Source organism: Panthera onca, chromosome B3 (assembly GCF_046562875.1).
Source record: "Panthera onca isolate mPanOnc1 chromosome B3, mPanOnc1 haplotype 2, whole genome shotgun sequence".
Classification (NCBI taxonomy): domain Eukaryota; kingdom Metazoa; phylum Chordata; class Mammalia; order Carnivora; family Felidae; genus Panthera; species Panthera onca.
Genome location: NC_138344.1, coordinates 91364287 through 91436375, shown reverse-complemented (window position 1 = coordinate 91436375; position 72089 = coordinate 91364287). Strand labels below are relative to the sequence as shown.

Sequence of the window (72089 nt, the reverse complement as noted above, 5' to 3'; positions counted from 1 at the left end):
AAGTGGGTTTTAGCACCTTAACTTCTTCATATATAATGTTTTGTGACTGTATCTAAGAAAATGATAGAAAAAAAGGAGGAGCTACTCTTTTCTCTAACATTCACTGAACTGCAAGCTAGTTATTTGGCATGCATGATAGGAATCTCTTTCTAGATTAATTTTGGCTTCCTAGAAAAACAGTTGTGATCTATATTATCATTCTTAACATTAGTAATCCCCTTGGCAAGTATTATATCTGTGTAGACATATGTGTAGAGAGGTAACTCTCTATTTTTTCAGGTGTTTTTTTTTTTAGGTTTGTTTTTGTTTTTTGTTTTTGTTTTGTTTTGTTTTGTTTTTTGTACACAACATTCTATTTCACCAAATTTTCTACAAAGTTTCTCTTTCTCCAGACAAATGGAATATGCTCTTTTTGGGCTGGGGGCGACATGGTGAGAAATTAGAACTCAAAGCAAAAATAGATTTAAAAAAACATAAAGTTTGGATTCCATAATTTTTCAGCTACACAATAGTCTGCAAAGCCTGGTCAATTTTTTTTAGAAGAAAAACATAAATTTATCCTTTAACATATACTAACATATCAAGAGTGAGACCTACATTACCAGATTAAAAACTACTTCATAGTACAAGAAGATATTCAAAGATTCATAGCAAATTAAGAATTTTGCTGATCCAGGGATTGTGGAAGGAAGAATAACAATAACAAAGAGTCTGAGGTGGGACAGGAAAGCTTTAAATTAAGATAGAACCCTTGCTATGCTGATAAATCGAGGGAAGTGTTTGGTATATTGATAGGTGGAGGGAAATGCCTGGGAAAGCTCTGGAAACCTTGCTTTCCATTTGGGACTGTGGGTGGAAACCTCTCAATGGGGAGGCCTTACACTAACGCAGGGTGGTCTCAGTAAGGAGAGAGGGTGGAACAGAATGAATACGGAAAGAGACAGATTATTCCATAGTCCCAAACTTCACGAAATTTTCTTGTACTTCATCAGCACACATGATTTCTTACATGTCTTTGACAGAGGTCAGCCTAATCAAAAGCCTGTCAGCAAGAATGATAAAGTCCTTAAATTGCCACCACCCACCCTAGTAGGAGATGAGATGATTCTACAGCTGAGAATGTGGCATAGAAATCCTGGGCCAGGGGCTGTAAAGAAACTATCAAAAGAGGCTTACAGGGCTTGGGGAAAAGGAGACGTAAGATGTTGCAGAAGTCTTTATAGAGGGCTATCGGGCCCTAAGCAAACCAATGACCAGATCAAGGGTTAAAGCAGACAAGGCCTTTAGCTTGTCTCAGCCTTTTCTATCCCACAGCAGCTCAAACCACTCAGTCACACAGGATACGATATGGAACCAGTACACAAAAGCATCAATCTGTGTGGATGCTTCTTTCCTCTGCTGTCACAAAATTATGGAAAACTATGATTTTCTCCCTGTACAAGTAGCAGGGGAGGAGAAAAACCAAATGCAAAGCATTAGAGTCAGGAGAACTTATAAAGGAGAAGAAATAATCAGGGTATCAAAACATATCAAAATAACTTGCTTTCCTTTTTTACCCCATCTAAATCAAGAAAATTTTAATCTGGATATGTCAATATTTTCTTTATAAAAAACATTCATATGCAGAAATATTATGAGTAATTTTCTTTATTATGTTGCTGTTTGGTTTTGATTGCTTTAAATAGGAATATTGTGTTTTCTCTTCTCTTGTTGAAATTTATAGGAAGGAATGTTAATATCAACTTCAAACTCCAATTCTACATATTTTGAGAAAGTTTTAAACATAACATAGTACAAAAAATACACTTTTTCATACATTTGCTTCTGGTTTTACATTCTAAAATATCATCATCAAGAACCTATGTACAGAAGCATATTAGCAATGCCAAGGTATCATATATTTGTTACATTATGAAACTTTAAATCAAATTTCACTTGCAAAGCTATACAAAAATAACATATTTACCAATTGTGTTGATTGTTGGTGATCATTCACCCTTTGTTAGAGAGTAAGGTGCTTATTTACTAATAATTCTGACACAGCTTGTAAAAAAAAAAACAACCACAAAAAAAATGTACAAGTATAACAAGGAATACAGAAAACAAGTGCTTCTCCTATAACAATTTTAAAGATAACACACAATTTAGCTCCCAGTCTTAGGATAATGTGTTTGAATGTCACATGTGCCTGTTTGTATGTTACTAATTTCAGAAGACAACTGTTCCTGCTCGATGGGCAAGATATTCTTATCATAAAAGCACCTGGGTTTTTTTCCCCATGTTTCCAATGTATAAAAACTTAATGACAGCCCTAATTTATTCTGATATTTTTCTCCATTTTAACAAGCCAGAAATCCTACTTTTAATCCATAATAATGAGACTGTTAAAAATTTCTCTTCTTTTCATGAGGAAATAGATGGTTCACTTAAAAAGACATAGGAATGTGTACAGCACACAGGAACCTGTTAAACATTCCTCTGTGGGAAGATTTAACATAAAAAAAATTCCACAGCATTTGTTAGTTAAAACTGACATCTTTAAGTAAGTAGACATTGAAGGTTACACACAAGCTTCAATTAAATTGCATACTTTGAGATCTGCTTGTACTCCTACACATATCAAAGTTAGGTTTACATTGGTATAATCATTCTGAACATCATATCACTGTAAGACATACAGCCAAGTATATTTAATTTTATCTATATTGGCTATGCATAGATTGTTTTGAGTTTTATTTTATAGTAAGGTGCTATTATTCACCACAATAAACTCATTCTTGTCCCAAGTTCATCTGGTTGCCTGTTCGGTTGTTGATGTTGTTGTTTTAGTTTCTAGAGTTCCTCCTTTACTCCTTTGTTCTTTTCCTCAATTATTACTTTCATCTTTGTTTTATGCCTCTTCTACACTATGAATAATATGTCTGCTGTTTCCCTCTTGGAATAAAAAGGTTTATCATGCTATGCCTGCCCCATCATTGTATTTTGAAAGATAGTAACCTTTTTATCAGTTTTTTAATTTCATAGATGGAAAAGAAATTTTTCCCCAAGATGGATCATATGCAAAGTCTCACCCAGTCTGATTCATATGATTTAAGACAACTCAGCAGATGAGATTTAGGCTTTTTGAGGTGATGTTATTTATACAAGATATTAGAGTTGATATTGTAATATTTTGGGAATTTAGGGTATATTGGTATGGACTGGATGTATTTTGAAGATGGGATGGAGATCTAAGAAAGATTTTAAAATAATAACTTCTTAAATATATAGTGCAGGATGAGAAAGAATGTATTCTAGTCCAAATCCCTTATACCTGATAACATGACCTTGTTTGGAAATAGGTCCTTTGTAGGTGTATTACATTAATGATCTTAAGATGAGGTCATCCTGATTTAGTGCGGGCCCTATATCCAATTACAAATGTCTTATAAGAAACACAAAAGGAAAAGACACTGAGATATCTTTAGGAGAAAGCCTGTGAAGATAGAGGAAGAAATTGGAGTGATGTAACTACAACTCAAAGCATGTCAAGCTTTGAGACAAGCTCAAAGATTTGTCAGCAGGTACTATGAGATAGGAGAGTAGAATAGAACAGATTCTCAGAGTTTCCAAAAGGAACCAATTCTGCTGAAAGCTTGACTTTAGACTTCTGGTCTCCAGTACTAAGAGAGAATAAGTTTTGATCTTTTAAGATTTCAAGTTTATGCTAATTATTATGGCAGCCCTAGGAAACTATACAATATTCACCATATGATCTGCAAACTCCAAGGTATTTACGTAATTGATTCTAAAACTTATCAGCACATAAAATATATATGAAAATGTATGTAGAAGTTTTATTAATAACCACCAAACCTGGAATCAACCCTTCAACAGGTGACTATATACACAACTGTGATATATCTATTCAGCAGAATATCTTTCTATGATTAAGAAAAAAGCTAACAAGCCACAGAAGACATTGATGAATCTTAAAATGCATATATTGGTAAGTGCAGAAAGCCTACCTTAGAAGCATACTGTATACTTCCAATTACAAAGCATTCTGTAAAAGGCAAGCCTATATCAATGGTTAAAAAAAAATGTTTGGCAAGATTTGTGTGGGAGTGATATGGAGAACTGAGTAGAAGCAGAACAGAAAAACTGTTCTGTCCGACATTATAATGGTGAATACAAGATATTAAGTACGTGTCAAGAATCCACAGAACTTTACAGAACAAAGATACAACCCTAATATATGCAATTAAAAAATCACTTAGGAGTTTGGGGATTTTCAGATGGAATGCAAAATGTGATAAAAGAATCCACCTGAATTATTCATTCACTTGATGTTGTTCACGTTATTCATTCATAGTCTTTCTTTACTCGTTTCTTTTTCATTTTTGTTCCTCTAACTGGATAATTTCAAATAATCTGTCTTCAAGATTGCTGATTCTTTCTTCTGCATAATCAAGTCTGTTCTTGAAGTTCTCTATTGAAATTTTCAGTTCCATCTTTGTATTCTTCAGCTCCAGGATTTGTTTGTTTTTCTATGGTTTCCATTAAACTTCTCATTTTGCATTGCATTCCTGATTACATTTAGTTATCTATCTGTTCTCTTGCATTTTATTAGTTTCTTTGAGATGATTATTTTGAAATTTTGTTGGGCAAATTGGAGCTCTACATTTCTTTGGGGTCAGTTACTGGATCTTAATTACTTTTCTTTATGGTATCATATTTGCCTGATTCTTAAGATCTGTGTAGCCTGTGGTATCTGTACATTTGAATTAGCAAGTATCTCTTCCAGTTTTTACAGACTAGTTTTAGAAGGTAAAGGCCTTTTCCAGTTTCCTGGTTTGATAAGAATATTTCCAGAATTGCAGTCCTGCTAAGTTAGAGATAGATATGGCTATTGCTAGGTGGGAAATAGGATGTGGGGTTGGCAGGCTTATTTCTAGGGGTTCAGGTAGATGTGGATCTTGCCTGCTTCCTGGATAGATGGGACGGCCTCCATTACCTTGTGAAGTGAGTGGCCCCGGGATAAGGGTTCACTTCAGCGTCCTCATTTGGGTCCTCAGACAGTGGACCTATTACTACATATGAGGCAGGTGTGGCTCCCACCAGGTCCCTGGGGAGGACTGCTGCTTGGTCACTGGAGGGATTCCTGGGTGGGCAGGACTCGTTCTGGACCATGGCTGTGAGGGGTTGGAATCTAACCTCAGGGCTGTTCCAAGTTACACAACCAAGACTGAGGTCTGTATATCTGGCTTTAGAGGCACAGATGTGTGTGTCTCCTACCAGTACCCAGGAAGGCTGGATTGCATCCTGATTGTGGCTAGAGTGGTTGGAGCTGAATATAAGGCACTTCCAAGATCTTCTGAGGTGCAGATGTGTCTTCTACCTGGTACCTGTGCAGCAGGACTTCTTGTAGAATGTGGCTGGGAGGGGCCGGAAGTGAAAACAGGGTCTTTTCAAGATCTCTAGGACTGCAGACAGGAATGGCTCTCACTGGGACCCCAGAACCTCCGGACTTTCGGCAGACTGGCTGATTGTGGCTGTGTGAAAGTTGGAGCCCTCGGACTAGAGGTCTAGAAGTGGAGGCAGCAGTTTGCCCAGCCTGATCCCTGTGCCAACAGTCCTGCTGATGAACTGTGCCTGGAGGGAGCTGATACCTGGCATAGGGTCCTTTTAGAATCTCTGGGGGCACAGACAAAGGCGTCTCCTATGGTGTCTGTATGCTAGCAGGACTATTCATGACTACAAATGGGATGGTCTGGCTCAGTTACAAGACCCTTGCAGAATCTACAGTCTGCCAAGTTTGGCAGGCTTACTTTCAGAGGCTTCTGGACAGAGGCTGGGAGGGTCTAGAGCCAGCTCACAGGCCACGTCAGGAACCACAGCCAGGACCGAGTTCCACATGTTTATTACCCAAAGCATTGATGGGCGTGACTTCTCCCAGGTCCTTTGGCATATGGTGCTGGTGACAGACAAAGCCAAACAGAGCTGCAGCAGAGTTCTCAAGGGTAGAGAGTTTTTCTATGTCTGCAGCTGGGACCACAGTGGGCTTGTTAGCCACTTGGTTGCAAGCCTGACTTCTCAAAACAACTCTCCTCAGTCTGGGACTACACCAGGGTTTCACAATCCTGCCTGGACTCCAAAGCTCCCACAAAAGCACTTTTGTACATAAATGGATAACAAATGATTGTTGTGTGGGTACAGGGATACACGCAAGAGACATCTTATTTGGCCACTTTTCTGATGTCACTAGGCTTCAATTTATATTTCTTAAAATGTATCCCCACAAATGGATAACAATGAGAAATGCTTGAATACAAACAATTTCAAGTTTTACGATTCCATAATAATGTCAACTATTACACAAGCATTATAATAATACTTTAATTTTGTGGTGGTAACTTTGGAGGCCTGAATTATTGTGTTATGTAATAAACCCACACCTACCAAATTATTAATAACTGTCAAATAATTGAATAAAATTTAAGACAAGTTTGTGCTGCAATATGTAGAGGTACAGACTCCACTTTATACATATGATAGAAGGATCATTTGTATTACTGTAGACAAAATGTTCTTCATTCTTTTAACTGATAAATAGGCTATATTGTGAATCAGTGGTCATAATTTTTATTGTTTTTTGCTTTATCTCCTTTCCATAAAAATGAACTAGCAACTAAAAAATACTTCTATACAAAAATTGCTTATGAAAAAAATAGTGCCCTCTGAAATATATCACCAACTTGTATTTCACCTCTTTAGATGTGAAATGACCTTAAAATGTATATTTTTTAATGAGTAGATGACAAATACTCAAACTTTAATAGCATTGTCGGTGGGAAACTTTTTCCTTTAATATCTAAAAGTAATGGAAATGAAAAATGTCTAACAATTTATCATGTTATGCCAATTGCATGTAATGAATACCAATTTCTGCAACTCTCAGCCCAAAATTTTAGTTTTCAACTTTCTTTGTCTCTAGTAAAATTTGGCACTGAGACAAATGCAATAGTAATTGGGTTACCTTTTCATATTGCTTGCATATCATGTAATTGAATGATGGTTCTGAATATTTAAGACATCTTTGAATTTGGAACCTACTACAATATTGTCATTTATTTAGTGATAGCGTTCTTTCTCCTTTTCTCCTCTCTGTCCCCCTTTATGATTGCAGTTAGCTTTATGGGATGAAGCTGCCTTTCAATAATGACTGATTTCATTTCCATTGTAAAAAGTTTAGTACTCTTGATCTTGCCTTTTAACTATATAAAAAACATTTGAAGCACAAAAACTTATTTTCTAAATATTCTGTGAACCGATAGATTTAAATAAGTGACATGGCATTTATCTCATCATTTAGTATATGTGTAACCAATAAAGCAATTCATTAGCCCCTATGATTATTTGTTTTTTAGTTATATCACTTATATTGTTCCCTCAAGCATTTCTTCTTCTTGTTAAAGTAGAGCCAAATAGATGGTACTTGTGTTCATTTAGGGGAGCTCAGATAAGTCTATATTTAATTTTTATTGATGCCAGCTTCTGATTTCTTATTGAAGAATACAAATACGTATACTTGATATACAACACAGCCTTAAAAAACTTGCATGAGTTTTCTAATTGTTGTAAGTATATGATTACACTAGATTACAATTACAGGAGAGATTTACTAAAAGTAAAGGTATGCTGAGCAAGAATGCAGAGTAGGTAGTGACTTAAAATGTATGATGATGACTGGATTTTTATAATATTTTCATTTCTGATTAATTGTTATTTTCCAATGTCATTTACATTTTCATTTAAAAGGTCTTCTCTCCTTGTCATGTGTTAGCAGGACATTGACTTGATTAGCTGATTGATTCTAAAATTAGTATTTTGTTCATGAATATAAGATCTACATTTTTCTCTTAGCCCAATCCATTGATGCTTATATTATCCAAGATACTTAAGAGAAAATTTGAATATATTTGATAATTAATTTAATGTCGCTTATATTTCTTAATTTTCTGTAAAAGGTATTATGGACACACCTATTATAACTTCTATTTATTTGTGCACTTACCCATAAGAAACACATAAACTGAATGAAAAATTTGAAATGTGTACTAAGTTCTAAATGGGATGTGTATATACTAACTCATCTATTCACAAAGATACCTTATTGAAAGGTATCTAAATATGCATAAATTAATTCTTTCTCATGACTCAAAGTGGTTATAGGCATAAATATGTACATTTCTACTTAATCATTAATTGGTGAATTTAAATGCTGTTATGCAACCAGACACATAACTCAGAACCTTCTGAAGCAAAAGATTTCAGATTAGAAAAGGATGGAACAGGAGTAATGTCCTGTCACCAATTTTTGTTCTTACACTTGGGAGATGGAATATTGGGGATTCCAAAATATTATATGCCTCTTATCTTTCTTATATAAAAGATATTAAAGGAATATTATGGAGCCTACTGAAAACAACAACTGCAGAACACTAAACTTATGTTTTATTTTTGTATTTTGAGAGAGAGAGACATTGTGAGCAGTGGAGAGGGGCACAGGGAAAGAGAAAAAGCATCCAAAGCAGGATCCACACTCAGTATGGAGCTTGATGTGGGACTCCACACCCCACCTCAACCCCACGACCCTGGGATCATGACTCAAGCCAAAATCAAGACTCAGTCATTCAACCAACTGAGCCACCCAGGTGTCCCAACATTAAACTTATTTTAATATGGAATGTGAAAAGCTGTGAAGTAGAAAAAGGGATGTGATAGCACTCTTAATTTTTCCTGGAGATTTTTTTTTTCTCTGTAGGTAAGGAAGAATGGCTGTTCTGTCTACATTTGGGGAGAGATTATTTTACTTATCTTCTTATTATCCTTCTATGTGAAAGCACATAATCAAAACTGATGTATAATTGAAAGCAGGTCTCCTCCCTCACAACTAAGAATCAGGTTGATTAAATGAATAAGACTTTGAAGTAAAACATGAAAACTCCCTGTAAAACTTGCAATGTTTTAATTTTCTATTCAGAATCTCAAAACCTCTAATAGTGGATTCTATGTTATTTAAAACTTGTCAACACTGCAGTTATTCTGATGAAATTACAATAAATGTCAGTGAAGGAGAATTTTAATAAGTAAAATAGTTTCTGAGTTAAGCATATTTTCATCCCCTCCAGAGTTTTGCCACCTGCTCAAGCAGTGCATTATTCTGTCTCAGGATAAAGAATATTCATATTTATACAAAGGTGACAATTAAACTAGTTCGGAATTGGAGTCGTTTAAAGCATTAGGTTAGCGTTTACCTATGATCAACGAACTTTAACTTAGCCAAGATAGCCAAGACAGCATAAAAGAGTGGTACAGGCGCTCTGGGAATGTGTTCACCGTATTGATAAAAGATCATTGATATCTCTGATTTTTGTATTAGATAACTTTTTAAAAATAATTCCTTGTTGGAGTGCCTGGGTGGCTCAGTCGGTTGAGCATCCGACTTCGGCTCAAGTCGTGATTTCACGGTTCCTGGGTTTGAGCCCAGCGCCTATAGGGCTCTGTGCTGACAGCTCAGAGCCTGGAGCCTACTTCGGATTCTGCGTCTCTCTCTCTCTCTGCTCCTCCTCAGCTTGTGCTCTATTCTGTCTCTCAAAAAAAATAAATGTTAAATTTTTTTTAAAAGTATAAAAATAATTCCTTGTTTAAATTTCTTCTCTTCAATCTACACAAGGGAACATTTGTGCTAATAGGAGAAGATGCATAATGTAACATAAGTACTCTTATGTATGTTTGTACTTGCCTAAATTCATTAGCCCTTAGAATATTTTAATGAGGAAAAAGGTAATTGATTACCAGAAAGTAAAATATTTAGTAGATTAAACATAGAGAGTTGGCCTTTCCTTATCATTTTCACATTCATTTGCCACTAATGTTTAAGATTAAGGCTTTTTCATTTGCTACATATTGCTGCATAACAAATCACTCCATAATTTAGCAGTTTAAACAATATTTATATCTCATTGTTTCTGAGGAACAGGTATTTTGGAATGGCTTAGGTGGGTGGTTCTATCTCAGGATCTCTTAGAAGGTTGCAATCTCCATGTCACCAGAGGTTACAGTCAATAGAGGGCTTGACTGGGCTGGGGATTCCAATTCCAAGAGTGGTTTCATATATGGCTGTTTATGAGTAAGCTTCAGGTCCTCAGTGGCTCCTACCACATGGTCACAGTTCCACTGTGACATATGCCTATCTGTAGGGATGCTTGAATGTCTTCATGATATCCCCCCAGAGTAAGAGATTTCTTAGACCACAAGGTGGCCATAATGCCTTTGATTACCTAGTCTCAGAATCACACATCATTTTTCAATACCCTGGTTGATTACACAGATCAGCTGGATTTGATGTGGGAGAGGATTAAAGAGGAAAATGAATACCAAGAGATGGAGTTCATTAAGGTCCATATTGGAGACTGTGTTCAATATTTAGTTTTAAACTAATATCAAGGAAGTTTGGAAATAAAATTATTAGTATTTTATACACATGAGTTTTTTCAGAAGTCTTCCATTGCATTGGGACGTTGCTGAGAATGACTTTTAAAGAATTTTAAAATAACTTTTCAAAAGTTATTTTTCACTTTTCTGAATTTTAGAAGTGTTCATCAGGTCAAGAGACTTATCTCACAAGTTCTACTCATTTTCTCTTTATGGTGAATGTTTTTATCCAGTGATTTGCATAATCCCACTGTTTCAATATGCACATAGTTTCCACCTTTCCAGGCTTCATTCATGTCTTACCTTATTGACTATGAGACAACCAAAAATTCTAACCTACTCTAACAAATCTAACCACCAATTCAGACATGACATACATATATATATACGTATATATATATGTATATATTAACAAATGGCTTATATTTGTAAGGTGTTTTTCTCAATATACTCTCTTGAATGAATATCTTATACTCTTTTAAAAAAAAATCATGACCTCACTCAGGGTAATCCTAAGTACAAAATAATATTTATGCAGTTGAATTATCTATACAAAGGCACCTGTCGGCAGCATCCCAGACAATACTCAGACAAATGCCAGAAGTACTTCAGCTTATCCGTCCCTTGAGGAAGAGAGAGATTCTTCAGATGAGTGACTACCACTGCCATGGCTTTACCTTATTCCGTTATTTGCCACTAACTCATAATGATTTTCCTGAAGAAAAAAACAAAAAAACAAAAACAAAAGCAAAAACATTTCCTGTTGATAACAATGGCTTAAACTAAGTTCTAGAATATATTTTATTAGACTACTCTCCAGTTTAACTTTCTTCTTAAAAGATTCCTTTTAAATTTGAACTGTTATTTTCGAAAAATCTTAATCCTGGGGATTTTGTCATAACTCAATTAGAACTGACAGCACATTTCAAATTCCACTTTTACTTTAACAAATTACTGTACCAAAGTTCCTTCAGGCTGTACTTTGATTATTAATTAGCACACATATCATGTAGCTAAAGGAAGATAGGCATTTTATGGCAAGGTTTTTCTCCTAATTAAGTGTAACAGCTTATTTTCCAATGACTTTGAGGTTAACTTTTAAAAATCATTTTAACTTCTTCTTTATCTTCCTTAGTTGTAGGACATAAACTTCTGTGATTTTAGCTGTGACTTGTGGTAAATATTATTATCACTTATACTCCAGTAACAGTTTTGATCTAAAAAAGCAGCTAGCTTTTATTTGATTATTGCCTGATACTCATTAAACTAAGTGCTTGGTTGAGTTTACAATGTTTACAGTGTTCTCTAATCATATTTTTTGAATTATGAAAAATCATATGATCTTTCTAGCCATCTGTTGGAGAAGACAGGTTACATCAAATGTATACTGTAGGAAATTAGGAAGCTTCTATTAACTTATCAGTGATAGATGCATTCTACAATACCAGTTTGAGTTCCAAAGCATGTTTACAAATGGTTTCCAGTCTCATTTATCCTATAATGTTCTCTTCTCATCCTGGCTTTCCCCTTCCTATGCCGACTCAAGAAAACACCTGAATTCTGATTCTTATTCAAAAAATTCGGCATACTTTCTCCCAGGTTTGAACCTGGAGTATTTTACAACTACCAGTTGTGCCATGTCACCTGCCTTAGAAGCAGCTGAACAGATGTCCCAAGAAATTCTTCACTGGTGGGTGGCCAGTGCTACCTCTGTTCCCCCTAGGACACATTGTTTCTCCTCCAGGCAAAGAGACTGCAGCAGTCTCCTGCTCACAAGCAACTACTGTAAATGATTGCTACCTTTACAGTCTTCCAAATTGTAAGAGAAGGGAAAAGATTCTTCTCATTAGCCATATAGTAGTATGATCAGGTGAGGATATTACATATAGAATCTGGCTGGTTGCTATTTAAGTTTAAATTTCCACAAGGAAGATTGTACCATACTAGATTCCTGTGTCAACCACATTGTAAATGTAGTTTCACATTCATGACTGCCAGTCTGTTTCTGCAGGATCAAGTCCACACATTTCATTTCTTTTACTTTCATATGGTAGTTTTTATATCAGGGACTCATTGCTCTATTGAGCAGAGTGGTTCACCGTTCCATGTTTAAAGAAATACAAATTTCAGGAGAAAGGTAATGAGGTCTTTGTTCTTGTCTTCTAGGAAGGCATCTTGGCTGTTTATAAATAATTGTCTCCTCTGCTCGTCAGCAATCACTAAGTATGTGAATATATTTTTCACCCAGAGAAAAAAATACATCCCCCTTCAGCAGACAAACTGATACATATCTGAAACCATACATACGGATATCTGTATTAGTGTGTTTGGGGGGGGGGGGGGCGGGGAGTGGGTGTATAGTTGTTATTCTTACTGCATCCTTCATTAAAAATTCCAGGTATAAACTGGAAACATATTAAAATACAACTGCCAACAGGGATAACTTTAGACAGCAGATAAAAGCAAGAGTTTTATTTTCCCTCTTCTGTATTGATAGCACTTTTTTGGATACGAGCACTCTATTTATAGAAAGAAATAAAAATAATAATGACAAAGGAACAACTTATATAACTGTATATTTTAAGAGACAAAAGTAGAGTCTTATTAACTCTCCTAGAATCTGAAATATGATCACTTTGAATCATGCTCTTTGTAAAATGGTATAATGTTAAATCAAGTACCCATAAGAACAATTTTTTTTTTGTAGTTTACCTCTGCTGCTATCAGTTTATCTTCCATACCTTTGTTATGCATTTACTGATAACAGAGACCTGTTATCTTTGCTATCATGGATTTCAGATTATTTTACATCAGGAGGTTGTTCACTGATGCTATTTTCAATTTGCAGTCTAGTGGTGGGCTTAATGAACCACTTAAAATACAGCAGATTTTCATCCCTAAGTTTATCTCCTATATAACAAAGTCTAAAATCTTATGGTTGCTTCCCAGGTATCATAAACAAAATACAACTGGTTTATTTCAATATTTCAAACTATATGACATATATAAAAGACATTAACTGCATCTCTTTCAGTAGTCAGACTGCCACATATCTATATGTTTATGAATGAATCAATTACATTTCAACTAATAAATTTAATAATTATTGAATACCCTTATATTCATAACACTTCATCAGTGCTTTGAGATATTTAGAACTTTAACATTTTATGCAATAATATAGTTATGAATATAATTGGATACCAATGAAACACAATGATAAGATAAAGTACAGGAGAAATATCATAAATTATTTACTGATTTAACAAGTAGGTAACATACTAAGTAGAGCAAATTGATGAGAATATTGTAACATCACAGACAGGCTTTATTTTATTTTTCAATTTTTTAAAATGTTTTGTTTATTATTTTTGAGAGAGAGACAGACAGCGCATGAGTAGGTGAGGGGCAGAGATAGAGCAAGAGAGAATCCAAAGCAGGAGCCAGGCTCTGAGCTGTCAGAATAGAACCTAATGTGGGGCTTGAACCCAAAAACCTGTAAGATAATGACCTGAGCAGAAGTCGGATGCTTACCCAACTGAGCCCCCCAGGCATTCCCCATCATAGATTGGCTTTAAACAGAAATATCACATCAAAGTTTTTCTAGTTAATTCTATCATTGTAATAGTGCAAATAATCATTTATAAATCTTTCCAAAATTTAATTGCGAGAACATTCTGAATATAGAAAGCATAATGCTAATGAAATAGCATCTATGTTGATTTATTTGTAGACATGCAAAGTGTCTACTCTCTTATCCTGCTTTCTTGAGAACTTCCATCTAAAAACTGATGTCACCTAACAGGAATGAGGAAGCATTCCTGTTTATAATCATGCTAGTCATTTTGACAATGGCCAATGAAGTCTCCAAGAATTAATATCAACCTAGAGGTAAATTTAATCTAGTACCAGTTCTAGTTGTTATTATCATAAATTTGATGCTGTTGTCTTTTTTCCACAATAATTAATTTAATAAGATATAAATACGATAAAATGTACAGTTAAGTCTATAGTTCAATGAGTTTTGAAAACTGCACACGGCCATGTAACACATACTCTTACCAAGATGTGGACTTCCTGTTGTTCCTGTACGTACACCTATTCAAGTAAAACCTCTGCACTTCTGACTCCCAGATATTATTTCTGTCATCATAGATTTGTATTGCCAACCCGATTGGGATTGGGTTCTGGCAAGCTGTACTTTCTTTTGTTCCATTCTATTTCTCACCACAATAGCTATAGTGTTGCATATATCAATAGTTTGTCCCTTTTTATTGCTGAGAAGTATCTTCTTTTATGAATATGTCACAGTTTGTTTTCTTCATTCTTCTGTTGATGAATACCTATTGGTTATTTCTAGATTTTGCCTATTTTAAATAAAACTACTACAAAAAGTCTTATTTAAGGCTTTTGTGGTCTTGTTTTTATTTTTGCTTTTTCATAAATAACTAAAGTGAAATTTATGGGTCATAGTTTTAAGAAAGTGTGAAACTGTTTTTTTTTAAGTAGTTGTATGTTTCTGTTGGCAATTTGTGAGTCTCAGCTGCTCTACAAACTTATCATCATCTATTGTTGTCAATCTTTTTGAATTACCATTCTAGTGTATGTGTAGTGTTACATCATTGTGGGTTTTTTTTTTTTTTCATTTTTGGTAACTAATGATGTTTATCATTTTTTATGTGCTGATTGGTCATGTGAGCACCTTCCTTTATGAAGTGTTTGATTAAGACTTTCTTGCACAGGTTTTTCTTGATATAATTAGTTATAGCAGGAAGAGGGAGAAGGCCAAAACCAGGAAAATTATAAATTATTTCTGTGCTGTATAGTCCATATTCAAATCTTTATTTTATCCTTTTTAACTGTGTTCTTGGATTATCTAACCATTGTAGTTACGATGTATGTATATATATATATACACACACAATACACACACACTATGTATATACATAAACACACACACACACACACACTCGTTGAAATTTCCTCCTCTTTTTCTTTATGTGTTTTCCCAATGTGTAATTGGATGGTAAATAGTCTACAGAATTCAATAATTTAACCATATTTGTCTTAAATTAATATTCCAAGCAGACATAATTATTTATATTTTTCTACAATACTTGTATAATGATATTTTGCATACTTAAATTTAACTTTATAAATTCTCTAATTCCAGTATAATACTTTCATGGTTTTATATTTGAATTAAACAATCTTTGATTACACTCAACACAAAACTTATAAGTAAAATTTATCTAAGTATATTAATTATATAATATTCAATGTTGTATGCAAAGCAAGATGATAATGTGTTGCACATTTAATGTTAGTTATTCTTGAAAGCTGGCATTTGATATTTTAATCATTCACAAATTCTAAAATGATTTGTGTAGTACCTCGAAAAAGAATATTCAGGAAATGCTTTCTTTGCATAGCTGAGATTTCTGTACCATACAAATCATGCTGGCAACCATATTTGTAGCTATATGAAACCAACTGTTTGGGACAATATGATGCCAAAAAGCAGAGACAGGAATGAAAGGGAGTCCTGGAGGCTTTAATTTTTTGTGTTCTAGTTATCTCTTAGGTCCAGATGCATTTTAAAAAAAAAAATTTAATGTTTATTTTTTGAGAGAGACAGAGCATGAGTGGGGGAGGGGCAGAGAGAGGGAGACACAGAATCTGAAGGAGGCTCCAGGCTCTGAGCTGTCAGCACATAGCCCGACACGGGGCTTGAACCCATAAACCCAGAGATCATGACCTGAGCGAAGTCGGACGCCAAACCGACTGAGGCAATCAGGCGCCCCTAGATGCACACAGTCTTTGATGTGAGATAATAGTTTTCTATTTTGCCTAAATTTCCCACATGCTGTCTGTTTCATTTATGTATAGAATATCTGCTATCAGTCACTGATCAAAGCATTGTGTAAAAATTGACCCACGACCGATTTATTTCTCAAATATTACAGATAAGAAAACTGAGTACCAGAGACTTAAAGTAATATGCCGTTTGCAGTTACCTATTGCTGCATAAGAGACCACTTAAAACTTTAAAAAGACAACTGTTTGTCTATAATGCTGTGGGTCAGCACTTTTGTCTGGGCTTAACTGGGTAGTTCTTTTGTTGGTTTCACCTGGGATCACTTTTGCAACTTCAGACACCTGGCCACTCTACTGTGGCTGGATGGTCTCAGATGGTTACACATATATAACTGTCAGTTGATTCTGGCTGTCAACTGCAGCTCCTTTATTCTCTACAGAGCATTCATCCCTAGCAAGCTAGCTCTAGCTTTTTTTACAAGGTGGTCTCATGGAAATGTTCATACAGAATGAGAATAAGAACTTAAGTCTTTTAAGGCTAAGGTTCTGCAACTTGAGCAACACCACACACTCTATATTCCATTGTTCAAAGCAAATGAAAGTGAAAAGACAGATATAAAAGATAGGAAAAATATATTACACCTCACTGTAGATGAAGTGGTAAAGGCACATTACAAGGGAGTGTGCACTTAGGGGAGAGAAGTATTATCGTGGCCATTTTTATAAACATTTCATCCAAAGACTGCAAATAGAAAATGTACAGTTTTTAATGCCTTTATCAAAAAATGAGATTTTTAGGTTTATTGATTTAAACCTAAGTTCTATCTTAAGAAACTAAAAAAAAGAAGAGCAAACTAAATTAAGCGAATCAAAAGAAGAAAATAATGAAGATTAAAGCAGAAATCAATGAAATAGATAACAAATACAATAGAGAAATCAATGGAAATAAAAGTTGTTTCTTTGAAAATACCAACAAAGTTGACAAACTTTACTGAGGATCATCAAGAAAATGAAAAAAAAAAAATACAGATTGACAAAGTCAAGAATAAAAGGAGGAGTAGAATCACTAAAAAATTATAAAAATATAAAAAACTATAAGGGAATATACAAAAACTTTATGCCAATAAAATAGTCATTTTATTTTTTTTTTAATTTTTTTTTAACATTTATTTATTTTTGAGAGAGACAGAGCATGAACGGGGGAGGGTCAGAGAGAGGGAGACACAGAATCTGAAACAGGCTCCAGGCTCTGAGCTCTCAGCACAGAGCCTGACGCGGGGCTCGAACTCACAGACCGTGAAATCATGACCTGAGCCGAAGTTGGCCGCTCAACCGACTGAGCCACCCAGGCGCCCCTAAAATAGTCATTTTAGATGACACACAAAGTTCTCAGAAAGAAGCAAAACACCAAAACTGAATTAAAGAGAATTATAAAATCACCTGTTTTTCACCAACTCTTTTAGAAAATAAAGAAGGAACACTCATAACTATTATGAGGCCAGTATTACCTTGATACCAATACCAGATAGTCTTTAAGAAAACTAAAAACTAATACCCATTATGGATATAAGATACAAAATGCTTAACAAGATATTACCAAGGCAAATATAACAACAAATAAAAATGATTACACATCATGACCAATCGGGATTTATCACAGGAAATCAAGGTTGGTTTCACACTGTAGTGTATACATATATACACACACATTATATCAACATTATATATTCAACTATACATATCTGTGATGTTCATTATCTTCTGGTTTAATGCTTACTCAATAATAAAACTGCTCTTTCTACTATCTTTTTGGAGAGGCTTCCTGGTTTGGAAGAAGATAATTGTTATTAGTTTTTTTCCAACACTTTCTGTAAGATTTACATCAGTATGTACAAATTTCCTGAATAGGTGACAAATTACTACTTAAGTATCTTATGTTTTATTTTATTATTTTATTTTATTTTATTTTATTCTATTTTACTTTTTTTTCGTTTTTTATTTTATTTTTATTTTGAGAGACAGTACATGCATGCATAGGTGTGGGAGGGGCAGAGAGAGAGGTAGAGAGAGAATCCTAAGCAGGCTCTGTGCTGTCAGCTGAAAGACCCACATGGGGCTTGATCCCACAAACTGTGAGATCATGACCTGAGCTGAAACCAAGAGTTGGACACTTAACCAATGGAGCCACCCTGGCACCCCAAGTATCCTATATTTCAAATACATGTATGACATATTTTATAAGGTGTCATAGCATAAAACAAGAACAATGGCTATCTTTTTTTTTAAGCTTATTTATTTTGAGGGGGGTATCAGATAGAGAGGGAGATAGAGAATACCAAGCATACTCTGAGCACTGTCAGCACAGAGCCCGCTGCAGGGCCTGAACTCACAAACCATGAGATCATGACCTGAACCGAAATCAAATACATAACCGACTGAGTCACCCAGGTAGGTGCCCTAGAAGAATGGCTACCTTATGAAATGAAGGAATGGTGCCAAATCAGATATCTCTTTCCCCAGGCATGAGTATTCATTAGATATCTTCATTATGTGTCCCACAAACACCTCAAAAGTTTAACATGTGCAAATGCAAACATGGCATCTAACATGTCCAAACTGTTTTGGTCTCCTTTATTGAGATCACTACTGACCCCAGTATCCAAATGAGAAGTATCATGCTTGATTAATTTTCTCTTATCCTAATCTCCAGTCAATCCTTGAGGATTATGAACTGTACCTCTTAAACATCCATCAGATCTATCAACTCTTCTCCACTGCTGCCATCATTATTCATTCCAAGCTATCACTTCCTAATATATATGTGTGTGTGTGTGTGTGTGTGTGTGTGTGTGTGTGTGTATACACACATATATATGACCTAACTTTTAAAGTTTTTCTTCCTCAGTTTATCCTTGCAACATTGCTCTATCCCAAACCATACATCTTGCAATCTGGTCACATTGAACTCATTTCCATTTCTCACTCATAATGTTCTCTCTCTTTTTCAAGGGTTGCTGCAATCATTATTTACTTCTTAGATATGGTGGCAATTTTTCTCTGCATAGTTGGTATTTATTCTATGTGCTCTCAGTCCATTATACTTCAACTTTAATGGTACTTATCCCATTGAATTTTAGATGTCTTCCACCTCTAAGTATGGCTCACAAGTACCTAAATTCCATAATAATGCTTTTTTGTTCATGTTATTCATTTAGCAAATATTTATTGGGTACTAATACTGTACTAGGGACTTTTCTCAGCTTCAACAATAAATGATGAAATACACTCATAATGTTCTTGATCTCACATAATTTACATTTTATCAAAAAGATAAAGACAAACAATGAAGAAAAGGAAGGTATTTTCAGATAGTGATACTGCTTAGAAGGCAACAGAATAGTTACCTGGTTTGAAAGAAAAAGAGGTCTACCTTAGATATCATGATCAGAGAAAATTTGTCTGATGATGTTTTTGCATTATCTCACACAATTCTTGGTACACAGTTCCAGGCATATCCAAGGAATACACCTTTGCTAAATATTACAATTCATGAATAACTACAAATACCCAATTAATATAAATGAGACTGCACAAAATTTGAAAAGCACTATTTCAATTAACAATAGCTGATATAAAACATTTACAGATTAAGCATTTACTCCAAGACAATGTCTGAATGAATACAAACATTCTCCCTCTCATTTATGTCTCACAATGGTTCTATTCTTTTTAGCAATTGTGGAAGGTGGCTTAGAGAGAAGAAATCACTTGACTAAAGTCATAATGTTCAGAAGGGTGGATCTGGGTTTCAAACTCAATTCCACTTAACAGGAACCCATGGGGGAGGGGAAGAAAAAAAAAAGAGGTTAGAGTGGGAGAGAGCCAAAGAATAAGAGATTCTTAAAAACTGAGAACAAACTGAGGGTTGATGGGGGGTGGAAGGGAGGGGAGGGTGGGTGATGGGTATTGAGGAGGGCACCTGTTGGGATGAGCACTGGGTGTTGTACGGAAACCAATTTGACAATAAATTTCATATATTAAAAAAATAAAAATTCCATCTCACTTTAAAGTCCATACTCTTTTCAACAAACAGTCTGTATTATGAGTAACAAAGCAAAAAAGAATAAAATATCTCAGGTGAAGGAAAATATATACTGAAGATGCAACTTAGAGCACACCAAAATAACTCAGTAAATTTAAAATTTAAGGCTGTAATTAAGTAATTATTCTCAGTCTAGTGGGAAAACACCTAATCTGACAACACCAGAATAGGATTTGATTTCTTACACTGTTTATAGGCTATTTATAAGTTTATGCTCAGAACTCAAGAACAGAAATGAAGAATGTAAACAGATGATGCAGAGAACAGGAAGTGGAAATGTATAGCCTAATTTATAACATATAATTCTAAATTCAAAGCCAGACAACTTTATTAATTGTACTACAGTTTCCTCTGGCACAAGTAAAACCGACACAAAACTAAATCTCTAAAACACTATTGTAGAAAATTTATGCAGTTATCTTGAAAATGCCAATTATTAAAATATTTTAATTTTTAATGGTTCCTTGGAAAATGTAGCTGTCTGAATTTTTGTTTGTTTGTATTCAATATAGAAGTTTTTATTCTTAAACTGTGAAGTAGATACTGTGGATTGCTCTCAAATTTTTAAAATGTTTTTATTTATTTATTGTGAGAGTGACAGAGGGGGCAGGGAAGGGCAGAGAGTGAGGGAGACAGAGGATCCCAAGCAGGCTCTGCATTGTCTGTACAGAGCCCCACTTGGGGCTCGATCTCATTAACCATGAGATCATGACCGGAGCTGAAATCAAGAGTTGGATGTTTAATCAAAAAGGTGCTTCTGTCCTTCTCAATTTCCATTCCTTTCTCTTTTTTTAGAGAGGTGGGAAAGCTACAACTTTACTTTCCATACTTCCTTGTAGCCTTGGTTCTGGTTGTATAAGTAAATACATATACTTAAATAAACAAACCATAAGTTAAGAGCACGTGTATGCGTTTTTAAAGATAAAAATGAAGTAAAACCCAATTTCCTAGATATTTTTGTTTCTTTTGGTGGCAAATAGGGTTGCAACTATGTGAAGATTTTCTGTAGCCATCATTCAGGCAGGGCTCTTCATACAGCTTCCAATGTGTTGAAAAACATCTGTGGCATTATTAGTGGCAATTTCTTGATTCTGGATTTTCATTCCTTGAGTTTCATTTTCACAGGTGTATGCTTGAAATCATGGATCTTATTCTCATTGGTAGTAAGAGACTACTGTGGTATCTGGGCATTATTCCTTACTGGTAACCAAGAACCTGCTCCTTCAGTGCTTATCATTTGTGAGAGTACCTGTTTAAAATCACCTGGGTAGAGTGGTTTCTATTTCTTATACTTGACCTGACTGTAAGTGGTTGAGAAATCAGACGCCCAGGGATAGGAATCTGGGATTTTTTTTTTTATATGACCTTCTTGGATATGAAATAGTCTGGCAGTTACAAGTGGAGGATGACAGTTCTGTAGTCCATGAAAAACAATGGTGAGAAAAGTCATAAGAAAGACAAGGCTTCAGTGAATAGAGTGATGGCTACAATAGAGTGTTATGGTAAAAATGAATATAAGAAGTGGGAAATGGACTGGGCTGCTTCTGACAACACTGGAAAGTTTAAAGAAAGACACCTGCAAGCTCAGAATAGATTTTCCATATTTAGTAGTATCAGGGCTAATAAAGGCCAAAATCAGATGCAGAGTTTTATTCTGCTTTGAATTAATACATTTGTTTTTCTCTTATGTGAAGGCTGGGCCACTGATTGGGAAAAAGTGGAGCCTGAGAATTGGAATGAGGCCATGTAGGTGAATTTATCTGGATATAAGTTCTGTGTATCCCTATCCCCTGAGCCCTTCCTGACTGTTACTCCTACTTTGATGGAAACCTTTTAATCATTCTCCTGAGATAACTGCTTTAGAATGGAGTACCAATCCCCTTACTGCACCATTCCTACTATTTATAGTCTCTAGGCAGATAAAGTGAATTCTTTTTTTTTTTAAGTTTTATTTATTAAGTAATCTCTACACCTCATGTGGGGCTTGAACTTACGATCCTGGTGACAAATACTGCATTATTTTTACCTTTTATATTGGCAAAATAACTTGAGGAATTTATGTGGAGATGTAGTCTCAACATTTCAGAAAGGGAAGGAAATCATAGATTATATTGGAGCAACTTAATTGGTATGGTGTGTGACTGCTACCTCGAGCAGCCAGTAGTTCAAACATTTTAGTTGTTTGATCAAAACTAATTCTTACAGGTAGCCCACACTAAATGAATATGAAACACTGACATTTATTGGTATAATTTACAAATGTAACTGGTCTCTTGTTCTGAAACCATGCTTATCTTTGCAGATCTTTAATACCACCTGGTTTCAACCAAAGGTAGGGTTTATAATCAGGTGATAAAGACAGTTTGGTCTGAGTCATTTTCAGAGTGGGTTGGGTAGTTAGGAGGAGCCAATGATTAGCCCTGAAATCTTCCCCTCCCTACCAAAAGAGAAAAATAAAAGCAATGCTGCACTCCTGGGGAAAGTACAGAGATTCCGGGATTCTTATCACAACTCTATTTAACATGTCTGTTTGGCCTGTGAAGATGAAACATGGCAGTAATGGGAGATGACCAATAAAATCTGATGAAGACTCCAATTGTTGTTCCAGATGTAGTCTCTTTATAGAGGCAATTAGCATTACCCATGGCACCCATTATGCAGTTATCAAACTGCCAAAAGATTTTGCTCTCTACCAATAAGTAGAAAACACCAGCAGCAGTTGGCTTTCAACTTGTAATGACAGCAGTAAATCTCTATTGTATTTCTCTTTATATAGTTCTAGCTCACAATTTGGTTTGAGAAATCTAGATAAACTCAACATCTCAAAAGACGTTATGTTGGTCCACCACATTGATGACAACATGTTGACAGGACAGGCATAGTGGATACCATCCAACATTTGGCAAGAAGCATGCTTGCTAGAGGGAGATAAATCCTATTAAATTTTATTTTCCCCTTCACAATTTTTTGGTGTTTCCTGGCCAGGATCATAACAGGATTTCCCCTTCAAAGTGAAAAGGAAAACTGATTCCCATTGCACTTCCTAGGACTAAAAAGAGGCACAAGACTCACGTGGCCTCTTTTTACTTGAGAAAAAACATATTACACTAGAGTGTATATGCTAAGTAAAATAGAGAAAGACAAATACAATATGATTTCACTCATATGTGGAATTTAAGAAACAAAACAGATGAACATAGGGGAAGGAAAAAAAAAAGAGAGAGAGGGAGGCAAACCATAGGAGACTTTTAACTATAGAGAACAAACTGAGGGTTGATGGAGCGCGGTGGGTGGAGGATGGGCTAAATGAATGATGGGTATTAAGGAGAGCACTTGTGATGGGCATTATGTAATCCACCAAGTCATAAATGTGTGAACAGCATCTTTGTACCAACAACTGAAAATGTAATATAGGACAATGGCCTCAAATCTGTCCTGAAAGCCCAAGTAAGTTGCCCAAGCTTGTAGAGCAAGCTCCCAGAACACCTACTCCTGCTACTCTGCCTGTCACCCTCAATCTACCACCATGGTTTATGAGGAGTTTGCTGTGATCAGTTAGCTGAGGAGGACAACATTTTAGTCTGCTTTATAGATGATTCTTCATGATAATCTGGCACGAGCTGGTGCTGGAACACTATAAAATTAAAATCTTGTTTATGAGCATAAATCACTAAATTTTTAGTGAAAGAGGAGAAGCAATGGGCTAATGAGCATGGATTTGATTGCTTCTATTCTGTTTTCCAGATACCAGTAGCATCTGGGCTCTTGGAATTTTGAATGACCTTCTAAAAATGCAGAGTGCAGGTATCAAGGGAATAGAGATAGGCATGGCATTTTTTTCATACCTACTAATTTTCATACCACTTTATTCCTTACTGTAAGACACTGGACATAAACAGTTTAGAAGTTTTTTGTTTTTTTTTTAACAGCTTTGTTGAGGTATAATTGATATAAAAAGAGTTGCACATATTTAATTTGTACAAGTTGATGAGTTTAGAAGTATGCAAACACCTGTGATACTATCACCACAATCAAGGTAATAGACATATCCAACACTACCCAAGTTTCCTTGGGTATCCCTGTGTGTGTGTGTGTGTGTGTGTGTGTGTGTGCGTGTGGTAATAACACAACATGAGATCTGCCCTTTTTACAATTTTGAAAAAATGCACAATACTGTATTGCTAACTATGAGCTCTATGTTGTACAACAGATTTCTAGAACGTATTTACTCAGTATAACTGAAGCCTTATACCCATTGAACAACTACCCCTTCTCCCTCCAGTTTCCTTCCACCTCTAGTTCAGCTTATGGCAACCATTATCGCATTTTCTTCTTTTGGTTTGGCTACCTCATATAAGTGGAGTTGTAACTTATTTGTTCTTCTATGATTGGTTTCTCAGTTAGCTTAATGTCCTCCAAGTTATTCCATGCTATCTTCAAATGGCAGTATTTCTTCCTTTTTAAGGCTGAATAATATTCCATGGTATGTATATAACACTTTTCTTTTATTCGTCTTTTGATGATGATGTGAATGTTTTCATATCTTGGCTATTGTGAATAATAACACCAATGAACATGAAAGTGCAGATATCTCTTCAAGAACCTGATTTCAATTATTATGTATATACACACAGAAGTAGGATTGATGAATCCTAACAGATATATAAAAAAATACTCATCATTAATTATCATGAAAAGACAAATCAAAACTACTATGAGAGATATCACCTCACACTTTAATGGATATTATATATATATATATATATATATACATAATTTATATATATAAATAGTATACGTAAATAATAAATAATTTATATAATTAATATATACATATACATATACATATATGTATATATATGTACATATATATATACATATATGTATGTATATATATAAATAGCATAGCAGTGTGGAAAACAGTTCGGAGGTCCCTCAATAAATTAAAAATAGAGAGTTCAGGAGTTCTAGTTTCTAGATGCAATACACTGAATTGTGTCTCTGCAAAATTCGTGTTGAAACCCTAATCTTCCTGATGGCATTTCGAGATTGAGTTTTTGGGGGATAATTAGATTTAGAAGATGTCATGAGGATGGCACACTCCTGATGAGGTTAATGCCTTAAAAGAAAGAGACTGACACCAGAGCTTGCTTGCTCTCTTCCTCTGTCATGTGGGTCCACAGCAAGATGGCAGCATTTATACACCAGGAAGGGAGCTTTCACCAGAACCTGACCATACAGGCATCCCTGATTTCACCCTTTCAGCCTCAGAACTGTGAGGGAAAAAAAAAATCTGTTTTTTAAGCCACTTGAATTATGATATTTTGTTATGGCAACCCAAGGAACAAGACACTACTCATATTATGTTTCCTGTTTCTTGTATGTATGATACAAACCCACATCCCCACAAACACACCTCCTATTTTGTAGGTGTTGGTGGTGGTAGTGATTGTGAATATTTAGTTCCTGGGTTACTGGAAATCAGATTGTACTAGATTGTGACAGGTATAGAACATAAGTCAGCACCACTAACCTATTGCTGAAATTCTATGGCCTCTTTCAGTGAAAGCAGAATTTCTTCATTCTCATTTTCTGATGCTTTTTCTCCTAGCTGTGATGTTAGGGTACAGAATGACAACAGTTGCCTAAAAAGTAGTACGTATCTTGATTGGTCAATTTTTCTGTTGTTTAAAGGAACATTTCTGAAATTCCAATCAAAAACAAGTTCTCTACCCTTGAGAAGATTTTATTTAGGGAGTAAAAAAATAATATAAAAAGTTTCTTGCTTCAAAAGTTTGATATTCTGCTTAAATCCATGGCTGAAAGTTAAATGTGCTCCTTTTGAAGAATCTGACAGAAAAAAAAATGAATAATAGCAAAGAAATTAAAATCACTTAAAATTCTACTATAAAGGCATATCAAGAGATAAGCAATCACTATTAAGAATATTTTGTATAAATATCCAGATGATTTTAGGTGTACTTCTGGTATTTTTGACAAAAATTAGAGTCTACTTTAAATGCTGAGAGTCTAAGTACCACATTATTTCAAAAACACTGGTCGCCCAAGTATTCTGTCTTTGTTTTTAGGACAGAAAGTCTATAAAACATATGTCACTTAAATTTTTTTAACATTAAAATATAATTATAAAAGTTTAAACCATGAAAAATTATTTTCACTTTTTTTCTACTTTCCTCTTTATTTTCTCCTACTGGTCAACAAATTTGCCATTTTTTTCCCCTTCGTTCCCTTCTTTTGTTTCATTCAACCATTATCTTCCTTTCCTGTTATCTCGTTATTACACTAAACTTTAAATGTTCATTTTCATAGTTTTAAATTTTCCCCTGAGATGATACAGCATATTTCTTTTATCACATTTACAGTCTCAACAGAACCATAAGAAACAGCCAGCTACAAATATTCAATAGACAAAAAAAAAAAGATAAAAATATTTTTTGTCTTCTAAATAAGTCAATGTCAGGAACAGAATTTCTTCCAAGCATTCCTAAAATAATAATAGCAAAGCTTCAGACATTTCAACATTTTCATAAATTAATACTAAAGAAATTCTAGATAGTGAGCAACAAAAACAAGAAATTTTAATTTTCTTCTTTATCCTCAGACCTTTTACTTAGCATAAACAGTCAAAATATTCAACTGATTATTACATGAATTAGATAATCAAATAACCTTAAATTAATTAATTTTCAAAATTTTAAGACTATAAAATGTCTACCACCTCACTCATGCCTCAAACATTGGTACAACATTGATTTAGAGTGTGACACTGATAATGTAGCTGTGTATCGAACACATTTTATTTAAAAAAAAGAACAGAAACAAAACTTCTACTAAAAAAAAAAAGATTTATTTGGACCTGACACTATGTATACCAAAGAAATAATTATAATCAAAATGCATTAAACATTCCTACTTTAAATGCAGGGCTTAAGAAATTTCTTTGTGCTCTAACGTAAGTAGTAAGTAGCAACATTTTCAAAATAAATCAGTTATTCTGCTCACTTTGTTTTGTAACTCTGTAACAATTTATCTTCGAAATCTTAGTAATTCTTTTTTTGTATATATATTTTTAATCTTTATTTATTTTTGAGAGACAGAAAGAGACAGAGCATGAGGGGGGAGGGGCAGAGAGAGGGAGATACAGAATCCAAAGCAGGCTCCAGGCTCCCAGCTGTCAGCCCAAAGCCCAACGCGGGGCTCAAACCCACAAATGTTGACATCGTGAGCTGAGCCGAAGTTGGACACTTAACCAACCGAGCCACCCAGGCATCCAAAATCTTAGTAATTCTTAAAATTTATTTATTATTTTTACAAAATTTGACCATTTTCATTAAATTTAGGAAACTTAGACATGTTTAGATGTTAAATATATCAGTGGTTTACCAACTTATTTATTTAACAGTGGTTATAACTTTGAATCAGAAATTACTATTTTATTATTTTGCTTTTGTTTTGAATCATTTAGGTACCTTGCAATGAATATCATTCAATAGTTTTTCTTTTACATTAATTATAGTCATTACTTTGTTCAGAGACATATTTGGAGTAAGTCTATCCAAAATGCCATGGGTATGGAATCTCTTTTTTTACAAAACACAAGCTATCACTTTTCCTTACCAATTAGCTTTGTGTGGAGTTTCACCAAATATGTATTTGTGTAGTTAATGTATGTTGGTATTTGTGCTAATTTATGAGATGTCAAAATGAGAAAACTGTAGTCTCTGAGTTAAGATATACAGGCTCAAATTTCATGACAATCTTCCTCAGTACAGTGTGGCAAACATAATCTAATATATTTCTTGTTGGAATTTATTTTGAAATGGAAAGGCAATGAAAATGACATATTCTTTAAAAGAAAAAAAAAATGATAGGGGCACCTGGGTGGTTCAGTCGGTTGAGCATCCAACTCAGGTCATTATCTCATGGTTCAGGTTTGTGACTTCCAGCCCCACTTCAGGCTCCCTGCTGTCAGCGCAGAGCCTGCTTCAGATCCTCTTGTCCCTTTCTCTCTCTGTCCCTCCATAGCTCTCTCTCTCTCAAAAAAAAAAAAAAAAAAGAAAAAAAAATTAAAAAAAGAAAGAAAGGGTGCTGGGTGGCTCAGTCAGTTAATATCTGATTTCAGCTCAGGTCATGATCTCACGGTCTGTGAGTTTGAGCCCCAGATAGGGCTCAGCACTGACAGTGCAGAGACTGTTTGGGACTCTCTCTCTCTCTCCCTCTCTCTGCCCCTCCTCCCTCTCTTGCACACAAGCTTGCTCTCTTTCTCTCTCTTTCAAAAATAAATAAGTTAATTAAAAAAAGAAAAAAATAATGTTCTCTATGTGTGAGTCAGCATTAACCCATAAATACCATTAACACAATATATATGTGGGGGTGGGGTGAAGGGGATACTATTTTTCACAAATCTTAACTTCCTAAGTGTATTAATTGGCTAGGAATACTATAGCAAAATACCACAGACTTCAGCTTAAACAACAGAATTTTATTGCTTCAATTCTAGAACTGGAAGTCCAAGATCAAAGGGTTGGCCAATTTGGTCTCTCCTTAAACTTCACTTCCTTAGGTTGCAGATGGCCACTTTCTTGCTGTGTCAATTTCATTGTACATTCCTATCCCCCGTGTCTCTTCTTATCAAGATATCAGTCCTATTGGAGTAAGGCCCACCTCTACAATCTCATTTAACCTTAATTACCTCCCTAAAGGTTCTATCTCCAAATACAATCACATTGGAGGTCAGGGCTTTGTTGTAAAAGGGAGATCATGAACTCAGCCACTTATGAAGTTGCCTTGGGTCTATATAACTTCCCTTACTAAGAAATAAAACACCCACAAAGCCTGTCTAGGTTTTTCACCTTGTGTGAGAATATTTTTCCCTATTTCAGATTCAGTATATACTCCTTTGTTCAGTTTGCACTTAGTATTTCTGACTCCATGGAAGAAGGGGATCAGCCTTTCTACTATAACACAAAACAGATGCTCGTAGGCCAATTGCCCTGGGACAGTTGCCACAGGAGTTGATTTTGCTCTGTCTCTTCTCTGCATTGTTCCATCTAGTACTTGATGGTTTTGTATTTCCCTTAGCAACTCTGTTATCAGGAAGCAGTGGGCAGAAGTGTGTGGACTTCTATTCCTGGTGGCTGGCATTGTGATGATCTTTGGTAGCCCTCCTGTATTGGTATGCTCTTCTGACATAGATAACTGGTGTATGGTGTTTCAGCTCAACAGTCCTCAACATAGGAATTTTAAGAGAGACACAATTCAGTCCATAATATTAAGTAACAAAATAAGTTGGAGGAAATTAACTTATTAAGTAAGCACCTATATACTGCTTATTAGGTGTCAGGCACTATTATGTGTTTCACAAATATTAACATATGAAAATCTCAGAACAACTTTAGAGCATAGGTACTACTATCATTTCTATTTTACATAGGGTGAAGCAAATCACACAAAGTTTTAATAATTTTTCCAAGGTCATGCAATATAGCTAGAGTGCAGAACTAGATTGTCTAGCTCCAGAGTCCTTGCTCTCAACTGTTACACAATGCTGCTTATCTAATTTGAGGATATGAGGGCTAGTTTTCTGAACTATCATGGGGGAGATTAAAGTCATGTGATTTTTTTTGCCCATATGGTGACAATATTAGTAAAGGATTCTAATCAATACATTTCTTCCATACATATTATTGAATGCCAAGGAGTATACTAGGTATTTGGACTATAAGAATGAATACAGAAAAGATCAAGTCTTACTCTTGGAGTTTAATCTCTAAATGAGAAAAAAAACACAAATAATGTCAACATTATAATTGTTTTAAGACATGAAAAAAATAAATTATCATAAAATTACCACTAACTGTAAAACATAATAAATCACTGGAAAGGAAGTTAAAATCTATTTATTTTTATTTTTATTTTTTTTTGAGAGTGAGAGATTGAGTGAGTACAAGCGAGCCAGCCGGGTATGGGCAGAAAGAGAGGGGGACAGAGGATCCAAAATGGGTTCTGTGCTGAGAGCGGAGAGCCCGATGTGAAGCTCAAATTCATGGGACCACAAGACCATGACCTGAGCTGAAGTAGGGTGTTTCACTGACTGAGCCACTCAGGCTCCCCACAATTAAAATCTATTTAAATAGGGAATTTCTTGGGGTGCCTGTGTGGCTCAGTCAGTTAAGCGTCCAACTTCGGCTCAGGTCATGATCTTGCAGTTTGTGAGTTTGAGCCCAGTGTCAGTCTCTGTGCTGACAGCTCGGAGCCTGGAGCCTGGAGCCTGCTTCGGATTCTGTGTCTCCTCCTCTCTCTGCCCCTCCCATGCTCATGCTCTGTCTCTCTCTGTCTCTCAATAATAAATAAACGCTATTTTTTAATAGGGAATTTCTTCAAAACACTTTACTGAAATTAAAAAAAAATACCTTTGGCATAGACTAAAGAGGAGAAGCATATACCAAAGATAAAAGAAAGAAACACTCTCTCATGTTTATCAAAGTTAGGTTATCAGTAATAGGAAAAGATATCAAAATATAGAATGACAAGTGAGTAAATACAAGAGTGGACAAACAGACAATTAAGAGGACTTAAGTTTTAAAGAAAAATCATTTAAGAGGCTTCAAAGCTAAACTAGTATAGTTAACCAATTTGGTATTTACTAAACTGCAATAGTTTCAATTGTGAAAATATTTTTTAAACCTTCTCAGCTACTCAAAGTTAGTAAATGATATAGAACAGAACATAGATGTAAGACCTCAAATGTTAAAACAAAAGTCATACAAAAGTTTAGATTACTAAAACTGACAGCTGTACAGTGCTCAAAAATTTAGAAAGGGCTTGTAACAATGCTTTATTTCCTCAAAACATGGCTTAATGAACACTTAAACTTTTTATATTTCAGATTTTTCATGTGCTGACTTTCAATATATTTCACTCTTCTTATAAATTTAAGAGAGAGATTATAAATATAGAACTGTTCTTTTGCTTTTGTGAAAAAGTATTAATTCAAGTTCAGTGAGGCTAAGCACCTTTTTACTTATACTTATACCCTCCCAGCTATCACTGATCTGTTAGTACATATATTTTAGATGACCCTGAGGTTCCAGATTGCAGTGTTATAAAATACATGATTTATTTCATTTAGTAACAAACAATTCATAAACTCAAGTAAGATTTACCATGTGATTTTATGCGATTAGGTGTTTATATCGTATATTTCTAAAACACAATGATAAACATGTAACAAAATGAAAATTGTGATAATACAGTGCATAGCTATTTTCTGTAGTAGGTCTACTTCTTATCAGGACATTAACAATTTATAGAATTCTCCCCATAATAAATTAGTTAATCTGGGAGATCCATCACTTCCAGGCTTTAAAAATTTTATGCTGTTTGTACTGTTTTGAAGCCGCAAGTTCAACAAATGGCCAGAATACCAATACTATAGATTCCTGAAGCCCCAGATTCCCTGTTGCAGTGTCATTCTGAGAAAGGCAACTGTCTCCCTGTATTAGAGCTCAGTATGATCCTGTGCCTAGTTTGGCTTTGCACTAGAATCTTTCTCAGAGTTCCTTTATTTAAATTGACAGATTAATCTCCTTGAGGATTACAAGAGTCTCATTATCTGTAAATATATGTGATTTTCCCATCTTGTGCTCATTCTCATCAATAAAGAATAATTCCAAAAGTTGTTTTATTCCTGACAAAAGAGAAAACAATGAAAGGGCTATTTACTCACAAAGAGAATCAGTTTCATCTTAACATATACAGTGACAGTGTGAATCTAGTAGGGGAGAGATTTTCAGACTAAAATTTCTTACTAGTAATTGCATTTTAATAACTAATTTAAACATAATCAGGTTTGAACCTCTTAGATATTAGAGATACTATAATATAATAGATATTTAAAATGTTCTTTCTGTGCAGTTATACACTTTTTATGTCCTGGGGATAGGTTATATATAAAACATACAGAGAATTCTGAAGACAAGCCAGAGGCCAAGGCCGAGCTGATTAGAATGGAAGAAGATGGGAAATAAATAAAATAGAATAAAACTAGGTCTCTCAGTATAACTTATAGCCAAAAAATAAAAAAGAAAGAGAGAGAGAGAGAGAGAGAGAGAGAAAGAGAAGAAAGAAAGAAAGAAAGAAAGAAAGAAAGAAAGACAGAAAGACAGAAAGAAAGGAGAGAAAGAAGAGGAAAGAAAAGAAAATATGACTGCTCCAGGTGGAAGGAAACAATTCTTTTCTTTTTTTCTGAACACATTTAAAGATTGTACGCATATAAAGCTGGATGGAATTAAGAAGTAGCTAGAAGGTTTGCCTAAAGCCAATATATTGCACATAAAGTGTTTTTGATCCAGACATCTAAAATAAGAATTGAAATGATACTATCATTTTTCTAAATCTAGAACAGAGGTTTGGCTCTTGTAATTCTTTCCTTCCTCTCTTGTTTCTGATGTTCATCCTCCTTTTTGTTCCCATTTCCAATTATCTACCTCATTTTACACTAAGATTTGTTCCTACTTTATCCTGTAGAATTATAGCCCCTGACATTCCCTTATCTCCCACTATTGTTGAGTGTATGTTTTGACTTTTTCCTATATATATTTTGAGTTTCCAACATATCTGATATGCTTTATATATAAAAAAGGTAGACATTAATGGTTATGGTTCATGATTCATTTAGATGTAAATTGTTTATGAGCCAAATTTTCAACTAAGATTAAAGTTAAATCTGAAAAACTAGTTTTGACTTGAATAAGTGGCTTCCAGAAACTAGAATTGTGCCACTGAAATTTGATCCATTATTAAACAGAAATATTAGCCACATTTTTAATATACGAATTTCTATTTATGTTAAAAAATAAAATGCCCATTACAAACAAATCTAAGTGTTTTTGAGGAAACTGGTTTAAATTGCTTGTTCCTAATACACTCTCTTACAAGAGAATTAAGACATGGAATCATGTAAATCCATGCAGAGACATAAAAGTCATGTTAATTGTACTGACACGGACAAAAATAAGAAGGAAATAATAACTTTTAAAAACTTTGAAGTGCTATCAGCACCCAGTTGATGGACATTTTCGTCTGTAAAAAACTGCTATCATGTGCATAAGAAATGTATGTTCTTCTCTTTGATATCCCTTGACTTAAAAAATATATGTATCATATAAATATTTAATATATAGTATGCATCTAGCTATAGCTATCTCTATTGAAAGCCATTTTTGTTGGTTTTTTCTTTGCATTAAGAAAAATAGTATTAAATTTATTATACCCCTGTGTTAAATGACCTTTGCTATTATTTAAAATTTGCCCATAATTATCCGAAAATACTTTTTTTTTGGAAAAAACCAGACTTCAAACAAGCTAAGTTACTACCAGTTATCGGCCAAACTATTTGTTCAATTTGCTTTGACATTTAACTAGGTTGTCAAAATTGAAAACTGTGTTATCAGTATATCAAACTGCTATATCACTAGAAGGCACTGTGCTTAAGAGCTATTAACTTTGTTTAAACTCTTAGGACATCGTAAAATAACACTATATTTTAGCTTTAGTTTCTTTTGGTATAAAAGAAAACAAAGGTACCTAAATTTCATGGGCTACTCTTGAGATTAAATTAAAAAAAATACATGTGGGGTGATTTTTACAATGTCTGGCACAGTGTTTGGCTATCTATGACATGAAGACTGCATCCTATAACTTAGGAATATAACCAATCTACTTAATAAAAGGAGAGTGATTGTATTATTTGCAACAAATGATACTGGGTACAATTTAAATGTCTTCAATATGTATTAAATTATGGTTCTATTAATTATGAATACAGATGATAGGCTTTCTAATTCAATACCTTTAATTTATGGTTAAAGTATAGTTAAATTACAGTACCATCATAAAAGACAATAGCATGCATCATTAATGAGGAAGAAAGCTCTGTACATACTGATTCAGAAGTATCTCTATCATGTAAGCTAAAATAGTGAAATACTATGACCATTATCACAATTAGTTTCCCAAGTTGTATACTACACAACTTCAGGGAACGCCATGCTCCCCACGGAGTTCTGATTTGTGTAAATAAAATATACTTTTTATTAACATACTTGATTGCTGTCCTATTGCTGGTGTAATAAATTAATAAAAATTACCAAAAAATTGGTGGCTTAACAACACATGTTTACCACATTATAGTTGTGCAGGTAAGAATTCTAAATCAGTCTTGGTGGGCTAAAATAAAAGTGTTAGTGGTGCTGCATTTTTCCTGGAGTCTATGAAAGAGTCATTTTCCATGCCTTTCCCAGCTTTTAGAAATCACCTGTATTAAGAGGAGAGGGAAGATGGCGGCGTAGGAGGATGCTGGGCTCACCGCGCGTCCTGCTGATCACTTAGATTCCAACTACACCTGCCTAAATAACCCAGAAAACCGCCAGAGGATTAGCAGAACAGAGTCTCTGGAGCTAAGCGCAGACGAGAGACCCATGGAAGAGGGGTCCCTCCTGAAGTGGATCACCTAGGAGAAGCGAGCTAAGCCTGCCCCTCCTGCCCCCGTGCACCTTGCCTACCCACTCCAGCTAATAAGCCAGATCCCCAGCACCACAAGCCTGGCAGTGTGCAAGTAGCCCAGATGGGCCACACCACCCCAAGTGAATCCCGCCCCTAGGAGAGGGGAAGAGAAGGCACACACCAGTCTGACTGTGGCCCCAGCGGTGGGCTGGGGGCAGACATCAGGTCTGACTGCGGCCCCACCCACCAACTCCAGTTATACACCACAGCACGGGGGAAGTGCCCTGCAGGTCCTCACCACTCCAGGGACTATCCAAAATGACCAAACGGAAGAATTCCCCTCAGAAGAATCTCCAGGAAATAACAACAGCTAATGAACTGATCAAAAAGGATTTAGATAATATAACAGAAAGTGAATTTAGAATAATAGTCATAAAATTAATCGCTGGGCTTGAAAACAGTATAGAGGACAGCAGAGAATCTCTTGCTACAGAGATCAAGGGACTAAGGAACAGTCACGAGGAGCTGAAAAGCGCTTTAAATGAAATGCAAAACAAAATGGAAACGACGACAGCTCGGATTGAAGAGGCAGAGGAGAGAATAGGTGAACTAGAAGATAAAGTTATGGAAAAAGAGGAGGCTGAGAGAAAGAGAGATAAAAAAATCCAGGAGTATGAGGGGAAAATTAGAGAACTAAGTGATACACTAAAAAGAAATAATATACGTATAATTGGTATCCCAGAGGCGAAAGAGAGAGGGAAAGGTGCTGAAGGGGTACTTGAAGAAATTATAGCTGAGAACTTCCCTGACCTGGGGAAGGAAAAAGGCATTGAAATCCAAGAGGCACAGAGAACTCCCTTCAGACGTAACTTGAATCGATCTTCTGCACGACATATCATAGTGAAACTGGCAAAATACAAGGATAAAGAGAAAATTCTGAAAGCAGCAAGGGATAAACGTGCCCTCACATATAAAGGGAGACCTATAAGAGTCGTGACTGATCTCTCTTTTGAAACTTGGCAGGCCAGAAAGGATTGGCACAAGATTTTCAGTTTGCTAGACAGAAAAAATATGCAGCCAAGAATCCTTTATCCAGCAAGTCTGTCATTTAGAATACAAGGAGAGAAAAACGTCTTCCTAAACAAACAAAAACTGAAGGAATTTGTCACCACTAAACCAGCCCTACAAGAGATCCTAAGGGGGATCCTGTGAGACAAAGTACCAGAGACATCACTACAAGCATAAAACATACAGACATCACAATGACTCTAAACCCGTATCTTTCTATAATAACACTGAATGTAAATGGATTAAATGCGCCAACTAAAAGACATAGGGTATCAGAATGGATAAAAAAACAAGACCCATCTATTTGCTGTCTACAAGAGACTCATTTTAGATCTGAGGACACCTTTAGATTGAGAGTGAGGGGATGGAGAACTATTTATCATGCTCCTGGAAGCCAAAAGAAAGCTGGAGTACCCATACTTATATCAGACAAACTGGACTTTAAATTAAAGGCTGTAACAAGAGATGAAGAAGGACATTATATAATAGTTACAGGGTCTATCCACCAGGAAGAGCTAACAATTATAAATGTCTATGCGCCGAATACGGGAGCCCCCAAATATATAAAACAATTACTCATAAACATAAGCAACCTTATTGATAAGAATGTGGTAATTGCAGGGGACTTTAACACTCCACTTACAGAAATGGATAGATCATCTAGACACACGGTCAATAAAGAAACAAGGGCCCTGAAAGATACATTGGATCAGATGGACTTGACAGATATATTTAGAACTCTGCATCCCAAAGCAACAGAATATACTTTCTTCTCGAGTGCACATGGAACATTCTCCAAGATAGATCATATACTGGGTCACAAAACAGCCCTTCATAAGTTTACAAGAATTGAAATTATACCATGCATACTTTCAGACCACAATGCTATGAAGCTTGAAACTAACCACAGGAGAAAGTCTGGAAAACCTCCAAAAGCATGGAGGTTAAAGAACACCCTACTAAAGAATGAGTGGGTCAACCAGGCAATTAGAGAAGAAATTAAAAAATACATGGAAACAAACGAAAATGAAAATACAACAATCCAGACGCTTTGGGATGCAGCGAAGGCAGTCCTGAGAGCAACATACATCGCAATCCAGGCCTATCTCAAGAAACAAGAAAAATCCCAAATACAAAATCTAACAGCACACCTAAAGGAAATAGAAGCAGAACAGCAAAGGCAGCCGAAACCCAGCAGAAGAAGAGAAATAATAAAGATCAGAGCAGAAATAAACAATATAGAATCTAAAAAAACTGTAGAGCAGATCAACGAAACCAAGAGTTGGTTTTTTGAAAAAATAAACAACATTGACAAACCTCTAGCCAGGCTTCTCAAAAAGAAAAGGGAGATGACCCAAATAGATAAAATCATGAATGAAAATGGAATTATTACAACCAATCCCTCAGAGATACAAACAATTATCAGGGAATACTATGAAAAATTATATGCCAGCAAATTGGACAACCTGGAAGAAATGGACAAATTTCTAAACACCCACACTCTTCCAAAACTCAATCAGGAGGAAATAGAAAGCTTGAACAGACCCATAACCAGCGAAGAAATTGAATCGGTTATCAAAAATCTCCCAACAAATAAGAGTCCAGGACCAGATGGCTTCCCAGGGGAGTTCTACCAGACGTTTAAAGCAGAGATAATCCCTATCCTTCTCAAGCTATTCCAAGAAATAGAAAGGGAAGGAAAACTTCCAGACTCATTCTATGAAGCCAGTATTACTTTGATTCCTAAACCAGACAGAGACCCAGTAAAAAAAAGAGAACTACAGGCCAATATCCCTGATGAATATGGATGCAAAAATTCTCAATAAGATACTAGCAAATTGAATTCAACAGCATATAAAAAGAATTATTCACCATGATCAAGTGGGATTCATTCCTGGGATGCAGGGCTGATTCAACATTCACAAATCAATCAACGTGATACATCACATTAACACACAAAAAAGAGAAGAACCATATGATCCTGTCAATCGATGCAGAAAAGGCCTTTGACAAAATCCAGCACCGTTTCTTAATAAAAGCCCTTGAGAAAGTCGGGATAGAAGGAACATACTTAAAGATCATCAAAGCCATTTATGAAAAGCCCACAGCTAACATCATCCTCAACGGGGAAAAACTGAGAGCTTTTTCCCTGAGATCAGGAACACGACAGGGATGCCCACTCTCACCGCCATTGTTCAACATAGTGCTGGAAGTTCTAGCATCAGCAATCAGACAACAAAAGGAAATCAAAGGCATCAAAATTGGCAAAGATGAAGTCAAGCTTTCGCTTTTTGCAGATGACATGATATTATACATGGAAAATCCGATAGACTCCACCAAAAGTCTGCTAGAACTGATACATGAATTCAGCAAAGTTGCAGGATACAAAATCAATGTACAGAAATCAGTTGTATTCTTATACACTAACAATGAAGCAACAGAAAGACAAATAAAGAAACTGATCCCATTCACAATTGCACCAAGAAGCATAAAATACCTAGGAATAAATCTAACCAAAGATGTAAAAGATCTGTATGCTGAAAACTATAGAAAGCTTATGAAGGTAATTGAAGAAGATATAAAGAAATGGAAAGACATTCCCTGCTCATGGATTGGAAGAATAAATATTGTCAAAATGTCAATACTACCCAAAGCTATCTACACATTCAATGCAATCCCAATCAAAATTGCACCAGCATTCCTCTCGAAACTAGAACAAACAATCCTAAAATTCATATGGAACCACAAAAGGCCCCGAATAGCCAAAGTAATTTTGAAGAAGACCAAAGCAGGAGGCATCACAATCCCAGACTTTAGCCTCTACTACAAAGCTGTCATCATCAAGACAGCATGGTATTGGCACAAAAACAGACACATAGACCAAAGGAATAGAATAGAAACCCCAGAACTAGACCCACAAACGTATGGCCAACTCATCTTTGACAAAGCAGGAAAGAACATCCAATGGAAAAAAGACAGTCTCTTTAACAAATGGTGCTGGGAGAACTGACAGCAACATGCAGAAGGTTGAAACTAGACCACTTTCTCACACCATTCACAAAAATAAACTCAAAATGGATAAAGGACCTGAATGTGAGACAGGAAACCATCAAACCTCAGAGAAGAAAGCAGGAAAAGACCTCTCTGACCTCAGCTGTAGCTGTATCTGTGTTCTTTTTTATATCTGTGTTCTTTTATGTATTTTTCTAAAATAAGATTACAAGATGGTTCTTAAATTTATTCCTAAATTCTTCAGAATGTTTGTTGGTATTGAATATTATATTTTCTAATGGTAAGAAGTAATGGTAAAAGAATGTCTGCCATCTAGTTTCTCCTATTACCAGTGGGTAAAACATAAGTTACACCAAGTAAACATTTAAAATAAATGTTAAAATGTAAGTTATATCAAGTGATATATGGTTTAGAAGGGAAAAATTAGGCCAAGGGGCCAAGGCAAATATCCTACCTTTTAGTTATCATTTTGTTGGCTAGAAAAATTATGGAGATGTGAGACTTTTCTGCAGCAACACTTTATTGCATATTCTCCAGGTTTCTTGGCTTCAAGAGGCAGTTGGGGTCAAATGAGTCATACACCATGTTCCAATGTCTGTTCTTCAGTTTTGTGGGTGTTTTGAGACCTTTTATAAAAATGTCAGGATGACTCAATCTACCCACCCATTCATGGGTATAAAGAGGTCAGTCACAGTGGCAATGGTGTCACAGGTATGCTTTTATTTTTATTAGTTCCAGTAGAGGCTTCAGGTGTGGGAACACAAATATCAATTTGAGGAGAAATTTCTGGAGATCTGGCCTAGAAACCACTCTTCCAACTCATTAAACATTTCTCTAAGCACTGATTTTCCACGTTGAATATACTTTATTTTGTTAAAATACCCAGAGCATTTTCCATCTTCTACATTAAATAAAAACTGATTCAGTATTTGGTATTGGAAGCAGTTTCAGAAAATACCAGTATTGGGAATCTGAGTTAAACTGTCTGAACTGTTGGGTTGGAAGGTAGAGATATTCAGATTGCCAAAGGAAAATGAGACCCTATTAATCTATGTCACATTGTGACCGTGTAGTCACTTAGTGAGTTTTTAAATTCACCTGAAAGGAGGTACCTATTGAAGGAAAGATTCTAGCAGTGTGTGATTGCTCTGATTTACTATTAAGGCAGGAATGAGAAAATCAAGGTATGTATTCTAGGTATTCCAACTATTCCTGGGAAATTAAAGACATTTAGAAAATCTACTATTTGGTGAGAAGGACAAAATAGGTTACAGGAGGCAGAATAAATGTTATTTTATTTAAGTTGTGAGATAATGAAGATCACTTTCATATTTTTGTTTTAACTTGAGCTGAGACATGAAGGATGAGAAGAAATTAACTGAAGTCTGAAGAGAAGAGCATTCTAGACATCAGAACATCCAATAAGTAAGAGATCAGCCTACTTCATAGGATTGTGAGGATCAAACTAAATAGGATTAAATTACATTACATAAAATTCTGATAGGTTTTCAATAAATAATTGTTAAAGTTCTCTTTTCTCCTTTGTAGACTAACTTACTTTGTATATATTTATCCATCATAAATTTATTTTTGAGAATTGCTGGAAATATTCTTCAATATTTTTCTATTCTTTCTTTTTCTGAAAGTGTGTGATATTTTAGATACATATAAAGATTAAAGGGAAGAACAAAAAAATATTCCAAGGTTTACAAAAATGATGAAAGAGGACAATATGATAAATTTCTCTTCAACTGTAGAAATATAAGTTCCTGCTCACTGAAAATTGTGTAAAATATATGGTTGCTTTTATCATAATTGTCTCAGAGCTTTTACAAGCAAAATGTAATTGAATAATTGCCTAAATGCAACTACCAAGTAAAATTAATATGAAAACAAGACTTATGAATATTGCATCATGTTAGACTTGGCAATAACTATATAAAAGATGGTATTTAAAAAGAAAGTCAGTTTTTCTATATTTCAGGAGAAATATAGGTATTATGCTAGGACTCTAAAGTTGATGACTTTAGAGAGATTGAGGTGTCTTGAAAGCAAAACTGGGTATCAGTTATGTTAAGGCAGTGATCACATTTTCCTATTGCCACAGTTCTCAATATATGTATTTCAAATAAAAATAATTTAATTAATTAATATCTTAATACAAGTGTGAAAAAAATATAAACAAGTCGCTGTAACTTCCCAGGTAGCTTCATTAAATATCAATCTTTAACAAACATTCACTGGATATGGAAGTAAAGACATCTCACTGATCACTGTTTCAAACATGACAGAGTTATATAAATGCATTTAAGTTTTAAATACATTTAAGTAGGCTCCATTCCCAATGCAGGGCTTGAAGTCAGGACCTTGAGATAAAGACCTGAGACCAAGAGTTGGATGCTCCACTGTCTGAGCCACCCAGGCACCCTAAGTTTTAATTATATTTAAGTATCTAGTAAGAATATGATGCCCACTAAAAAGACATAACAATAACAATTATTCTTACAATAATAGTCATTGAAAAGGAAAGGGATTGTGAGAGTAGAGACCAAAGTTAGACACAGCTCAGTGCCAATGATAATGTACTTAATATAAACTATAGGGAAACATGATGGAGTAAACCAAGGCAGTAATGAAACAAAATTAACTGAATTAACAAGACATTTCCAGATAAAATTCACATAATAGTGTGATAAGTATGGACTGGATTCCAAAAAGGCCAAGGTAGAACTACTCATATTGTAGTTAAGATGTAAGGAGTTAAAAAACAATGCTTTTTTCAGATTTTCAGAAAAACAGAGATACCCAAGAACGAAAAGCAAACATATGTTTTTAAAAAATGAATGACAGGACACAAATTTGTATTTTCCTATGTAAATTTTATACAAAGTTAAGCCACAGGAAAAGTAACCATGCAGATGATTATGCAAGAGCAGAAAAATAGAAGTTTTCCAATACAGTTAGTTACATAATATAAACTTCACCTGAGGTGTCAAATAATGAATTATGTCTCCAAAAACACAGAATAGTTCAGAATAGCAAAGCTTCAAAAAAGAGGTAACTTGAAAGATGTGATCAACTATAAAAAGGTCACAAAGAGAGAAACAACATGAATCTTACCAACAGAGAATACTCTAAGAACAGAAAATTTTGATCCCTCTTAAAGCAAATATTCTCAGAAGGATTTATACTTCAGCTGTCAAAACTAAAATAGTGAAGTCAGCAATTATTTACCTACCTATGAGCAGAGGTCATTGTGAAGAAATAGAAATGAAAATACCTTTAGATTTCTAAGGGGTATAATCAACATATTTGGTTTATATCTGTAAGAAAAGATGTTGGAAATCTAAGTGCATAGGTAAAAAAGAAATATATGGTAAAAATAAAGCATTCCAACAGAGAATAAAGAACTACTTAAATAATCTCCATCAAGAACAGGAATATTTTATTTTATATCAAAGATAGGTGTTGTGGTAAAAAACAAACAAACAAAAAAACTAAGAACAATGCTTAATCTATTTCTTTTTTTTTTTTAATCTTTTTTTAACATTTATTTATTTTTGAGACAGAGAGAGACAGAGCATGAACGGGGGAGGGGCAGAGAGAGAGGGAGACACAGAATCGGAAGCAGGCTCCAGGCTCTGAGCCATCAGCCCAGAGCCTGACGCGGGGCTCGAACTCACGGACCGCGAGATCATGACCTGAGCCGAAGTCGGACGCTCAACCGACTGAGCCACCTAGGCGCCCCTGCTTAATCTATTTCAACATAAGACTATGTGAACTCAGAGAATCCTATTTTCCTTCTTTTTATTATCAGTATTTAATGTCATAAAAATACATCCTAGGTGGCTGGAATGTTAAGGTGAGATGATAATGTCAGGAAATGCAGATGGAACAGCTATATATTTCAAAGTTCATTATTCAAGTTTACATTTTAATTTAAGTTATATAAACTGAAACTAAACTATATCCCCAAATCAACATAAGAAAGTGTTATTATTGAAATTAATTGAATTAAAAAATTTGTTCTATTGAAATTAACTGAATTTTTCGTTTCCCACATCGTTACCAATTCGCTAAATGCCTAAAAAATATTTCCTTTGGCATGCATGTGTTCAGAAACAAAATTAACTGAATTAACATGACATTTCCAGATAAAATTCACATAATAGTGTGATAAGCATGTACTGGATTCCAAAAAGGCCAAGATAGAACTACTCATATTGTAGTTAAGATGTAGTTAAGATGTAGCTAGCACTGACTTCATGAAACACATGGCAAGTAACCTAAATAACACTTTGAACTTAATAGTATATTAATTTACCATCAAGTAGATCAACACACATATCGTAACACACATATTATAACAAAATTGAGTTCAAATATATTTTTAATGTTCAGTGCTTCTGCCAATAGTACAATTGCATAATACAGATTTATAGTCAAAGATGGACATAATTTGTCCAATATACCAGAGATATTATTTTAAAACAGGAAATTTATAAGTAATTATATGCACATTTGGGGGTATTCTATCTTGGAAAGATAGTAAAGCTTATTTGTTGTATAATTTGGCATTTTTAGTATCTATTGAATATTTCCTCAAGTATTTCAAAGATATATTTGAAGATGTAAGTAGTATTATGAGTTATCCTGATTTTAGAAAATAATGTAGCAAAAAAGGAAAAGGGTAAAAAGGTAAGTCTTAACATGATTTATTTATTTAAAATCAGAAATGTCTTACTCTGACATCACTTAAGTAATATATTATATGGATATTGCTAAAAACTAGAAAGTGAGTAATATGTTGTTCTATAAGTAGACTGAATGTCACATTATTCATTCTAATGCCAGTGTTACATAAAATGCAAGACCAAGATATAAAAATGTGTTCCCTAAAAATGCATGAAAATTACTTTTTAGAGAAAATGTTATTTCTAATATTAAATCTTAGTACGAGCTCATTGATGTGAATATACTTCTTATAGGCATTATCCATCGCATGTTTATATAAAAATAAAATACAATTCCTTAAGAAGCATACATAGTGTCATTGTATATGTTTGAATAAATTGCTTTTAATAGTTGACTTACAGAAAAAGATCTAAAATATCTACCTTCCATTTGTATATTTCTGATAATTTATCATAGCTCTGTCTGAATCCAACCTAAATTTGACTAAAATACTAAAATAGAAAATAGAAAAATTTGCCTCAGCTCCAGAGTCTAGGAGTAATGCTGTATTTATTTATTTATATATATATTTATGTAAATATATATGTATATATATGTAAATACATATATATGTAAATGTAAATGCATACACATATATGTAAATATATATGTTTATGTGAATATAAATATATTTAGCTATAACAGGTGCATAGAATAAGAGAAGTAAAATTAAATCATAAAAAAGAAGATATTTCAAACTCACATAGAGTCCAGGGCAGATATGGCAGCTAGGCTGTGTCTTTGTTCCACCCTGCTTCTAGCTTTCTCCTCCACACTGAAAGTATGGCCTTTATTTTCATGCTGTAGGATGGAACTCAGCCCACCAAATCTAAATGTATAAAGAAATCACATTAATTTAAAATGTGTTAAAGAATCCAATTAGAGTACAGATGTTGTCAAAATAAATAAAAGTGCAAACTCCAATTGTATGATGTATATAAGAAACCTAATTTTAATATAAAATTAATATTTAATTTAATTGAAAAATAATTACAAATACATTATAATTCAAAAAACGAAACAGATATGTCAGTACTAACCAAAATAAATCAGGACTATCCAAGATATCAATATAGATTTCAGAGGGGTGCCTGGGTGGCTCAGTGGGTTGAGCGTCTGACTTCAACTCAGGTCATGATCTCATGGGTTTGAGCCCCATGTCAGGCTCTGTGCTCACATCTCAGAGCCTGGAGCCTGTTTCGGATTCTGTGTCTCCCTTTCTCTCTGTCCCTCCCTCACTCAAGCTTTGTCCCTCTCTGTCTCTCAAAAAATAAATAAATGTTAAAAAAAAAAAAAAAAGAAAGAAAAGAAAAACTCCATGGTAGGTTTCAGAATAAAGACTATTAACAGGGAGAGGGTGGTCATTTTTTTTCTCAATTAAAAAAAATTTAATGTTTATTCATTTTTAAGAGAGAGAGAGAGACATACCATGAACAGAGGAGGGGCAGAGAGAGAGAGACACACCGAATCTGAAGCAGAATCCAGGCTCTGAGCTGTCAGCACAGAGCCTGATGTGGGGCTCGAACCCATGAACCATGAGATCATGACCTGAGCCGAAGTCAGACGCTTAACTGAAGGAGTCACCCAGATGCTCCAGATGCCCCCAAAAGGGGTCACTTAATAGTGATAAGGGTATCATTTATCACGAAGACATAACAATTGTAAGCATTTATGCACATAATACCAGAGCTTCAAAATAAATAAAGGAAAGCTGATAGGAATATAAGGAAAATAGGCAAATGCACAATTAGGGTTACATAATTAAATTTTTTTTCTTTCTCAATAATTGATTGGACAGATAGAAAATCTTTAAGGATACAGGAGATTTGAACATTGTCAACCAAATTAATGTCATTCACATTTCTAGAACATACATTATAAAGGGAATATATTTTAGGTAGGATGGCAGTATGTATATTCTTTTCAAGTGCATGTGAACTTTTATCAAGACAGATTATATACTGAATATGTACCATAATAAAATATATAATACATATAAATATATACCATAATAAAAAGTCTCAATAGATTGAGAAAGACTACAGATACTAAAATTACAATATGTTAATATAACAAATAATGTAACATCATAAATTCAACAACGTGGATGAAATGGATACATTTTTTGAAAGACACAAGCTACCAAAACCCATTAAAGAAGAAAAAAATATGTTCTTATGTTTATTAGAGTAATTAAATTTGTAGGTAAAACTCTTCCCACAAAGAAATCTTCAGATCTAGGTCAATTTATGGGGCAGACTCTACCAATGCTGTATATATTTTTTTCTAAAAAAAATGAAGAGACATGAATATAATCCAATTTATCTTATGAGCCTACCATTGTTCTGAAATAAAAATGAAGAAAACTAGAATGTAACAGTGAACTGAAAGGTAGCAAGAAAGGGCTTAAAAAACTTGTGAAGCACTGTAACATCATTGGAAAATACATAGTATTAAGAACATATCTAAACATGACAATTAACAAATAACACAACAAACAGCTATAAATAAGAATCCAACAAAGATTTAAAGTAAAATAATACAGTGTGCTCAATCCAGAAGAGGAAAATAAAAATAAGGGAACAGAAAAAACAGGAAAACCATTATTGAGATGGCGTATCTAAAAAAATATATTAATATATGCACTGAGAGTAGAAGCAAATGGACTAAGCAACTCAACTAAAGGTGATTTTATGAAAAGAAACTAAAAACTGATAGACCTTGAGTAAAGATGCAAAATTCTTAACAAATTTTATTACCAATTTGAATCCAGTAATGTACACGTACATAAAATACAACCAAGTGAAGTATATCGCAAGAATGCAAGGTTGATTTCACATTTTGAAATCAATAAATGTAACTCACCATGTTAACAGACGAAAAAAGTAGAAATATATGATTATCCCCATTGTTGCAGAAAAAGAATTGTCCAAATTCCAACAGCCATTCCTAATAAGTTTCACTAAAATAAGAATAGCTGAAAAATTCCTCAATATGATGAGGGCATCTTCAAAAAAGCTCACTTGATCCTGACTGGTACAGCTTTGATTGAAAGTCATTGTGAAAATTTAGTCTCAAACATAATCATACTAACTATTGCAGCATGAATCCATATAATTAGCTGAATTATAATATGAGACCAAATGATATCTTACATTTCTTTAAATCACTTTTAATCCTTTGCCTTGAGAAAAATATCACTCATATTTTAGATATATTTCATTATTTTACTTCAAAATTCCCTTACATTTTCAATATTTTAACAGGAGTTATACGTTAGAGTATGAATGACTTTTTAAAATGTTACTTAAAGCTAGGAGATGTGTTTCCCTCTTTGCTTAAGTATAAAAAAGAAAAGATGCATCCAAATTTTTGCAACTATACCTATATATTATACCTATATTTGATCTTACATTGCAAAATATACTATTTTCAGCAAGTCACCAGGGAACCATAAGCTTGACATCATTTGACTGCCTCTGAGCCATTGGTCGGAAATCTATACAAGGAAAACCTCATAGTAAGAATCAAAGAGATTATGAGGAAAGAAGCCAGAGGCTTTGGTAACTATATTTTCATGGTAATGTTAAACTCAAAGTAACATATCATGTTCATTTAAGGATTATAGTCTTCCACACTGGGAAGATATTTCTAACCAAACTTAATTGAGCTAGTGTACAAATAGATTGCATCTATTTTGCTATTTGGGCATATTTTTGGTTCTTTATATTCAATAAAGTATGATGTATAAAATTTGAAATAAGACAAAATGAATGAAGGCTCCATGGGAATATTTAGGCTGGCACATAGAAGTAACTTAAAGATGCCTCAAGTGAATGATGTTTTTAAGGAACCTTGGGAGTATAAAATATTTTTCTGTAAGGCTTATTTGTGATTATCTAAATTTGTATTTGGGGAAAGAAAAGATGTTGAAGTTTCAGTCTGCATATGGCAATTTTCCTCTACAGATGGTTTCCTTAGTAAGAGAAGAGTCAAGGTCATATTAATGTTTAGCATTCTTACAGCAAGTATATTTTGGCTCAATATGTATCATGAATTAAAAATAATTTTATGCTAGTCAAGATGACCCAGATAGAAGAATGTTTTTTATTTATTAAACTGATCTTTCCAAGTGATATAAAATACTTGAGCTAAACATACTTAAATCTGTCCCTCTTGCCCTGTATTCTTGAAAGCAAAGAAGGCAAGGAGAGAAACTATTTCTCTGACCCATATTCTCAGGAGAAACCATGGACATTAGTGAAAAAAATGTGTAATACATAAAAAGACAGAGATAATGGAGTTTGAGAATTATGAACAGTTACTGCAAATGTGCGTGCCCACTCTCAGAATAGGATTGCTGTACTGGCATTAAATATGCTCTATTAACATGATATTCTGAGCTCTAACCTTGTTTCTACAGCTCTTCTAGGATTGGAGAGATGGGGACATGTGCACCTATGGTTCAGGATGTGTTTAACTTCAGTACCATAAGCCCTTCACTCCCAGGTATATGTGCTGAGAGTCTACTATCCAGACAGCAGAATAAGATTTGTTGCCCTGGAAAGAAGATCAGAGCCCAAACTTCTTTTCCCAGTGTTTGTGCTAAGAATCCACAGGAAAAGAGCAAAAATCTGCCTATAAATTAATGAAGTTAACACAAATAAATCATTCTGAGTACCTAAGGATTTCCATGCCTCAATTTTATTTGTTAACTGGGAATAAATGAATGACATCAAAGTTCATTTCAGATTGTGTTTGAAAGGGTAACTCTGAGATTTAAGGGTACCTTTTAAATATTTTCCAAGATTTGTTGTAGACTGCTCTCGAAAAGGTAGCACCTCAGAAGCCCCTTAGAGGAATTTAACACAAACTATCTCATGGTTTTTTAATGACAATTCTGTAATAATGTAATCTTTACCAGACATTTGTCGGGTTTCCACCATACGAAAAAAGCATCTTTGTTTCTGGGAATTCAGAGATAACCATGGTATTTTTTCTCCTTTTATAAATGTAGTTTCAGTTTGCTCAATGCTACATGTCTACTGATTGTTGAGCTGAAATTTGACTATAAGTATCTCTGATAACAGACAGCCGTGTGCGTATATACTTTAACATCCCACCATAATCCCCCACTAGGGAAGCTGAGTCATGTGAGAGGTGACAGTAATTATGTAAGGTAGAAGAAACTTATGCAAAACAAAACAAACAAAATGAAAAAAGTAAAAAACAAAATGATATAAATGATATGCAAATCTATAAATTCTCTGGCTTGCTGGGAGAATTTAAGGTAACACTATAATAGAATTTTTTTTGAAATTTCTTTATGCATATTTAAAATTTGGCTATATTTTTGTGTCAAAGAACTTTTCCTTCATATAGATCAAACTTCTGATTTACAACTAATGAACTCAGACAAGGATCAAGGGAAATCCAGCTGGTTGACCATTAGTGGTCATAGCTTCATAATTACTGTGAACAATGGACAGGGATATAGGCGAGACTGCCTCAGAATGCTATTGTAAGAAATAAAATAAAAATAAAATGGTGTCTGTTAAAATACTTTGGAATTTGGGTGGCATGCTAATTTAGGGATTTTAATGCTCTCTAACACATTTACAGTCCTATGTAAAGTTAGCTAATACATTACGGTTTTCTTTTTTTTTTTTCTTTTTTATTTAAGAAAAGTTTTTTTAACGTTTATTTTTGAGACAGAGAGAGACAGAGCATGAACGGGGGAGGGTCAGAGAGAGAGGGACCACAGAATCTGAAACAGGTTCCAGGCTCTGAGCGGTCAGCACAGGGCCCAACGCAGGGCTTGAACTCACGGACTGCGAGATCATGACCTGTGCCAAAGTCGGACGCTTAACCAACTGAGCCACCCAGGCGCCCCAAGGGTTTTCGTTATTGTATTGCAAGCAATTATAAAGCTAAAGTATGGAAAAGAGTTTAATTTTGAAGCAATGATAAAGAAAAAAAAAACCCAGATTTAAAGACTTCATAAAAAGGCTCATGAATGAAAAAACACTTGGTTTGTGACAAATGAGGCACCGCAGAACACTGAGGGATTTTTCACCGAAAGGTTCTGGGTCCAGTAGATAGATGTCCAACTGGACAAAGCATAATGTTATTCTACCTCACCCTTTACATAAAATTCCACTCGAGGTAAACTGCCAATGCAAATGAGAAAATAAAGCATAAGAACTTTCTTAACTTTGGGTTAAGGAAGAATTTTTTACATCAGTACCAAAACGAGAACAACAAAAACACAAAAAACTCCTAAACATTCAGAAAAATGGTGTTAATGAATCTGGGTTACATTAAAGTTAGAGATTTTTGATAATTAAAAAAAAACACAAAACATTTGACTGTGTATAAAAGCAAATAAAAATGATAATATAACAGCGATACATATAAATGGCAAAGTTCTTGTATCCAAACTATATTGATAACAAAAATTCTGTTACACTTCAGCAATGCACACCTCCCTAAGGAAATTAGGCCTGCTGGCTTTTAAGCAACTTATATCAGATTGTTTTGAAACCAGATTTCCCAGCATCAGTGATATGAAAACTGAACATGTCCAATCAATCACAAAGAATCTATAGTCCACCTTGTGAGCAGAAACTTGGATTTAGAATCTTGCCTCGTTTGAAATATAGGCTCTTTTGCTATAGCTCTTTCAAGCTGTTGCTTGGAGAAGCCCCCTGAACTTACACATGAAGACATTGTACTTGCCAGACATGATAAGTTAGACTTAATTTTAGAATATTATTGGAGCAACTTTTTTTCCTTCTCTTTTAACAAAATAAATAGCCCCTAAAATAAATGAAAAAAAAAAGTTAACTGAAAATGGATAAAAAAGCATATACAATTGGCTGGTAAGACATGGAAACATGGCCCACCTTCCTTAATGATCAGGGAGACATGTATTAGCTCTACCCTGTTTGGATTTTTTCTCGGGCCTGATTATTAAATTAAAATAAGACAGATCAACAGAAGAAAAAGCATATAAATTTATTTAATGCTAGTTTTAGGTGAAATGGGAGACTTCATAAGGAATGAAGACCCAAAGAAGTGGCAAAATTTAAATGCTTTATACAAAGTTGAATAAAAAGGCAATTGTGGAAAAGTAACGAAACTATGTGAGGAGGCTAAAGGAAAATAATTATTTTAACAAGGTCTGTACAGAATTCTTTCCATCTCAACTTCCCAGTTGGTGGTAAGAATGTTTCCTTCTGGTATAGGGAGGACACCTTTCACATGGAAATTTCGTCTCCTACTTTTAAGAAAAAGGAACAAGGCCAGAGTGTACTTCTTGCATCTGTTGTTTTTCATGTGCCTTTATCAAGATAGTTAATATGCCAGAGTGGCATATTTTGGGATAGCTGTTCTAAACGCCTCCAACAACAATGTGAGGTAACTATATACCCACTGGAGTAAATCTCATGACAAATAAGAAACTTATCTGACAAGGATGTGAAGCAATGATAGTCTTTGAATATTGCTGTGGGGTAAGGGAAGTGAAACTGGTACTTTGCAAACTAATGAAATCTACTAGGTTAAACATATGCACACCCTAACATCAAACAAAAAATGTAACCAACAAATATACATATATATTTGCACCAAAGAGGACAGATCATAGCAATATAACCTGTATTAATTTACACTGAAAGTAATTTGACATGGAAAAAACATTGTGACATATTCATCAAAAAGGTAATATTGCACAGAAATAAAAATGGATGATATAAACAAAACAATGTGGATAAAGAATACCATTTACATAATGTTAACAACTACAACAAAAAATCCAGACAAAAATCACACTGATTTCATTCATATCGAGTTAAAAACAAAAAAAACACACCATCTTTGCAAACAGAAATGAGAATAATGGTAATCTTTGGAGAGGTGTATTGACTAGGAGGATTCAAGAAGACTTCTGTGGTAATGGTAATGTTCTATTTCTTGTTTTCAGTTGTATTGTGTCGGAGTTTTGACCTTGTAAGAATTCTTCAATATATAAGCTTATTATGTGCACATATTTCTGTATATATACAATATTCAACTTAAAAATTCTTAGAAAGGAAAATAAAAGAAAGAATATTCTAGGAAGAAGGTGGCATAGATGTTTACATGCCTTCCCTTAACTACTCCTTGTCTAGAATATTACACCAATAAATAACATGCTGGTTCTGTCTGGTGGATGTCTTTTTTTTTTAATTTTTAAATGTTTTTTTTTGTTTTTACTTTTGAGAGAGAAAGGTGGGGGAAATGGGGGAAGGGCAGAGAGAGGGAGACACAGAATCTGAAGAAGGCTCCAGGCTCTGAGCCGTCAGCACAGAGCCCGATGTGGGGCTCGAACTCATGAACCATGAGACTATGACCTGAGCTGAAGGCAGACACTCAACTGACTGAGCCACCCAGGCAACACAGTATATGTCTTTAATGTACAAATCTTGAAATCTTCTGGATAAAATGAACTTCTAATCAACTGTGTGAAGAATAAATGATTATCTAAGTCCCAGACTGATAGGAGTCTGTAGATTCTTTTAATAACAAATAGTAGCTAACATTTGTTGAGTGCCAGACATAGTTCTAATAAATTTACAAATATTTTCTCATTTAATATGGCCAATGATGCAGCCATTTTGTCAGTGAGCCTTGATACAGTTTCCACATTTTTAAGATATTGAAAATGTCCAAGTGTTTGCAGTGCAAAATGAATTTCTTCTAGTCATTACTCATTATAGAAAATTGCTTCCTGTAACAGGGGGGATCTGGGAATAGAGAATCATTGCAACCACTTCTGCTCCAGATATTTCAACAAGTCTGAAGATTGTAATTGTGGGTCAAGTATTTTGCCCCTGATTCACTATATAGATATGTAAAACTCTCAAATGTTTTTTGTCTCTCTGTTACCCAAAAGAAACCAATACTGTGCTATACACTAGTACTGAGGGAACTGACCACTATGGACATGAAAGAAAAGTTCCAATTATTTTTAGGTAGATTTAGTAATCTAAAATACCTTTTCTTATTTAAATTAAAAACTTAGGAGAACCAAAAGGAAATTTGAAAAAAGTGACTTTTCTAGAGACATCATAAGTGGAATGGAAAATCTTTCTGAATTATAAATATACAATAATCAAAAAACATAATATCCATAATTGAAACTGACAACAGATCAACAAAAAAAAGCATATGATCCATACTTAATTTCTAGAAGACCAAGTGAATATTGCATACACTAAGGTTATAAAAATTGATGGCAAGTATGAATGACAGTGTAAGAGATACGGAAGACAAATAAAGGAATCTTATATTAAATAAAATATTCTTGCATTTGTTAAAATAGTGAAGAGGGCTTTATTAAGGACTATTGAGACAGGTGTTAAGGTTATCACGTAGAGGAGAGAGATCAGACTCAACTCTGAACACAACATGGACAAGTGGGGATTTACAAAACAGAATTAAGAGGGCAAGTGATGGGAAGTTACTAAGAGAACATAATGGGTGGGAGATTTTTGCCAAACCAGTTGAAGGAGATTCCTGATGTAGGCAGGCCAGGGTGATCATACTTCAAGGATGGGGAGATTCTCATTAAACTGAATTAACAGGATTCTTACTACATCTGGGCAAAGTAAGCCCAGCAAAGGGGCTAAGGTCTAGATCGAGCTCAGAGGAGGGCTCAGGGAAACATGACTACAGTTTGGATCAAAGAGTCTTTGTGGCCTACAATATGAAAAAATGAAAACATTCAGAGTGAAGAAAAAAAATGGAAAAGAAACCAAAATTCATAAATAAGAGAAGAAATATAACAGAATTAAATACCATAGAGATGAAGAAAAAGCTATTTCTTCAAAGTAAATTATTTTAATTGAATCACAAGTTTGAAGTTTTTAAATGTTTTTCCAGTAAACCATTTTGATTAAAGTGATATTTTACTTTATAAGAAGTATTTAAAATTTTTACGTTGTTTATATTTGCTTTTACAGTTACTTACAAAGTTAATTTATGTAAATAGATTAAAGACCCAAATGTGAGATCTAAAAACATACAACTCCTAGAAGAAAATATAGGCAATGATTTCTTTGACATTCGCTATAGAAACATTTTTGTATACATATCTCCTCAAGCAAGGGAGATAAAAGTTTATTAAGAATAAACTACTGGAAGTATACTAAAATAAAAACCTTTTGCACAGTGAGGGAAACCATCAATGAAACCAAATGGCAAACTACTCAATGATAGAAAATATTTGCAAATTATATATCTGACAAGTGGTTAATATCCAAAATATATAAAGAACTAATACAAATCAACACCGTAATAGAACAAGTAAACTGATTAAAAATGGGCAAAGCTATTAAAAAACAGACTTTTTTTCTAAAGAAGAAATAAAGATGGCCAAGACACATGAAAAGATGCTCAACATCACTAATCATCAGGGAAATGCAAATTAAAACCACAATAAGATATCACCTTACAGCTGTCAGAATGGCTAGAATCAAAAAGACAAGAAATAATAAGTAGTGATGAGGATGTGGAGAAAAAGGAACACTTGTGCACTGTTGATGGGAATGCAAACTGGTGCTGCCACTGAAGAAAACAGTATACAGTTTCCATAAAAAATTAAAAATAGAATTATCATATGATCCAGTTATTCCACTCCTGGGTGTTTACCCTTGCAAAATGAAAACAATTCAAAAGATACATACATTTATGTTTATTGCAGAATTATTTACAATAGCCAAAATGTGGAAGCATCCCAAGTGTCCATCAATAGATGAATGGATAAAGAAGTAGTATGTGTGTGTGTGTGTGTGCGCGCATGTGCGTATATATATACACACACACTATATATACATATATACATATATATATGTATATACGCACGTGCACACACACACATATCATATATAAACACACACACACACAATGAAAGTACCCAACCATAAAAAAATAACAAGATCTTGTCATTGAAATAATATGGATAGACCTAGAAAGTAAAATGCTAAATGAAATCAGTCAGATAGATAAAGAAATACCATATAATTTCATTCAGATATGGAATTTAAGAAACAAACCAACAAAGAAAAAAAAGAGACAAGCAAAAAGACTCTTAAATACAGAGAACAAACTGGTAATTGCCAAAGGGAAAGTTGGTGGGGCAATGGGTAAAATAGATAAAGAATGTTAAGAGCATACTTATCTTGATAAGTGCTGAGTAATGTATAGAATACTTGAATCATTATATTGTATACCTGAAACTAATATAACACAATTAGATATTTCCTCATGCCCGTTAAGGTAGCTATTAACAACAACAACAACAAAACATGTAACAATGCCTAGCAAGCATATGGAGAAATTAGAACCCTTATTCACTGTTGGTGGGCATATAGAACACTGTAGCTACTATGGAATACATTATGGAGGTTCCTTAACAAATTAAAAATAGAACTTACATGTGACCCAGAAATCCTACTTTTGTGGTATATCCAAACGAATGAAATCAAGATCTTAAAGAGATGTCTGCACTCCCATGTTCACTGCAATATTAGTCATAAAAACCAAGATATGGAAATAATCTAAGTGCCTATGGATTAAAAATGTGGTGTATACATATGATAATATATTATTCAGCCTTAAAAAAAAAAGGAAATCTACAATTTTATGTCATGGATTATCCTAGAGGACATTATTACTGAGTGATATAAGCGAGTCATAATCAGACAAATGCTGCAGATTCCCCTCTTATGAGGTATCTGAAATAACCAAACTCATAGAAATAGAGACTAAAAGATGTCTCTCGGGGGCAGAGGAAGAGGGAAATAGAAAATTGTTGCTCAATGGGTATAAAGTTCAATTTAGATAGGATGAATAAATTCTAGAGCTTTGCTGGAAAATATACTACCAATGGTTAATAATATGTTGTTCTGTACTTTAAAATATATAAAGAAAATAAACCTGGTGTTATGTTCATACCATAATGGAACAAACAAAAAAACAAACAAACATACAAACCTACATACACACAAAAGAACATAGGGAGATTGGGGAGTTGGTAGATGATTAGTACCTCGATTGTGTTGATAGTATCACGAGTGTATGCATATGTGAACATTCATAAAAATGTATTCATTAAATGTATATAATTTTTCATATATCGATTGTACCTCAACAAAGCAAGAATGTAATTTACTGGTTAACCCATTCATTCTTTAGTAGGATGTTCTTTAACCTCCACCTATTTGAAGGCTTTCCAAAATTTTTCCTGTGATTGATTTCAAGTTTCATAGCATTGTGATCTGAAAATATGCATCATATGATCTTGATCTTTTTATATCTGTCAAGGGAGGATTTGTGATCCAGTATGCAGTCTATTCTGGAGAATGTTCCATGTGCACTCGAGAAGAATGTGTATTCTGCTGCTTTAGATGAGATGTTCTGAATATATGTTAAGTCCATATGGTCCAGAGTGTCATTTAAAACCATTGCTTCCTTCTTGATATTCTGTTTTGATGATCTGTCCATTGTTGTAAGTAGGATATTAAAGTTTCCTACTCTTAGGGTATTATTATCAGTGAGTTTCTTTATGTTTGTTATTAATTGATTTATACATGAGTTAACCAGGAAATTAAAGAAGAAATAACAAAATACATGGAAACAAATTGAAATGAAAATACAACAGTCCAAACCCTTTGGGATGCAGCAAAGGCAGTCTTAAGAGGAAAGTACATTGCAATTCAGGCCTATTTCAATAAGCAAGAAAGGTTCCAAATATACCTAACCTTACACCTAAAGGAGCTAGAGAAGAAGCAGCAAATAAAGCCTAAAGCCAGAATAAGAAAGGAAATAACAAAGATTAGGGTAGAAATAAATGATAGAAACAAACAAAAACACTTGAACAGATCATTGTAACTAAAAGCTGGTTTTTTGAAAGAATAAACAAAATTGATAAACCTCTAGCTAGACTTATCAAAAAGAAAAGAGAGGACCCAAATAGATAAAATCATCAATGAAAGAAGAGAGATCACAACCAACACCACACAAACTCAAGGAATTATAAGAGAATACTAGGAAAAATTATATGCTAACTGGGCAATACAGAAGATATGGAAAAATTCCTAGAAAATCACACACTACCAAAATTGAAACTTTGAAGAATGAAATAAAACATTTGAACAGGCCCATAACCAGCAAAGAAATTAAACCAGTAATCAAAAATCTCCCAACAAATGAGTCCTGGGACAGATGGCTTCCCAGGGGAATTCTACCAGGCATTTAAAGAAGAGTTAATACCTATTCTCCTCAAACTGTTCGGAAAAATAGAAATGGCAGGAAAGCTTCAAAACTCATTCTACGAAGTCAGCATTACCTCATTTCCAAAACCAGACAAAGATTCTACTAAAAAGAATTACAAGCCAACATCCGTGACGAACCTGGATGCAAAAATTCTCAACAAGACACTAGCAAATCAAATTCAACAGTACATTAAAAGAATTACTCACCATGATCAAGTGGGATTTATTCCTGAGCTGCAGGGCTGGTTCAATATTCACAAATCTATCAACGTGATTACACCACATTAATAAAAGAATGGATAAGAACCATATGATCCTTTCAATAGAGCAGAAAAAACATTTGACAAAATGCAGCATCCATTCTTGATAAAAACCCTCAAGAAAGTAGGGATAGAAGGAAAATAGCTCGACATCTTAATAGCCATATACGAAAGGCTCGCAGCCAATATTATCCTCAATGGGAAAAAAACAGAGCTTCCCTCTAAGGTTAGAAACACAGTAGGGATGTCCACTCTCTATACATAGAGAGTTGTTTAACATAGTGAAGTCCTAGCCATAGCAATCAGACAACAAAAAGATAAAAGGCATACAAATTGGCAAAGATGAAGTCAAACTTTCACTCTTTGTGGACATGATACTCTGGAAAACCTGAGAGACTCCACCAAAAAACTGCTAGAACTGATACATGAATACAGCAAAGTTGCAGGATATAAATTGGTTTCATTTCTATACACCAATAATGAAGCAACAGAAAGAGAAATCAAGGAAACAATCCCATTTACAATGACACCAAAAACCATAAGATACCTAGGAACAAACCCAACCAAAGAGGTAAAAAGATCTGTATGCTGAAAACAATAGAGACTTTATGAAAGAAGTTGAAGAAGACAAAAAGAAATGGAAAAACATTCCATGCTCATGTACTGGAAGAACAAATATTGTTAAAATATATATACTACCCAAAGCGATATACACATTCAATGCAATCCCTATCAATATAACATCAGCATTCTCCACAGAGCTATAACAAACAATCCTAAAATTTGTATGGAACCAGAAAAGACGCCGGATAGCCAAATTAATGTTGAAAAAGAAAACCAAAGCTGGAGACATCACAATTCCAGACTTCAAGCTGTATTACAATGTTATAATCATCAACATACTATGGTACTGGCACAAAAACAAACACATATCAATGGAACAGAATAGAGGACCCAGAAATGGGCCCACAAATGTATGGCCAACTTCTCTTTGACAAAGCAAGAAAGAGTATCCAATAGAGAAACAAAACAAAACAAAACAAAAAACCAAAACAAACCAAAACAAAACAAAACAAAGAAAAAAAACAAACAGTCTCTTCAGCAAATGGTGATGGGAAAACTGGACAGTGACATGCAAAAGTATGAAATTGGACTACTTTCTTATGTCATATGATTTCACTCATACGTGGAATTTAAGAAACAAAACAGATGAACATAGGGGAAGGGAGAGAAAAAATAAAAACAGGGAGAGAGGCAAACTGTGAGAGAGTCTTAAATATGGAGAATAAACTGAGGGTTCCTAGAGGAGAGGTGGGAGTGGGAGCGGGAATGGGATAAATGGGTAATGGGCATTAAGGAGAGTACTTATTGGGATGAACACTGGTTATTATATGTAAGTAATGAATCACTGGGTTCTACTCCTGAAACCAATATTATCTGTTAACTAACTTGAATTTATACGTATATATGTATGTGTGTGCGTGTGTGTATATATATTCTCTGAGGAAGCTTGTAATACTTTCTTCTTACCCTTGAGATTGAGGTAGTTTCACACACACGCATATATATATTTCACACGTGTGTGAAACTACCTCAATTTCAAGGGTAAGAAGAAAGTATTACAAGCTTCCTCAGAGAAAGTACAGTTTACTTGTAGGGCAAAGATAATTATATCATGTTCAGGCCTCTCATGCAACAGGAAGTCAACACACAAAAGAGCAATATTTATGCACTCTGTTGAGAAAAGAATTATCCTTAAGAACCCTCTGCCCAACCATGTAACAGTTGTGTTGTCTTTTTCTTAGGGCAAAATAAATACTTCTTTTTATTTTACAATTTTATAAAAGACACTAGAGGATATCTGTGAACAATACCGGAAGGAGAAAAAGGAAAAACTGAAGCAACTTGTTGCAATTTACCTGACCAAATGGCACTTTAATCAGAGAAAGGGATTCAAGATAGGCACAGAAAAGGTTAAAAAAAATAGAAAACAAAAAAAAATAATATGGCATGTTTATTAAGGTGGAAATGGATTATGATGTGTCTAGAAGCTCATTTGAGATTTTTGTGTATTACTAAAATAAAAGAGATATAACAATAACAATGATAATAATGTTAATTCTGTCAACGAACTCATGAAAACACAGGATTTAAAGGGAAAGTTTTCAGTAAAAGTATTCTAACTTTTCTTCTGATGATGGTGTATGCATATTAAATTATATGTAAGAATATACTTAATTGTGTGTGAGTTGTAATTGAACTTATTTTTTTAATGTTTATTTTGAAAGAGAGCATGAGCAGGGGAGGGGCAGAGAGAGAGGGGAGAGAGAGAATCCCAAGAAGGCTCTGTGGGGTCAGCACAGAGCCCAATGTGGGGCTTGATCTCACAAACCATGAAATCATGAACTGAGCCAAAATCAAAGAGTCAGACACTTGGGGCACCTGGATGGCTCAGTCGGTTAAGCATAGACTTCAGCTCAGGTCATGATTTCATGGCTCGTGGGTTCAAGCCCCGCATCAGGCTTTGTGCTGTCAGCTTAGAACTTGGAGCCTGCTTCAGATTCTGTGTCTCCTTTCTCTGCCCTTTCCCCACTCACCCTCTCTCTCTATCTCTCTCTCAAAAATAAATAAAAAAATTTAAAAAAGAGTCAGAGACTTAACTGACAGAGCCACCCAGGCACCCCAAGTAATTTAATTTTATTTATAGAAATGATATTGTAACTATGTAAGGTAATGGATGATAACTAAATTTATTATGGTAATTATTTCTGTATATATACAGCTAATGTATATATCATGTTGTACACCTTAAATACACTATTGTATGTCAATTGTATCTCAATAAAACTAGGAAAATAAAATTTTAACATATAAAAATATATAATTTTATGTTTGATGGAGATAAGATGGTGACCACCAGTAAATTTAAAACAAATATTAGAATATCAAAATGGCTGTTTTATCAGTCTTTTGTTTCTCCATACAAATTTCATTTTTATTTTTACTTGTTTGATTTTTTTTCTCCATATAACCTATTACTATGTATTAGTATCTACATGCAAAATAACTAGCTGAGATTTTTATTGGTATGACACTGAATTTATAGATCAGAGTGCAAAGGACTGACACATCACAATAGTGAATCTTCCTTTCTATGAACATGGAATATCTCTTCATTTAGTTATTTGATCAGTTTATTTCATATAGATCTTTCATATATTTTATTAGGTTTAAGTTTTTACCCAATTATTTCATTTTTGGGGGGTTGCTCATGTAAATCGTTTTGTGTTTTTTAATTTCAAATTCTACTTGTTCCTTGCTGGTATATTGACTTTTGTATATCAACCTTATATATTCCATCCTTACTATAATGACATTAGTTCTAAGAGTGTGTGTGTGTGTGTGTGTGTGGATTATTTCACATTTTCTATTTACACAATTATGCTATTCTGAAAACAGCAGTATTATTTCTTCCTTCTCATCTGTATATTTCGTATTCTTTTTCTTTTCTTACTGAATTAGAGAAGACTTCTCATATGATGTTGTAAAAGAATGGTGAGAAAGGACATCTTTGCCTTGTTCTTGTAGGTTTATTGTAAATATTCTTTATCAAGGTGAAGGCCTCCCCTCTGTTCCTAGTTTGCTGAGAGTTTATCATGGAAGGGTGTTGGATTTTGACAAATGCTTTTTTTTTCATTTATTGATATGATCACATGATTTTTCTTCTTTATCCTATTGATGTGATGCATTACCATTAGAGTTTTGAGAAGCCTTGCATATGTGTGATAAATACCATTTGATCATGGGAAATAATTCTTTATACATTTTTGGATTTTATTTTTATTTTGATGAAGATTTTTACATCTGTGTTCATGAACCATACTGGTGTGTAGTTTCTTTTCTTGTAATATCTTTGTCTCGTTTTAATATTCTGGTAATGCTGGCCTCATAGAATGAGTTAGGAAACATTCCTTCTGGTTCTACTTCTTAAGTAGACTATAACTAATCGGTACAATTTCTTTTTGGCTCATTTGGTAGAATCCTCAGTGAACCCATCTTGGCCTGGTGCTTTTTGTTTTGGAAAGTTATCAAGAAACATTTTTTTAATATAAAATTTATTGTCAAATTGGTTTCCAAACAACACCCAGTGCTCATCCCAACAAGTGCCCTCCTCAATACCCATCACCCACCCCCCCACCCCCCATCAACCCTCAGTTTGTTCTCAGTTTTTAAGAGTCTCTTATGTTTTGGCTCCCTCCCTCTCTAACCTTTTTTTTTTTTTTTTCTTTCCTTCCCCTCCCCCTTGGCCTTCTGTTAAGTTTCTCAGGATCCACATAAGAGTGAAAACATATGGTATCTGTCTTTCTCTGTATGACTTATTTCACTTAGCATAACACTTTTTAAAAAGATACAGGCTTATTCACATTTCGAGGGGGCATTTATCTTGATCATGTTCTTGAGCTTCCTGGATCTATGGCTTTGTGTCTGACATTAATGTGAGGAATTCTAAGTCATTATTGCTTCAAATACTTCTGTTCTTTTCACTCTTCCTTCTCTGGTATTGCCATTACACATATGTTACACCCTTTGTAGCTGTCTCTCTGTTCTTGATACACCATTCTAGATTCCCCCACCCCCCCGCTGGTGTCTTTTTTCTTTGCTTTCCACTTTTCACAGTTTATCAGGATTTAGATAATCCTGAGTACAAAGATTTTTCCTTCAGCCTGTCCATTTAGCCCTCCTAGTAAGTTAGGAAGCTTTTTTGTTACAGTGCTTTTGATATCTAGTAATTCTTTTTTATTTTCTCTTAGAATTTACACTCTCTATTTTGGCCCATATGTTCTTTCATGCTGTCTACCTTATCAGAGTTCTTAGTATGTTAAGAATTGGTGTTTTAAATTCCTGTCTGAAAACACCAGCATCCCTGCCACATCTTAGCCTCATTCTGATGCTTGCTCTGTCTCTTCCAACTGTTTTCTGACTTTTAGTAAGTGTTGGCTATTTTCCTGGATAGCTAGATGTGATGTACTAGGTAAAAAGAATTGCTGTAAATAGGTTGTTAGTAATGTGGTAGTAAGATATTTGGGCATATGAAGTGTTCTATAGTCCTACGATTAGGTCTCCACCTTTTAATGAGACTGTGCCTTCATATTATGAACTTCACAAGGGCTTCTTAGATCCTACCTACTTGGGTGGGACCAGATGGCCAAAGTGGACTGGAGTTGGGTATTTTCTTTTTCTACATGAAAGGCTAGAGCCATTGAAGGTTGGGTCTTTACATTTACCCAGGTTAGTTAGATTCTAATTAAACCACATTAGGTTAGACTCTGAATAAATGGTTTCTTCTGAGTATAGACCTTATTAAGAACACAGTGTTCTGGCATATTCAAAATGGTTCCTTTTCTCCCCCCACCATGGAAGCATGAATGCCTAAGAATATTTTTCTGATACTTACTCTATAATCTGGTTGAGCTCTGGATGTTTAAACTCACAAAAGCATGGATTCCTGCTATGACTGGGTCCTCTAGGAATTTTTGACTCTTAGGATTGTCCACCTTGAGTTTCTTAATTTGATCTTAATTAAAGATCAAATATTTCTAGTTTAGCACTGGTTCCTACTAACATTTCTTCTAGCGGGTTTCTGCTGCAGTTAAGTTGTGACATTTTGTTTGTCTCTTCAGTTTTGGAGGCAGCTGTTTATTCTATGGCCTGACTTTACTTCCAGATCTAAGAAGTCTTGATTTTTCAGTGTGTATAGGTTTTCACTAGTAGTTAGGACAGAGTGGCAACTTCCAAGCTTCTTACATACTGAAATGGAAACCAGAAGTCTCTACATTTATTTTTAACAGAATATAATGTTGAAACACTTCATTGGTGGGGTGGGGGGGGGTAACAAGTTTTTATTTGGCTTATTTTATTTTATTCATTGATGTATAAAAACAGGATTTCGATTAGCTCAATACACATTTATAAATTACTAAAAATGGAAATTATTAATTTCTTACCAGCAAATTTTCCCTTTTGAACTTATTATAATAATATTGTTACCTTGGACTTTGTATTGTTAAATTATAAGCTGTAATTTTTGTATCTATGCTTAATTTTTGATCTTTTATATGCACTTTGTTTCTATTGGTGGTTTTATATTTCTATCTGTTATAATTTTAAAATAAAGTAATTTTACGTTTTGCATATAATTTAGACAAAAAACACAGGGAAATCTCAGATGTCACATGATTATAATTTGTTTACTTTTTTCTTTTTGAAAATGCATTTTTCTAAGAATACCTTGGTAATTGTTCATGTCATGTTTGATTTCCTTTTTGAGCTTAAAGATAAACAATGATTTACTAGGGGTATGTGTTTCAGGCCTAAGAAAATGAATATACTGAAACATGTTGACACAAAAGATGAATTCTCTTCTGCCAGTACTTCTGTCCAGTTGCTAATCTTGCTTTATAATTAATTAGCTGTCAGATCTGCTAAACTTTCATGAAGAGACTACACAGATGTCATGGCAAATTGTTCCTGAAATTAAGATCTGAACTGAGAATGTTCTTTATCCTGACCTTACAATTCTTTTTATTGATTTTACTGTCATTTTCACCTGTTCAGAACAGAAAGAAATGGAAATGGTGGTTTATTTGTTTCTAAGAAGGCATTGTCATAAACAAATGAAGAAATAGTTTAGTGTTTATCTCAAAACTTAAATATGTGTGTGCATGTGTGCATATCTTTAACTACTCAACATTGAATTGTTGAAGTGACAACATGAATTTAAGACAAAAATTATATAGTTTAGATATTTAATATATAAAATGGATTTATAAAATGAAGCCATTGAAAATTCAATTGGAATATGTGATAGAGACAATATTTTTTCATCTGTCACTCTAAATTGTTTTAACATATTTTACTTTATTATTTGTTAAAAATGTATTGATTTCATTTGTGTGGAGATCAATTTAAATGTTAACATTCTTTACACAAGTTCCAATGCACGTTTTGTAGTCATTTGAGCAATAAAATGTTCTCAGTGTACTGGAGTATCCTAAACTAGTAAGAATTTATTAACTTTTTTGATAACTTTAAATAAAATGGAGAATATGTAATACATTTAATCACATATTCATTTCTATAAATATGTGCCATATTTTTTATGTCTCCTTGTAATTACAAATCCTTATTCCAATTTTCCCAACAAACGCTATTTAATTAGAATATTCTGATGGCATTAAAAGTTCCATGTAAATTTTTTTTAATGTTTATTTATTTTTGAGACACAGAGAACAGAGCATGAGCAGGGAGGGGCAGAGAGAGAGGGAGACACAATCCAAAGCAGGCTCCAGGCTCTGAGCTGTAAGCACAGAGCCCAAGACGAGGGGTTCTAACTCATCAACCGTGAGGTTATAACCTGAGCCAAAGTCGGAGGCTCAAGTGACCGAACCACTCAGGCGCCCCTCCATGTAAATATTTTTAATTGCATATAGTTCCATTGTATTAATGACAGTTCACAGGTGTGATATTGTAAGATACACAATGGCAGTAACAGCACTATATTTGAATATTCAGTATTTATGGAAGCATTCCAATGTAATGTACCGTGTTAATGCCTTTTTACATAAATACTTGTCCATTTAAAAATAATTTCTTTAGGGGCGCCTGGGCGGATCAGTCGGTTGCGTATCTGATTTCAGCTCAAGTAATGATCTCCCCGTTGGCGAGTTGGAGCCCCACGAGGGGCTCTGGGCTGGCAGCTCAGAGCCTGGAGTCTGCTCCGGATTCTGTCTCTCTCTCTCTCTCTCTCTCTCTCTCTCTCTCTCTCTCTGCCCCTCCCTCGCTCATGCTCTGTCTCTGTCCCAAAAATAAAATAAAAACATTAAAAAAATTTTTAATAAAAAAAATAAAAATAATCTACTTAAAATAGTTTCCCAAAATGCAGTTGTTGTGCACAAATCTTGGATCAACCGAAGCCTTCGTTCCCCGAAGCGAATAAATTTACCTCAAGAAGCGGATGAAACCCGGGTCTGGTTCCTCCCCCTTCTCTCTGAGATGGTCTGGTGTTTCCGGAACACGACCTCTTCTCATCCGGGGAACAGGACGTCCAGGTACATGGATATGGGAGCGCCCATTGCGGCTCTGTGGAGCGGCTGTGGGGGATGGGGCCCGGTGCAGGCCTCCACCTGAGGTTCTGCTGCCTTCAGCCCGCCGGAAGGACGTGAGCACGCGCAGTCCTCAGTGGCTGCGACGTCACCACACGCTGCCGCAGCCACGCAGCTGCCCAGGGCTGCAATTCCTCCAAGAGCCCTTGTGGCACGTGGAGGCCCAGTCACTGGCCCTGGCGTGCAGGCTGCGGTGACCTTCACTGAACTCCGATGCGGCCTTGAGGACCAGCGGCCCGGACGCCAGGGGGCAGGCAGGACTCCTAAAGTTTATCCTACCTTATTACAGTCAGCACCCCCAGTGCTGGGACATGGCGTCATTGCGCACGTTTTATCTACTGTGGCTCCTGACCTCTTTCCGTGCTCCCGTTTCACACCAGTGTTTCCTTTGCCTACATAGTAAGCTACCAACTCAGAAGCAGGTAAGAGTGTGCTTCTAGTGTATTCAGTATACCTATGAGAAGGACAGTTTTTCCTTACTGTGTCAATAATTAGGCAATCTGACGGACATGCTTTTAGCATTTTTGCTCTTCTGCTGTCAAAATACTAATCTAGTGGTAAATTGATGACACCTTATTAAAAGTTTAACGTTGGTTGGGCTTTCAGCTTGAATCTGGATTTTAAGTTAAGTTCTAACTTATCACAGTAATAACTATACCTTTAAATGAGATATCTTTGCTTTTGCCGTATGGAGTAAAAGCAGTAGATAGGTTTGCCCTTTTTAATAATTTAATAAGTTTAATTATAAATTTTCATATATATAAAGGCAGAAATAGATATATACATACATATATGTGTTTATATCTGTACTTTTTTTCAATAAACCAGGGCCAGTAAATTTCTATGTATATATAAACATATCATCTCTATATATACATTTTACCCAAATATTTTGTCAACTGTTTATATACACGTAAATAAATGTCGCTTCAGTAGTTGTTTAAAATTTATTTTAATGATTATTTATTTTTGAGAGAGCAACAGAGTGTGAGTGGGGGAGGGAGGGACAGAGAGAGAAGAAGACACAGTATCCAAAGCAGCTTCCAGGCTTTGAGCTGTCACCAGAGCTGGAGGCAGGGCTCGAACTCACAAGCGGTGAGATCATGACCTGAGCCAAAGTCAGATGTTTAACCGACCGAGCCACCCAGGTTCCCCAGGAGTTGTTTAATATGTTATTACATTGGACAGATGGTCTAAAAACCTATTAAATTGATTTGATAATAGAGACCCTTTTCTTGTTCTGAAGGGAATATTAAATATGGTACATAGTCTTTTGTTTTATCTTTTAATGGATTTTTATTAATGTGCATCTTTATAGGGTTTTAAAAATAAGATGAAATTGAATCACTAAAATGCTCTTCAGCATCATTGCTTTTGAAAATAATATGAAACTACTATGAAATATTCATATTTCATCAAATGGCTGTATGAATGCAATATATTGTGCAGAAATAGTATATAGAGTCTACTAATATAATAGAAAGCAAAAAGCAAATTTAGTGGTTTTTCTGATTAATAATTTAAACAACTTCTCTAGAAAATTTAATGCAAATTATTTATAATGGGACGATGTACAATACACTAAGACATTAATGTGAGTTATAGTGCATAACTTATTTCCACTTTTATTAAACAGTAAAAATGAAATGATTAAATTGTGTATACATTCAGTTTGGGAATTTTGAGTTCAGTACTTGGGTTACATTTAGAAAGAAACCTGTTTTTTCTTTTCTTCAAACAGATTCAATTTACAGGAAAGCCTTTTATAAGCAGAGGTTTGATTAAGATAACTAACAGATTTGCCTGCCTGGCTCAGTCATTGGAGCCTGTGACCCTTGATCTCGGGGTCCTGTGTTTGAACCCCACGTTGGGTGGAGAGATTACTTAAAAAAAGATAACATAAAGTGGTTCTTTATGGTATAGACATAAAAACACTGCTCTGTTCATCAACATGTTGTCTTTGCTTTGGTTTTGGTGATGTACACCTTTGAATTCAGTGATTGTCATTATTTTATTTCCTTATCTATCCCAAAGCATCAAACTTTTAGCTCTAAAATATAGTATTTTATTTTTTCTATACATGCTGAGAATGAATTTGGTATGAATTTTTTTCTTTTTTTACAATCTTAAAATCCTATAAAAGCAATTGTAAATTCCATTCATTTGTTGCTTAAGTAAATTAACTTTGTACGATTTTTTCTCTTTTAACTTAATTAAACAAGTAACTTAAACTTATTTACTTTTATAAAAAATAAAACTATTATCTATCACACAATAATTTATTAATTCATTATTAGGTGATGCTAAATGATACACTTAAAACTTCTCAAAGTTAAACCAGTTAAAATTTCATATTTGAGATTTGACTTCCTGAATTTTATATTAGAAAAGGGAGGTTATCTGTAGTGCTGTGATAACTTCTAAAATATTTGAAAACTCTATTAAATATAGCATTTAACTTTCTATAGTATTTCTAATTATATATTTAAAGATAATGAAGGATAGTAAAAAAATATATTAATGAGTCTTCAAGCACTTAAAATGTCTCACCCAGAGAGTGATCTGTAAACTTGTCAACCAAATGGTAAAATTTAAAATATTAAATATTATACCACTTGATGCTTTGATATGTATATGTACTGGGAAGTGACCACATAATCAAGCTAATTAGTACATCCACCTCATCCACATAGTTTCTATTTTCTTTTTCTTTCTTTATTTTGTGCTAATAAGACTTAATTTTAAATGTACCCTCTCAGCCTATGTCAAGTATACAATACAATGTTGTTAGATGTAGGCGCCAAAGCCATACATGAGATCTCAAGAATTTATTCTTCTGTGTAACTGAAACTTTGTACACTTTGATCAACATCAGCCCATTTCCTCCTTTTCCCAGTCCCTGGAAACCATCATTCTATTCTCTGATTCTATTAATTTTTACTACTTTGGATTTTGCATACTGTGTAATTGAAATCATGAAATATTTGTCATTCTGGGTCTGACTTATTTCACTTAATATAATGCTTTTCAAATTCAACCATATTGTTACAAATGACTTTACTTCCTTCTTTTTTCAGGCTAAATAATATCCCATATTATTATAATAATTTTAGATGTTATATATAACTTAATACATAATGTATAATATATAAAGTATAATACACAGTAAATTATAGTATCATACATTTATTATATAAATAATATTTCATATATATATCACATTTTCTTTGTCCATTTATCTGTTGATAGACATTTGGGTTGTTTCCATATCTTGACTATTGTGGGATAATGCTGTGATGAATATGGGAGTACACATATCTTCTTAAGGTCCTAATTCAAATTTCCATGGATAAATACCCAGAAGTGGGATGGCTGGATTATATGGTGTTTCTATTTTTCATTTTTTTCAGGAACTTTCATACTGTTTTTCATAATAACTGCGCCATTTACCATTCCCAGCAACAGTGTACAAGGGTTCTAATTTCTCCACATCCTTGTCAACACTTAACTCTTTTTTTTTAAATAGTCATCCCAACACATTTCTACACATTTCTCTGATTTCCCTGATGATTAATGATGTTGACTATCTTTTCATGTACCTATTTGACCATTTGTGCATCTTTGGAGAGACTCTATTCAAGTACTCTGCTCATTTTTTAACTGGTATATTATTTTTTAAATTATTTTGGAGTTGGAATTATTTGCATATTTTAGATAGTAACCTCTTATCAAATATATGGTTTACAAGTATTTTCTTCCATCCCATAGGTTGCTATTTCATTTCATTTACTGTTTCTTTGCTTTCGGAAGTTTTTCCTTTGCTGTGGTCCCACTTGTCTATTTTACGTTTCTTGCCTGTCCTTTGGTGTCATATCCAAGAAATCAGTGACAAGGCCAATGTCATGGAATTTTTTTCCCTGTGTTTCCTTCTAGGAGTTTCCGGATTGTTTAATGTTAAAGAATGATCTTAAATACCACCCAGTCAGGGAGACTAATGAAGGTTGAAACAATACCAATGAATAACTTCCTCTATCTCTGATTAGGTGATTTTTATTTCATTTAGTAGTATTTCTAAGTAAATTTCATTTGATTATTGAGTATTTAAGTTCAGTTATTACTAAGCCTTTGTATAATTATAGCATTACTCAGTCAGAACATTAAAGTCACAATATCTTGAGTTTCTTTGTACTTGCAAGGATGATAAAAAATTACCTTTCTATTGATAGAGTATCAATAGCAACTCTTCTAGAGTCTTAAGAGTATGTTACAGCTTTTTCAGACTTTTTTGATATCTCATTTCTCAACTTTTGTTTTCTCCAATTGGTTTCACTTTCTCTGGCAGCTGCAGTGATAAACACCTGCCACTTACTGCTTTTGATAAATGCTCTGAGGCTAGGTCTTTCCCATTAAAGGTAACTCTGAGATCAAACAGTGACAAACCCAGTGAGTGGGTTTTTTCCAGAAAGTTTCAAGACAAGTCGAAAGTGACGATACTCTGGAGATGGAGTTTTTGGGGAGCTCCAAACCATCATCTCTACTCCAGTGTTTGCTAAGCTGCTGGTTATAAACTACTGTATGCTTGGGGGACAGGGTACATAGGAGATAAAGCATGTTATAAGCTCTCTGGTTTGAGAATCAGCAGCTGGTTGCAGTTAAATCATTCTTGGATTGTTGCAAATGTTGGTAAATGTGCAGATTTCTGAATAACTTATTTTTTACAAATTTTCCCTGTGTTCTTGCTTTTGTGGAACATCAGAGTTTCAGAAGATTTTACTCTCCCATTTCAAAAGTGCTTCTCAGTTGATTATGTTTGGATATATTTAACGTGTTAAGAAGAGGTGAAAGTATTTAATTCACTTTAATTTCTCACATCTTAATTATGCAATTGTCATTTTAACAGAAAGAAAAGAAGTAGGGGTTAATTTGCTTATTTATTTTTTTTCTTTTATGTAAAACAGATTATGGACATATAGTTCAGAGATAGATCTCAATGAGTTTGATATAGCACGCGAGAATCTCATCAAATTAGGGTTACAATCATTTCAATTTGTTTTGTGGTGAAGAGAAATTTTAAAATTTATAATGCTCTTAACTTATTTATAAAATGAAAAAGAACCCAAGAATCCACTTACTTATTCATTTAAACTGAAAATTCTGTGACTGTTTTATTACACTTTAAACTCCTGAAGGAAAATAATAGGTATATAATGAATGCATAAATATTCAAATAACCTCTTGTAAACAAATGAAATGTTGGTGTAATTTAAATATGCAAAGCATGCACATTCCTTATATAGCACAATGATAACAAAGAGATCATTACAATTACATGATATTTTTCTTAAAAATGCACTACTGCTAAAATTTTTCCCTTTGTGATATATTTTAGTTTCTTGGTTGTAACCTGGATTCAGTATGAACATAGGTATGGAAAACCTGAAATATCAAATAACCAATAAATTAACATGTACTTAATGGGACATTAATAATATAGAAAGTATAGATTATTATGAAATAAAAGCCTGTGAAATTTATATTTCATATATTTGGAAGCTACTTTTTTCTAGTACTAGAATCTGTCAATAATTAGCTAGTTTACAGAAAGTTGATTTTTTCTGCCATGCTTATATTAGATATATATATGGTTTCATTCCCCTCTTTCCCTCAAGTACATTTCCCCTTCCCACATACACTTTTCAGGAAACTTTCAGAGATTTCCAAATCACCGAATCTCACAGTTTCCCCCCAAACAGTGTAATGCAATCTTGAAAATGCATTTCAAATACAAACATATACTAGGTACAATGTGTGATACTATATTGTAGGTATTTATCATTAGCTCTATTCCATATTTCATATTAGTGAGAGCTATAGTCTTATAATTTTACTAGTTTGGCTTTTTCATTCTCACATATATTTTTAAGTGGAAAATCATCAGTAGTGTAGGATTCTTTTTCTCATAAATAGACAGTTTTTCAGCAAATGAGGAGAAATATATGACATAGTATGAATTGACATTACTCAATTTTTTAATCTATTTCATGTGTTTAAAATAATTACTTTAAATGTTGAAAATATTTTACATTGTATTGGATTGATCATTGCTATAGCTTTGCATATATATTTATATTCAGTTTTGGGCATTTAAGCCATATACACAGAAATACAAACATACAACTGAACTGTTATATATGTTTCCTTGTTATTTTTAAATGTTTATTTATTTTTGAGAGAGGGCTAGCATGCACATGTGCTGTGGGGATGGGGCAGAGAGAGGGAGAGAGAGAGAGACAGAGACAGAGACAGAGAGAGACAATCCCAAGCAGAATCTGCTGGTACAGAGCTGGAGGCAGGGCTTGAACCCATGAACCTGAACCTTGAGATCTTGGCCTGAGCTGAAACCAAGAGTCAGACTCTGTTGACTGAGCCACTCAGGCCCCCTTCTTGTTCTTATATCGAAGCAAGACAGGTATTAGAATTTTCTTTTTTTTTTGTATTTTTTAAATTGTATACAGTAATTTATTAAAAACTGCTTGGTGACCTTTAAAACAGTATATTCTGATTAACTGGTTCCCCAGTTTTACACTAGCATTCAGGGAGTGAACTGAATGAC

The 72089-nt window shown here is 34.3% G+C and overlaps 1 long non-coding RNA gene across 2 annotated transcripts; it reads right to left on the bottom strand.

The window, feature by feature from the left end:
* Window positions 1-26138: 26138 nt before the first annotated feature.
* On the bottom strand, window positions 26139-65668 carry LOC144616531 (uncharacterized). Of its 2 annotated transcripts, XR_013555893.2 has the most exons (4): window positions 65317-65668; window positions 44442-44567; window positions 42285-42327; window positions 26139-26248 (listed from the first exon to the last, which is right to left on the bottom strand). It is a non-coding gene; the product is annotated as an uncharacterized LOC144616531 (long non-coding RNA). The 2 variants fall into 2 exon arrangements; XR_013555894.2 differs by lacking the exon at window positions 42285-42327 and having other exon boundaries at window positions 65317-65660.
* Window positions 65669-72089: the final 6421 nt, after the last annotated feature.